Raw genomic sequence first — 70,979 nt, forward strand, 5'->3', positions numbered from 1 at the left:
TGTTACCGATAACGCGTACTGTTTGAAAGAAGAAAGGGAAACCTTATACGCTTTTATGTTTAACCTTCAGCCATCGAACTTGTACTTCGAGACATATTACAGTAACGTTAGAAATTTTAATTATAATTTCAACGGAATGTCCAGTAAATTTTCAAAATACTAGTCTTTATTTCGGACATTGTATCGCAATGGACAAATTCTCTTTCAGTAGATTGCAATGTGTCCAGCGTTTAAACGTAAGAAGAATGTATACTAGGAAACAAAGAAAGTCTGTATTCCCTTGAAGTTTTGCTACTCGTTTCAAGAGCAACTCCTACAAGTGACTCTCGGACTATTTGAACCCCCACGGAAGGATCTACTCGAAATCTCGAGTGAACGTTCAACTGTCGGTAGCACCCGATGATGCGAGGAAAATGGTCCATCGCCGTCGTCTTAAGCGTTTGATGAATACTCAAGGTAAGCAGCGTCGCCGCGTTGTAACTCCGTTGGGAAAATTTATCCCTGTAAGTCGGGAAAATTACACGCAACACGGTGGTTAATGCCAGCGCGGAATGAGACACAAGCTACGCCAAGCGTAGGAAAGTGTATAAGGGAATCAGTAGACGACAAGGATGGGTTTTGGCGTTTCTATCAGCCGGCTGGTCCCCGGGTTGCTTCTCGCGCCGAGTTCTCTAACTGAGTTTGTTCGGTTTTCAAGCTTTGGTGATTCTCGACGGTGTCCGTGGTGCGGAAGGCGAGAGCGGGTCGTGGTGGAAAGAGAGAAGAAGGGCGAGAGACCGGGCGGAGAAAGAGTAAACGCGAGACAGAGAGAGGGTTAGAGTACATCGAGGAACCAAGGCCCCGGGATATTAGCCGGCTTGTTAAGGGAAAGCCAACGCCGTCAAACGTCCTTATTAAGGCCACGCAAATAGCTAGTACGCTTCTCCTCGCTTACCTCTTGACTTGGCTCCCTGGAAATTCAATTTTCGCCTGCCCGAAATGCGGTCGGTCAAAAGCGCCGCCCTCAGGTTCGATATTGTTCACGCCGAGGATCTTCGGATCGGTCCATACGCTTCGACAGTTTTTGCGCTGACGCCGCCACGACCTGTCCGAACGCAATTCGCTGGCTCGCTGAATCCCCTGACTAAACCCGAGCAGCACGTAACAATTCTAATGAAAATAGAAACCCCCTACAGGTCCTGTGAACGTGTCCGAGTTATAATAAAGATTAGAGCTGCCTTATCCTATAGCGACTTTAAGTGCAATGCGAAGGACCTACAAAAGCTGGATTAGCGGACATATTTATTAGAATCGGAGAGAAAAACGTGATACTGATGTAATAAGACATAAAAATAAAAAGGAAACAATCTTGTGAGTTGTAGTTCTGTTACTTCCGGAATTGCGAAATAGAATCAGAATTTGGGCGTTTCAAATGTTTAAGGCTTATTGAATAATCAAGGAATTATTTGTGAAATTTTATAAAAAAATTTATTTCTTCTACAATATAAAACAGTATGTAAATTGCACTAGTAATTGCATTTGTGCACGTAAGTGTACAAAGATGTGATTTGCTGTTTCTAGATCGGTCCTTAAAACTGTTGGTGACAAGAGGATAACTTCTATTGCCTGTTAAGGCATTTAGTTCGATGTAAGGTACAGTGACATAGGTAATACGTAAAGTTCTCCGGCTTATCGGCTTTGAAATCTTTAGTAGAATCGTGGATGCAAATATTGAAACATTTGTGTCATCAACGAAGTAAAAGTGTTCCAGCACCGTTGCTTTGAATGTATGATGAATATTTAACATCAGCGCTATGTTGTGATTCCATTGGGGAAATTTTGACTTCTCTACAAATAAAAGAAATATGAGTCTTTCAAATTTTAAAAAGCATTTTAAACATTGAAAGATTTACCCGTTTCTTTTTCAAATCCGCTAACAAGAGGTTGGCGGTAGCCTGGAAATCAGTAGGTGGAACAATGTGTTCAATATTAATGTTACTAAGAAGCGTTGGCTTTGGCAGCAATCTGAAACATGGAAAAGGTTAAAATATTTTTCTTTTTTCTTATTACCCAAATAATATTATTCTCTTACGAATGTATTACTGGTGACAGCAATTTCCTATCAATGGTAGAAGGATCTATCGGACCAGTCCACCAACTGATGAAGTTACCAACGATGATTACGATTATTGCCCCGAGACCGGTAATCCAGTGATACGACAACCGATAAAGGGGAAATACTTCATCTTCACTGAAAAACGGAATACAGAATATCATATTTACATATTATACATACTAATCTATAATTTTCGTACATTAAACAATGTTTGCAATATATTTTAAAAAAGTACACCCTGCACAAAATTACATTCTTGAGTATAACTTGTTCTTGAATCGCCGATGCTAATAACCACTCAAGATCAAATCGATTGTGAAAGACTTAATGATTACAGTCGAGACTTAGATTCACTCACTCCGGATGCTCGAACTGCATTAAGAAACTTTTCGAGATATTGGCCGGGCAATGGGAGAGAGGCACAGGAAGTTTCTTAGCGACCAGTTGCCCAGTACCGATAGACCAGTTTGCACCGAAACTCGCCCAACCAGCTACCACAAAACCTACAATGGCGCCCATGAATGCGCCCTGATTAATAAACAAAGGTTTATTAAAATACATTCCTTTATTCGTCCATCTATCTTAAGAATAGTTACAATAAAGGAAGTTAATAAAAATATAAAAGGATGAGAAACGATATCTGAAGATTATTAGTAATGTATATTTATAACTGATAAAAAAATACAGGATATGAAATGAACAAGAAAATGTAGCATATAGATGAGAGACTCACCTTAGAGTTCGTCCATGGAAAGAGGATACCCAACGTGAATACCCCAAACGAAGTACCCGCCGCTATCGCTGCGAGACTTCCCGTTATCTACAACGAAACAGTGCAACTGGAAACTGTTAAACGGTGTACTGCCCAAAAAGATAAGTTAAGAAAGCTACTCACGGCTAAAATACCACCCAGTTTCTCCACCAGAAATAACAAGCCCAGAGCAATCGAACCAAGGAGAACGACCAGCATCTTCACGAAGATGAACGAACATCGGTCGCTCAGTTGCAGTCCGAAACAACCCTTTATGAAGTCTTCCAAAACGACGACGGAAGTTGAATTGAAGCCCACGGAAAGGGTGCTACAGTTATATCAATATTTATACAATTATATATTAATGAAAACAATGCAAATAGGTGATTAAAACATTTCTAATATACAGAATTTTAAGAGCAAAGGTTGTAAGATTGTAGGAATCATAATACTCAGCAAGAGAAGTAAAAAGTGCTTAATCAACTGAAATAAATCCTATTGATGCAAAACATAAAAACCTGTATTCACATTTGTAAAGAATACTCCGTATGCTTTTTTCAATTCTAAATGACTCACTTGTTGACAACTATGATCTCCTATAACCTTAAGCCTTTTCTTAATGTTATTTTTAACTTTCATCACTTATTTTATGAAACCTGAAAGTTGATAATGTATTAAAGCGACAGACTGCAGTATAAACATATTACAGTGCAAGCTTATGGAACGCTTGCCTGAGTGCAGCGCCAAAAATGGCGGCAATAAAAAGGCCAGGTATTCCGTGCAAATGGCCTGCAATTTCCATGACGTAAGCCGGAAATAGTTGATCGTCGGCGGTGATCAAACCAATAGCTCTGGGATCACATTTTGGTGGAGACCACCACGCTATCAGAACAAGACCGCACCAACAACACAGCGATATGAACAACATAATGCTGATAGTAAATATCGCCAAAGATCTGAAATCATAAAAGACAACGCCACATTGCGCATCATCTATCCATGTGAGATTAATTCCGAAGCTACGGTATATCAATAGCTGCAAACATCTTGTTTACCGCAAATATTTTATTAACGTACCGACTCACCCCTAAGTCAACCGGATACGAAATTAATAATTCGATTACAGCGCGCTGATATTTATTGGTGTACTCACTTACAGTTTGGACGTTGCCAAATCTTTCAGTGATCTGTAACGCTGTACCATGGTCTGATTCACAGCTATGTATGCGGTGCTGTAGAGCCACGAGCCGATCAACACAGTCCACACCGTATGTCTCGTGAACGGGGATGGGTCGAAGCTAAATGAAAAATAATATAGCAATAGATTACAAACACAGTACAGATTTGAAGAAATGTAAAGTTCCAAACTTTTTATAGAAAAAGAGCATTATAACAAATTTGAATAAGATTTCTTAGTTACTTGGGATGCGATAATGCTGATAAAATTGGCAAAGCCAGTTCACTGATTTAACATCAATCAGTCCTTACTTCAGAAACTCTATTCTATTGGCATTTAATGCTTCCTTCCATATCTCCGCTGCACCGAGATGATATGTGCCCAACACGGTAACAGTTACAACACCAACGATCATGACCCCAACTTGCAGAGCATCCGTCCATACTACTGCTCTGATGCCACCCTACCAATCATAGTGCGCCACAATTAACATTCAATGCTCTCCAAACCTCTGTATGTACAATTACAAATGATTTTTATGTATACACTAACGCGCAAGCGGGAACTTAAATCAATCTCTGTAAGCGCACCTTGCGTCGCGAGGGGACGAGAAGAAGATGCGTCTCCGTTTCCGGTCAGCTAACCGTCGACGGGATCGTTAAGTGGGAATGGCAGCCGGGCGAAGGGACCGGTTAGCTCCGGCGATAATAAACAAAATTTCCAAAGAGTCACCGGGCCGCGATAAATTTTCATTAATTCGGGGTGTACAACAAATTGCTTGAATAATTACAGGCGCGCGGGCACGCGATTAATCACTTCGGCGCTGGCTTTGTGATCCGGCGCTACAGGGAACGAGCACTCGACGTGCTCCGCGCCATTGTTTCCGGCGGGCCATTGTCGGGCTCTCAGTTTCCGTCCATAAACATTTCCAGTAGCCGGGTCCGCGCGAGAGATTCTTCGCGGCATTGTCCACCGAAAATTGTTTCCTACGTTGCGCGCGCCCGGCCCGAGGAACTCGAGCAATCCCGCGGGAGAATTCCGCGACACGAGGGCCCCCTTTCGAAAATTAGCTTGCACACACACCTAACTGCCGACTTCCAACCCCTCAGACCTCCCCATTCCCCGCTTTCCGTACGTTTCATCGTTGATACGTCTTGTTAACTCCTTGAGCGCCGACAATGAATCCGCATCGTCACGATCGCTAAACGCATACGTTCGCGACAACACGCGTTAAACGACGCCCTCCAATGTTGTCCGATCATCGCTATGATTACCACACACCGGTCGTCGCGTTTCTCGGGTCATCCATCTTGATCCCTGTGGATCCGCTGTGGTGCAGCGTTCATTTCTTCAGTAGCTCCTTTTTTAAGTAACCGAAGCTTTCATCTCTACTGCGTTCTCTTTTCGTCTAACGACGTGTTCGTTTTTTCTTCTTTGGCGCTGTTACGTTTATTTTAGAATTTTTCTATTTAATCGCGCGTTTATTTTATTTTTAAGAATTCGTTTGAATTTCAGAAATGCAGAAGAAAATCATTTCCAGTGCACATGCTTCTACTGTTTTTTTTTTTTATTAATTTCAGTCTTGTTAATTCGTTCACCGGGCAGTTTGTCTGCCATTGATATTCATGTAACCATGAAATATGAATAAGAATTACATATGATTTAATTCGTGATAATGGAGTTACCGTGATAGCACTGGATTGAAGAATTTTCAAACAATTATAACTTATAGGGTATTTTATGGTAGTATACTCGAACGTTAAACGTTGGAATGAGACACTAACAAAGGAGTAATGTATTTCAAATTGGACGAAAATGATGTCATATTGGACTAGCTGTTAACATACGAGCAACGCAAACTGCCGAGTTCCTAGCAAACAATGTTCGTAATGGCCGCGTAGAGCTGATTATGCCGTTGAAGTAAGCGAAACGCGACCGTATCGCCATAAACGCGACGAACGAACAAAGAAGCAACATTTCAAAACGTTCGGTCCCTTTCATTGTTGCCGGTCGATTAATTACAGAAACGTCGAATTAATTTTGGGCCATAAACTTACCAGAACGGTATAGAACACACACGTGAAGCATACAACGATCCCGATCAAATGCACATCAATGCCGCTCACTGTAATTAATCAGAGAGATTTTAATAGTGCCCGGTTAATGTTCCACTATGAATAATATGGCCGCAAAATACCTTGATTTAGCGCTAATGCAGGAACGTAGACCACGATCGATTGGTAAAGTACCTGAAATTGGTTTGTTACGGAATTATTAACGTTACAACGACATTGAATAGAAATAGGTTGAGGGATAGATAGACAAAGTACTTTAATTAATATTATTCGATTTCTTCATCTTTGTACTTAAGCACGAAACTACCAACCGTTTAGAAACATTACACTCCTTCAACTTCATTACGTAATTGTATAATAATCTATAACAAAGGGGTGAATTTACGTACGCAGTTCAATGCAATGTCCAATAAGACAAATTTCAATCAAATAAATAATAGAAACTAAAATGGTACAGATTGATAGACGTTAGAATCAAAGAGAAATAACAACACGAAAGTAGATGCACCCACTCATTGCCAGTACAATGGAGCATTACGACCCTTGAAATGAAATTCACATTCGATCTTTCGCTTTCACGTGCAACCTAATATTACAGTTTCCCCTTTTTTCTTGAAACAATTATTTTACACGCGAAAAGTTACTGCAATCAGTCATTTAAAGTTCCTTCGCGCGTCCCGATAAGCCGCGTCGATTAAAGTTTCGTGTTTCCGTCGCATAACGTGGCATGACATAACTTCATTCTAAATGAGTTACCGTCAAATTAAAGTCAATGATGAATTACTTTTCTCAAAGTTTCTGATGCCGCGTCGCGGGACTCCGCGCACCGTCCGAAATCTAGATAAAGGCAAAACCGGTATATTCAGGGTTCGTTGACACGTTTTATGCTTACCACATCAATAACGAAGATCAACGATATGAGGGTCCTTACGCCACGATTAAATCTTATCTCTAAATACTGAAAACAGAAACGTGACGGTAGCGAATTAAAAAAGTGCCTCGATTATGGGAACTTTGTGATCTCACGACCACGAAAGGCCACGCGTTACTCCTTCCTTTTCATTAAATCTTTTCGGGAAAGTATTATGTTCAACGTGGGTTATAACGCGTGGCCAAACGAATTCGTACCTCGTACACGGAATTAAGTCCCATTTCCACGAATACAGGTGCGTAGACCGTGGCTACGACTACTCCAGAGAAGAATATGGAAATGATAGTGATCCAGTATTGAGTCCCGAAATTGTATATCTCAGCCGGTGTCCCGAGAATCGTTACACCAGAGATGAAACTATCAACAGTCAACAAGAAAGCTTATCATAAACTTTATTCGTTTATATGTCTTCTATTTCACAAATTTTAAAAGAGACAATATTAAAAAGAAAAAACGTAAACGGACTATCGATTCAGATTATAAATCATACTAATAAATCGAGCATAAATTGCAAGTCAAAAAGAGATACTAAACACTTAAGGTATTTGTACCAATTTAATTCGCCGACAATTAGAAGGATCAGCGAATGAAGTACCTTGCTACGAGAGAAGCAGACACCGGGAAGAGACCCAGGCTCTTTCCTCCGAGGAGATAATCTTCCGTGCTCGACTTCTGCGCTTTTCTGTAATGCCATAATCCTGCGGCGGCAGACACGGCGAGCATCACCCCGAACACCAGCCAATCTGCCCAATGAAAGTATCCTCTTTCCAACGTTTCCTCCATCTAGCTCGCTGGAAAAGCTGGAACCGGGGCGAAAACCTGATTTACGAAGCCAGATTTGCTTGATAACGCCGATAATAGCGGCAATGGAAGTCAGGTAACACGGATGAAAGCTTAATGGCTCTTGCAATGATACGCATAATGGGCCTTCAATGGGGATTTAGTTTTCGCCGTAGACATTCAACGTACCGGCCACGGAAAAGTCTGTTTACAGGAAGAAATGAAAGGATGGTCCGTGAAGGAACTGGCAAATAATTCGCTCCTGGAGAAAAAGATGATATACTCCGTGAGCCCTGTACGATAATAATGAAACTAGAACGAGTGTTACCGTGAGAGGAAAATATTCTATTGATGTTTATGTGTATTAAGTTTTCATGTTACAGTTGAAATTTCAATATTTTCTATATATGTAGGACACTGCACTTAAATTAAGAGAATCTTTATTTATTGAGATTTTATAATGGAATGCGTAATCTAAGTGACTGCGAGAATCTTACCCTAATTTGTTTATTATAGTTGTGCAAAGGTATTACGACATTACTCTAATTATTTAAGGTTTTATGATTATTTTTTTCTAATTAGCAAGAAACTTTTGTAATAAGTAAATAAAGAGGCAAATAAATTAACTGATTAAACAAATTCAAGACCTTTTCATTTACGGAATGGATCTACACACCTACTACATGTACAACTTTAATTGGTACTTGACACACGGTCCTAATGCGGTTCGCAGCTGTTAGTGTTCCAATAAAGCTTGTTAGCTTGATAAACGTTACACTTTATAAACAGAACACAACAAACCTATTGGCAGCCTAACAACATAACGATCAAACAAGTTCTGCAGTAATAACAGAACGTTCAAAATTTGCGAACTACTTCATGCTCGTAGAAATAAAATTACAAATATGAATATAAATTATAAATATACTTTGGAAACTGAATAATATCCTATTAGAGTCGCAATTACACTTCGTTACCTTTACAGATAATTTGCAAGAATGTTTACACGTTTGATTAAAAGTTACAAGTTTCATTTTATACTCCCCCCCCCCCCCTCACGGTTACAATGCAGTTAACAGAAGGAGTTTTAAATAAATAATGATGACAAGAAAAATTATTATTTTCAAACTAAAAACCGACTTTTCGGTCGCCTTGTATATTCTGAAATTTTAAATATGTGCTATTTCAACAACACATGGCTATACTTCGGCCATTCTTCGACGAGAGTATCGACTATGCGACAAATAACTTACCAACACATTCTCAGAATGTAATTTCACACTGTAACAGGAAACACGATTCGAACTTTCTAAACGTAACTTAACGACGACACAAGTGTGCAAAAGTGCCCAATGGAGAAAACTGCGTAACTACTTTCACAGGAACGTAAACTTAACTAACGCTACTTACGGAAACACACATAATTTGTTACTAACTCCTTGACTATATTTGGTAACTTCTATATTAAATACCATTGCGCTTCAAGAACTATCAAGGCAATCGATATCGCTTTTCGATTTTGTAAAAGATGATGCTGTGGATATTCAAATAAATTCACTGGTGTCAACGCATTTATAATTATTATCATCCTTCCATCAAATTGAAACCAATACTTTTCAAAATTCGACATGTTTATCGAACTCCATTTTGCGTATATCTACTAACAATATAAATCTTACAGAAATCTCTTTAAAAAACAACATGTGTAAAAAAGTGAAAAAAGATCCTACACATAGTTACACTAAAATGGAATTCTTTAACAATCAATGATAGAGGACTCGAAGATTTCCTTTTTAGGAACATTACCGCTTTCATCTAAGCAATCCGCAAGGCCAACTGCAAGAATAGTATCGTTGACACGTTCAATTCCGTTTACTTTAATAAGAGATTCTCAGAAAGATCACTATTCTATAAATAAAACACTCTGAGAAAACCAAATAGTTTTATATGGTCAAACGTGGCGCGCATTTTCATTAGTTCAACCAATCTTTCACAGATGTCAGCACTATACAGAAACAGCCGCTGCTTGAAGCAGTAGAATAAGCACCGGCTAATATGAACGTGCACGGGTCAGTAGACCGTTCGAGTAGAATGCAGTGAATGACGTGGGGGAATTAATGGAAGACTTTCAGGAATGCGGACAATAATTACAGTATAAGCATAACGGCAGAGAATCGGGTAAACGCGATGCGTCAGAGTCGTAAGTTTTCCCTATTCTGAAAATCGATTTCGTTTGTCTCAACGAGTTCAAAGATGAGCAAATATTATTCGGAATAACGAATAAAAAGTGGTGAATGTTATTCGAAAATCTATTTCTACATAATATGCAATATTTCATTCACAAAGACAACCATGAATTAATAATAAAAGAATTATTATATTTATCCATGTCATAGTTAATTGAAATCAAGTTTTCTTCACTGAAAATAAAGCTGATTGGCATGAAAAAAGCTATTCTTGAAATATAGATTAAATAATCACGTGGATAATTATTCTTCTCAAAACAAAATGTATCGCCATATAAAGTACTCAAATATTTTAGTATACGTTCGCACATTTGTTTCGAATGAAGACCAACTTTGATCTTAATAATGCTGTTTCAAGTTAGTAAAGAATTCTTTTAAATTCTGAAATCGTATATTTAAGACAAAAATGTACTTGTTTCAACCTATTCAACAACCACGATTTATTATTTATTAGGAATAATGAAATAATCATCTATTCGATTTTTTAAATAAAATTTAACAGCTCTTCGTTTGTCTTACATTTAGATTCCATGGACTTGCATCAGTACATTTTATTATGAACGTAGTGATTAACATATCACATGCATCCAGAGGCAGCTTATTGTTAAAACAAAATAGAGAAGAAAGCATAAAACAAAACGGAATCACTGAGTGACCTTATCGACTGTTACCGATTAATTGTGAGGTACCGACCGTTGATAAACATCCACTCACGGTTTGATTTTATAAATAGTATTCTTTATATTTAGTATCCTCGAAGCGGCCCACTACTAGTCACGTTTCACTCTCAAGTTTTTGTCTAATTTCCACATTCACCCAGTGCAATTATTACGACGACGATTTTTTCCACGTTTCGCAAACACGTTATTTATATTCCTGACAAAATCACGTTGTTCTTGATCGACAATCGGTAAGAAAACAATGCCAGGTAACTTTTCTTTGGTACATGCTATGACATCACAGTTCTCCTTTCTCGTTTTATTTTATTCTTCAACCATCTCCCGCCACTCGACTCGTAACTCCAACAAACATTGGCCGCGAAACAGTTCTCCTCCACACAGCAATTCAGCTGCTTTTGTTTTCAGTAAAAGTGCACTCCTTTCTTACGTATCACAGTAGGTACATAAAAGGCTCTCGAATTGTCGTGAATTAATGAAATTATTACCATTGTTCGTATTTAATTAATCCACAAAATTTCTATTAGCATGTGCCTAACGAAACAACTAATAGCAATTTATGACCGAGTAGGAAAATACAAATTCATGAACGTATGAAAATGAAAACAGTAAAACTTATTAGGGAGCTACGAAAAATATTTGTACGATATCAGACAATTAGTGAGTGGGCATATATATAAATAGCCGTATGAAATTTAAATAATTATACCGAACAGTATCGTAAGAACTTAACAAACAGATATTATTGAAAAAATATTCATTTCATCATATAACAGTTTATGAGTAGCAGTTTATAGAATAATTGAAACATCGTCATTAAATTTATAAATATTTGTACTCCGGATATCAAGTTAACTGTGCTAGCATAAAATTTTTGTAATATACAAAACGATCGAATACGTTCTCGATACACGGAAAATGACACATACCGTCGGCAACGAACGTTAAAATTATAACAGGAGAATATGCTTTCGAGCGCCAGCTGTTTGCACCAGCAAATGTCTCACAAAAACTGCAGACGACCGAAAACTTGAAAAAAAAGTGAACACACTGACGATTCAAATTTAGTTGAACTGCGATACATTAATGTCACGAACAACTGTCTGCCGTGACCAAGAACGAACTGCCGTGAGGTTCGGAGCTTGATGCCGAGCTAACCGGTTTCCTCGATCTATGGTTAATTCCTCCAGCTCGGTTCGAGCATCGGGCGAAATTTAAGCGGTAATTCATTCAATCAATCATCGGACGAACGTCGAATTCCTTACTTTGTTAAGAAGTCGGTAGAATATTCCAGTGGGAATCGCAAAGTGATCAACAACGATCGTAGTAGAATCGTTTAAGCATGGAAACATTACGACATAGACAATTAAGTAACAATTATCGAAATGTACGTTGATGAAACGATACAAATAAACAGAAACAACTCGTGTAAATTATTTATCATTTCAATTGGAAGCGATAACCTTACAAATATATCTTCAACATGGATGAAAAGTCAGCTATCCCTACCCCATGGTTAGCAGTGTATATGAACGCCATATACACTGAAATTCTGATTTGTTTTTCCTCGACTTCCAACATGATCAAACCTTAAAACCAAGGTCACTATGATTGTTTAGATAATTTGAATATACATGCGTGAATATACATTTATTATTACGTATAGTCAGAGTAGAATTAAAATCGTTTATAATTTACTAATTAAAAGTTAGTAATTATTATCCATTTGTACAAAGGTGTAGGTAATATTCAAAAGAAATACAAACTGAAATATTTACAACAAATTAGTTTATCATTAATAATTATAGAGAATTACAAACAGTCATAAGACGATGTACAATTATCATTTAGTTATGATACTAAAACCTTTATCTAAAAGACGATTCTGTAAAAATGTGTAACATTATACGGTACAGGATCGTTAAACTTTAAACACTTATCGTTTCTAATATAAAGAACTCGATTTGTTCGTTTACGACAATGTGATCGTAATATCAATCGAAATACAAACATTCGTGAAACACACTAATCATTACACTGTGCAAACACTGTCTTATTTGTTACCTAATGTTAAAGCACAAATGTCTTTTCTTCGTCGAAATAAATTCCTTTTCAAATCAAAATATTTATTTTTTTTTTAAATTACTAAATATGATAACTGAAAAAAGTTGGAATGCTTTGAGTAATAATTCTTAAATAGTTATAAATTATAAATATATTTATCTTTTTCTAATCGCATTCTAATTTTACTTATTTTACTTGAATTAATCACAACATCAACGTAAATTAACAGATTGCATTATATATGAAATTAGTGTATACACTATGCATAGTAGAATAGGAACACAGCTTTTCATAATTCAAGCAACTAATCCGTCACTAAATGCAGATGAAGTTTAAAGTTTCTTATCTAATTTTTCTTATGTATTTGAATCTTTAATAAATGAAATGCTGGCAACATTTCATTTACTTGTAACATTCATATAAAAACTATGAACTTACTTCATACAGTTGTGATCACACAGTGCATTAAATAAATCTATGAACATTTAAAAATACCACAATTATTAACAATGTATTTTCAGCATTGCATATAGCAACAAATTCAATTAAAAGGGATATTTAATACAAAACGGAATTGACATGAATAAAAATAAAGAAATAAGCATTTATAAATTCAAAATTAAACCAAATTTATCTTAATTCCTTGAATTTATAATTAGTGAACAATGTGTATAATTTGTGTATATTATTTTCGAGACATGAAAAAAGAATATTAAAAATAAAAATATGTTCTGTATGAATACAACATTTTTTAAATGCAATACTCTGTATGACCCTAGTCTAAAATATCGATACTTCAAACACAACATTGCAATGAATCATAAATAATTTTAATCATGAATAATGAAATTTAATAAACTATAATTAAGTAATAACGAAAACACTCAAATTTAATAATGATAATAAATGTTAAATAAAATAACATTGATTTTAAATTATTTTAATCCGAAACCAATGAATAAACTACTCATTTTTTAAATGATCTGCAGATTTAATTTTTTTTAGAAATTACAATACAAGAGTTCATTTTACTTTTTGTGGCTATCAGTAAACTAGGGTCTCCAGCTAAATACACCGTTTAGAAAACGATAATAGATAATAATTGTGACATTATATAATAATTATTTAACTACTTTCTGTACATACTCACATTACCTATTCATTTTTCTTGTTTCACTTCGCATAGTAATACTTACATTCATTAATATACATATATACCACATACTCATAAATATGTATCTATATATCTCTTTCCTCTTTTAAATTATTTGAATGTATTGTTTCACAAAGAATTGTCCACATCAGTTAATTTTTGTAACAGAGTATCCTCCATTAGTGTTCATGTCAGTCTTTTAAAAAATATTATTTTACATGGCAGTAAAACGATAGCAATCGGTAAAATGTAAGAACAATTCGCGTAACCACTTTATTCTTTGTAAAACGAAAAAGAAACGAATTTGCACATTTAAAGTCTTACACGTTGTTGAATTTATAAATGGATTATAAAAAATGTATTCTGATCACAGTTTTCGATGTTTCCCTTCTCCACATAGCCATAAACAGGCTCTATCCACGACGTAGGCAAGAACGAAATCTAATATTAGTATTTGAAATAAGAGATTACGGAACTGTAACCGAAAAATATTTTGAATTAATATATAGAATGTTAATACAAAAAACATCGGTATTAAATTTCTATGTACTTACATCATTTGGGAATTCCACAATTTCAAATTGAGCTGCTAAATCAGGTACAAATCCACATAAACCTAATATAACAGCGGCGATGCCTATGAAACCGTATAGCAGAGATTTATTTTGTGATAAACTTTCCATATATGGATGACCCTGTGTAATAAAATTAAAAGAATTAAAACGTAACGTACATATAATTGGCACTAATATATATATATACTTGCTTAATATAATAACTTACTCGATAATTAATCGCAAAAGTAAACAGTTGGATCGACATAACAATTATGTAAACTGTGCTATTTATCAAATTTGCTTTAAAAGGTTTATTCTGGTCATCTATATCTGCATTCTCGCTTATGGACATATTCTGAGAAACTGTATGATTTGTACCCAACGTAACTGATAGTGCATCATCACTTTGTAAAATAAATAAAGAAATTAAATAATAGTTTTCATAACTATATTCAAATTATCTTCCTTACCTTGGAGATATTATTGTTGCTTCTCTTACTAGATACACGAGAGAAGCAAAGTGTACGGTAAATTGAAGCAGTACAGTGGCTATAGTATACAAATTAAAAATATTTGGTAAAGGTCTTTGTTTAGACAATGTCTTTAAAGGCTTTGATCTTGATATAAATAAAAAGCAGGTAGCCATTAGACCACCTTGTAATGTAGCCTGTGCATCACTAAATTTTATTCCATCTAAATAAAGAACAGATTGACTGTATGCTTGGCCTAACGCATTAAGCGCCAAAATTTTAAACATTTGTAAAGTTGTGACTAAAGTGCATCGCCCTTGTTTAATAACGTGACATACTGTAAAAAAAAGTGCGGAATATAATTGCAAGTTACATTACAGTTATTTAATTTGCTTGCATAATCATACTTACTGCACTCAATAGACGACATTTTACTAGTGAATGGTGCAGCAATTGAAGCATCACCAAGCTTAACAATAACATTATTCTGTTGTTCCAGCTGCTTTAATAGCTTCTGTATTTTAGTATTATTATATCTAGCGTTAGCAGACATTCTTGAGTTCATTCTTGGACCATTGACCAGCATTGAATTTGAGATCACGTTTTCATTTTTTGTATCATCTTGCTTATGTTTAGATGCTCTTTCCGGTGGACTAGAAAGGATAGCAACTCCTAATAAAATAAATATATTAGTATATGTTATTTTTTTATGTTTAAATCATTATAAATTATAATAGTTAACTAACCCACTTGGGCGTGTTTCAAAGCACCAACATCATTAGTACCATCTCCACACATAAGAGTTGAGTATCCGAGATTCTGTAGAGTTACAATTATAAATTCCTTTTGCTTCGGTTCACACCTTGCAAAAATCACAATGTGTGGCAGTAATGAACGCATGAGTTCTCGTTCATTATCTTTTAAGTATGTTAAACCCTGTAAATTGTATGTTAAAAAGAACTATGAATTAAAGTTCTAAACCAATAATTATTTTTTTACGTTCATTACCTTACCTCTCCTGTTACACAAAGAGCATGTTCCCGCCAAATTTCTTTACCACGAGTAATGTTTTTTATACTCAGAGGCAGATTCATCTTTCCATCCACGCTTTCCCAAAACCACTCTCCGTCGTTTAAAGTCAGTATGAGCATGACTGGTTTTTTTGTAAAGTGTAATTCACGACTTACGTGGCATGCCGTTAAAGGATTATCTCCAGTAATCATAACAACCTATAAATTCAAAATGATTTTCCTGTACCATGCATAGCAACCATAATTAAAAGGAAAAGCAAATATACTGAAAAATTACCGAATGTGAAGAATTTACTATTTCTTTAATAACAGCCTTAGAATCTGGTTTAAGTGGACAACTTATGATTACAAATCCAGCAAATGTTAGATTTTTCTCTAAATCTTCTCTTGTTAACTCTCTTAAATCTTGGTACGATAAAGGTCCAGGAAGTCTTCTATATCCCAAAGCTAATACTCTTGCACCACGACGGGAGAGCGATAAGTAAGTTGAGTCATAATTCTCTGGTACAGTTGATAACTAAAGAAAGGATAAAAAAAACAATTATAATATGTCATGTGATAACTTTACCACAATATTTACCATATTTTTAATAATTTCAGGTGCTCCTTTCACAGTGGTCATATAATTAAATTCTGACGATCCCGACGTCGTGTAGCCAGCTATAACTGACATTCTTTTCAACCAAGAGGTAAAATGATGCCTGTGCACAATTTTTAAGACAGGAGACTGGCCCTTTTTAGGTATCATAGAGTCATCTAACATAAAAGAACATTAAGTATTAAAGCACTAATGACTCAACTGTGAAAATTGCAATATTGTCATACGTTTTGTGAGAGTCCAATTAATAGCCTTTAATGTCGCTTTTTCAAGCGGATCGCCAACAATTCCATCATCGATTTGTACAAGTGAATGGCACGTTGCAAGTACTTGTATACTTTCTAACGGTGCATTAGAAAGTTGCATAACATCTGCTTTCCCACTAAAATTCCAAATAATTATTTTAATACAAGCATTTGCGAATGCTTTATACTTTTCGGTAAATTATTATTTAAATCTTACTCTATGCCTGCTATGCCTTCTACTACCAAGTTGTCACTAGTTAAAGTACCAGTTTTATCAAAACAACAAATTTCAACTTTTCCAGCAAATGGTATTCTAAAAGGTTCTGTGCAAAATACACCTACAAAACAGAATCATTTGTTCCTAGATAAGTTAATGACGAATGTACAAAAAATTAATTTACCGGATCGTCTAGAAATGAATTACGGTTTTTATAATTTAAGTTCACACATGATACACTTTGTACTCGCAGTTGATATATAATATGGTATACCAATTTAAAGTGTAAGTGCCAGTTCATCATTTGACATGGGTTAAATTTTTGTTTTCAACGTTCATTTGTCGCAGTTTCATGTACAAATGTAACAATGGGAAATATATCAATTGTAGGGTATTTATCTTACTTGGTTTAAATAAATTAATTTTTACCCGGCAACATAAGCAAAATTGTTTTAGGCCCAAAAACCGTAATTTACTTCCAAACCCAATAATCTATGTATTTAAGTACCAAGTTTTGAGAGGGCCAGTAAAGATGTATTAACAGCAAGTGACAATTCAATAGGTAATTCTGGTGGAACAACTGATGTTAAGATAAGTGTACATTCCAAAAATAATTTATATTTGTTTCTTGTAGGATCCTCACTTCCTAAAAATAATAATTTAAATAATAATGTAAGTCATGTACAATCAAAATATTATCTTATATACCTTTAATCCACACATATGTAGCTGCAGCAATTGCAAAAACTAATAAAAATAAGATAAAGCCAAATGTTTCCAAGTTATTGGCTGTAACATGTTTAACTCCGAACAGTATTGTTCTCAAAAGTTTACCCTGTGACGTTGAAAATCCAGTACGTAATACATAGGCCACACAGCCATTATCACTAGCTAAAATATTAAGAATAATAAATATAAAATATAAATATATGTCTATATAAACCTTAAAACTTAAAATACCTGCCCTTACCTTTAAGGCCAGATACGTTTTTACTAGGTGGAGTATGTTGTACAACCTTTGTGCCTCCAAAAAGGATATGAAGTTTAGCATTACCATCTATGTCTAACTGTCTGTCTCCATCAATATCATCCACTGGTTCCTTCATTTGTGGAACCGATTCCCCTACACATTTTTAATTGCACCATATAATATAAATCAACTTATACCATTCAATCATCAATACCATTTATTTTTCTAACATAAATTAATCACCTGTTAGCATACTCTCATCGACCACGCAGAGCCCTCTTAAAAGTAACATATCACATGGCACTAAATTATCATTCTGAGATCTTGTTATGGACACAATGTCACCAGGCACTAACTGATCAGTGAACATAAAACGCCATCTTCTATTTCTATAGACCTTTGATAAAAATTATTATTTTAAATCATAGTTTAATAAATTATATTACTCGTATTATTGACTAACCATCATCATGTACGGCTTGTTTCCCATTTTTCTGATCTCTGCCATATTTCGAAGTTGTTGTTGCACAAGTGTACATTCAAACATAATGAGCATAATAAGTGTAAAGATACTATAATACCAATATTTATCTAAGCACCATAAAGCAACACAAAATACTTGAAACACGAAGAATGGTGCTATTGCTCTTTCCTTGAATAATTCTCTGAATTCTGGTACCACCATATCTAACCTGAATAAAAGACACACAAATTTATCCGGAATAACAAAAGTTATAACTAATAATCCCAGTTATGGTAATTACTTATTTTTGCCATATTTTTCCTCTGCAAATCCAACTTCTTTTTCATCTAAGTACCCTGTCCATTCACGATAATATTTAATAGAGTGATTAATGGGAAACTCGAGGCCATTAAAGCATTTTTTATGTGGATTCCAACAATATTTAGTCTCTTGAAATATAAACCATGGTTCTTGTTGCTCTGAATGGTACAACCTAACAAGTTCTGAACTGCCATTGTTAGGTGTTGGAATTACTTTTGCTACTGCAGCTTTATACGGATTTTTCTCCTGAAGAAATATAATATACATATACTGAAGTTAATTCTTACAATTTGAGTATTCCCGCCTTTTAATCATTACTAGCAATATGCCGGCTCGAATGGCTGCCACGTTAGCGAAACATATTGAATCAGATAAGTTGCACGTGGGAATCGTTCGAGTGATATACTCGGTAATTATAACGAACAAAACGCCAACTCACCGAACTACAATTAAGAAAAGTATGCACGTGCACAGACCACTGGCAACACAAACATATGAAAATCTGTAGTAAACCGATAACTGCGATGCCCACCAAACCCGCGTCATAATATTCATCGATTCCGTATATAAATATCCAACTGTAAATCCATATTGTAAGCAATATTACAGACGGTAATATGTAGCCCGTAAATAATAATTTCCTTGGTTTGTGTAGGGTGACTGTTTGCACGAGTTCGTCTATCCTTGCTGTGCCAATAGTCGCCATGATTACAATTCGCCGTAACAGGGGCGTATAGATTTTGTTGTTAAAGATTTAGATACTTTCACATTAGATTTAACAGCACCGACCTCGGAGAACACTTGATTGAATGGTATACGCAACAGCTGCACCGTGCGAAAGGTGCTCGTGATATGTTTACCCCTTTCGCACTTTGCCTCGGTGCTCTATATGTATACTAATTTACAATAATCGGACAAAAATGAATCTTGCGTACAACACGGTCATGACATCTTGTATCAATAGCTCTAACTATCTAGTAGTTCACAGACTTAAGATATCTACAGACTACGCATACAATGTCTACTGTTCTGAAATACCTACACCAAGAATATCTAAATCGGTGCCCACGGGTACTCTAGTAACACTCCCCTCGCAAGAAGTACCCTCTCCATACCTACTGTGTATATGAACAGTCGGTAGGTAGTGTTCAATAATTAGGTAAAAGTAGATATGGAAAGGGTAACTTCTCGCGAGGGGAATGTCACTAGAATGCCACGTGCACCGATTTAGCATCCTTGTGGTACAGGATAACATATTTACTAAAAAGAAAAATTTATTTAAAATCAAAAATTTATTTTCTGTAAACTTATATTAACTATTATATCAGTAATTTAAAAAAAATTTTAAATGAACAATACTCTGTTTAGAAAAATGAAGGTGGTTATATCACCTCGTCTGTAACATATAAGTTTCATGCTTCCATAAGCATTAAACTTTTGGTAAACGTGTAAAGTTCCAAAACGTTGGGAATCCCATAAACTATGTTTATGGAATTGAATAATAATTACAAAGTTAATAAAACTTTTAATGTTAATGATTGAGTAACATTTTGAATACTATTTAATTACTAAACAGAAAATATTTGTAATTACTTGCGAGAATTTCCAATAAACACACGTGCCAGGTAATTTGTCGTATAGGTTATAATTTAAATACATAATAGTTATAGAAAAGGAGGCGTATTGATATATTTAAATGATTATAAATCTTTAGGATGAAAGACACAGATATTATGGGATTTGCTAATCCTAAAGAAACAAGTGACAATGATGAAGAAGATGAAATTTCAAAAATTAAAAAGAAAGCATGTAAAAAATCAGGGGGATTTCAGTCAATGGCTCTTAGTTTCCCTGTAATAAAGGGAATTTTAAAACGTGGATACAAGATACCAACACCTATTCAACGAAAGGTATACATTACGAGTTTAATAAAAGGAATGTTAGAAACTATTATTAAATTATAAGTAAACACATTTTCAAATGAATGTATAACAAATTGTATTTTTATAGACAATTCCTTTAGCTTTAGAAGGCCGTGATATAGTAGCTATGGCAAGAACAGGTAGTGGAAAGACAGCTTGTTTTTTATTACCTATGTTTGAAAAATTGAAAGCAAGACAAGCAAAAGCTGGTGCGAGAGCTTTAATCTTATCACCTACTCGTGAATTGGCATTGCAAACATTAAAATTTATAAAGGAATTAGGAAAATTTACAGGTTTAAAAGCATCTGTTATTTTGGGAGGTGATAGTATGGAAAATCAGTTCAGTGCAATTCATGGGAATCCTGATATATTAGTTGCTACACCAGGAAGATTTTTGCATATATGTATAGAGATGGATTTACAATTGAATAACATTGAATATGTTGTTTTCGATGAGGCTGATAGGTGAGAATTTTTTTTTTAGTAGTAAATTTAATTTTTAGGAACATATAAACTGTATCTTATATATTATATCATAGATTATTTGAAATGGGCTTTGGAGAACAAATTAATGAAATTACAAACAGATTACCAGAATCTCGTCAGACATTACTATTTTCTGCAACACTTCCCAAAGTTTTAGTAGATTTTGCAAAGGCTGGGCTGACTGATCCTGTTTTATTACGGTTAGATGTAGAAAGTAAAATACCAGAACAATTATCACTTTCGTTTATAGTCTGTAGACCAGAAGAAAAGTTAGCAGTAATGTTATGTTTATTAAAAAATGTTATTAAGAGTGAGTCTCAGTCCGTAATATTTGCTGCGACACAACATCATGTAGAATATATTCATCAGGTATAAATGCAATACATTTTAATTTTGTGTAATATACAATACTTATATATACACAGACATTTTATTACTAGGTGTTAGATAAGGCAGGAATTTCTAATACATTCGTTTATTCAAACTTGGACCCATCAGCTAGGAAAATAAATACAGCCAAATTTGAAACTAATAAAGTTAAGGTACTAATAGTAACAGATGTTGCTGCTCGAGGTTTAGATATTCCACATTTAGATAATGTAATAAATTTTAATTTTCCTGCTAAATCGAAACTCTTTGTGCACAGAGTAGGTAAGTAAATGAATCTTTATTGTATATTCAGTGTTTATAATGCTTAATTCATTTTGTTAATAGGTCGTTGTGCACGTGCTGGCCGAACAGGTACTGCTTACAATATTGTAAGTCCAGATGAATATGCTTACCTTTTAGATTTACATCTTTTCCTTGGTCGTCCCTTACATATCATTCCGGCTTCTGGATCTGTTGAGAACACGGAGGGCGCTATAGGTAAAATGCCACAAGCAATGATAGAGGAAGAACTTGCTGAATTAATAAATTGGCAAAACAGTTCCACGGATTTGGTATATAGTTTTGAAACATTATTAAGATGAATAAACATAACAGAATAAAATATTTAATATACACTTAATATTTGGATTCCAATTATAACAAATTTTCGAATTTACTTACAGCAAAATATGGAAAAAGTTTGTGATAACGCATATAAACAGTATATAAGATCTCGACCAGCAGCTTCTTCTGAAAGCGTTAAGAGGGTGAAGGAGTTGCACATTGGCGAGGCAGGTGTTATACCAGAATACTCCGACATGTCTTCCAACACCAGGAATTTATTATCAAAAATTCTAAATTATAGACCACAGGGGGTATGTACGTGCATAAAATTTGTATAAAGTATATTACTGTGAAGTTACACTAATATAAATAAATATATAAATATTTATTTGTGACAGACGATATTTGAAATTGGATCCAAAGCATCTTCTACCGATTATCAGGTAATGAAGTCAAAACGATCGCTTCATAAAGAAAACATTATGAATTTTCATAGAAAAGCGGAGGAATTAGAGGCTAAAAAAAGTTTAGAGAGTGAGTTTCTTTAAGAATGGGAAAATATATATTTGATAACAATTTTTTATTTACTAAGTGATTCTTTTAAACAGATCAGACCAAAAAAGCGAATCTTCCATCAAGTACAAATGACGAGATAAGTTCAGCATTTAACACTGTTGTTTTACCAAAGAAAAGGAATGTCGATGATTTATATAAACCTAAAAAGAAAAAACGATCTGCAGCGAAAGATGACGAGTTCTTTATTCCATATTTTGCTCCAGACAAACATACAGAAGACGGGTATGATTAAAAGAAACAGTATTTTATTATAAATAAATAAATTACATTTTTGTGCGTTGTAGATTAGCAGTTAACTCTTTCAATACGGAAGCAGACAAAGTTCAGATGGATTTAACTGCTGATAACGAGGAATCGCTACGACTCCAGGCACAAATTAAGAAATGGGACAGGAAAAAGAAGAAAATGATCACCATAAATAACGTATGCATTCTATGTCATTAATAAATTTGATGTATATAAGAACATTAAAAATGTTTATCATGTTCGTTTTCCTTTAAGGATCGGAAGGCTAACAAAATTCGAACCGAGTCAGGCGTTTGGATTCCTGCAAGTTACAAAACGAATCGTTATTCAATGTGGAAAGAGAAAAGTAAAATCGACGCTATAAATGACGACGATAGCGAAGAAGAACCCCAAGAAATGCAAAAATGTAAGCTACGATTACACCTACAAAATTTTTGTTACATTTACTACTTGATTATCTGATATATGTACATAACAAAAATTCATTCTGTACACTGCAGTGCTAACAACCGCGAATACACATTGGGCACGTCACAATCAGAAACTGAAGGAGAAGATTAAAACAAATAAAGAACTAAAAAGACCAGAACAAATTCTAAAGGCACGGAAACTGCTGGAACGAAAACGAAATAGAAACGGTAGAAAAGGCAAAGGTCAAAAGAGTAGAAAGAAGTGATAAAATATCGTTTTTTACTATTCTGTATAAATCACTTATGTAGAATACATTTTTCAATATATACAACAATTACTTTTTACAGTGTGTCTTTTTTGTCATCCTTTACTCGTTGTATTTTTTCTTAAAAGTAATTAGACCCCTATTATAATTATTACATATTTAAAAGAATATTACTTAAATGTAACTTAAATGTTACTTAGGAATTTCATTTTGAATATATCACGGGGGATCTTTACTCGTGGGGTGAGTATGAAGTATTATAAAATCTGAGAAGATTTCAGTTGCATCATTGTATATCCCTTGCGTAATTGCCGAGTTACACGTCAGAAACTTCCTACGAGAAGTTGTTAGGTGGTTTTCAGCGAAACGGCGGAAGCCTCAGAAAGTTTCCGCAATCATACACCATTCTAAGATTTATTTAATATTTTGCTGAAAAAATTATTTCTGATTGTTATTTATAATAAATACTTCAAAGCTGTAATCGACTTCAGAACAAAATACCGATAAATTATCACAATATCCTCATTCAAATCTCGTAAATCTTACTTAATTAACATCTCTAAGACAAGCATGCTTCTGATAACTTGATTATTCTGCTCGAATCCCTCATTCTTTTTATGAAAATAAAAAAATTCTTGTCTCTTAATATGAATGGATTAAAAAACAATTCGAAAACAAATGTGTTTGTATTGTTCCTCGAATAATCGTTGGTGCGTTATTATAAAATTGTGAACTGAATGAATCTTACTCTACAAAGTAGTTGTTATCGGCAGGCATTCCGCGATATTAGGAAAGGAAGTAAAACGAAGGAAAAAGAAGCACTACAGTTCTGTGCGTGAGTCACTCGTGAGAACAGGTTTAAAGTTAGTTTTGGTAATCTGCAAAACGCTGATATTTATCAAAACATATGAATCACCCGTTACCCGTTAGTCATCGTTTATTTATATTCTAATGTAAAATACAAATTCATGATTGTCGTAAAAATGCGGCGTTTATCGGGGAGCGCATCGATGCCGAATTGAAGGTTGCCGTCGAATTACCTTGATGAAAAGTTTGTTTGAAATTGAAGAAAGGGACGCGGACGCGCCCAAGTCGATTTGGTTCACGAAGTGTTCAGGGCGGGGCACATTTTGTCCACGTGTTTTCGAGCAATCAAATATCTACCTCGGGCTTGTTCAATTCCGAACAAGGAGCTTGCCGGCACACGGCTGAACAGGTTTTCGTTCTCAGAACGTTCTCCAGTTTCGTAATTTTATAAATACCATGCCATGCTGCACCAAAAGTTCTTTTCAATGACTCGTCAAGGGCTAAGATGTCGCAGCCGCTTAATAAACCGTATGCACGCGAAAACACGAATTCCTCGCAATTATTCACTGCAATATTGATCGACGCAAATTATGCAGATAGTTCAACTGTTGAAAGCGTGGGGCAAGGTCGCGGCAGTCATTCGCACGTACACTTCGGAGATCTATGTTACCCCGAAATGGTCAATGTGTTCATAAAACGAAACCAGTGCATCTCCCTTAACAAGATTATGAACTTCCTCAAAACAAATTCATTTTCTCGACATTTATTATTCGCCTTAAGTAATTGCGGATTAAAGATTGTAGACCAGATTTATTTTCTTGTAAATATTTCGCCTTATGAATGGTTCTGTTAGAACGTCAATGAACATGAGCAAAGTTCGAAAGATCAATGAGATGGACACTACCGCAAGACCCTGAAATGTTTCGTAGGTCATAGGCACACCGTCCATTGTATCTAATGGATAATGGTGGACACGCTTAATAGTGAAGGGGATAGTAAACGAAAATGACCTTTACCTATAAAAATATCCACGATCATTTCTATTCTAACCATCGATCGGAAGTCTTTCGAAATTCAATCGTTTGGAAAGTTCAGCGAGGGTTCGAAGTCGGCGTCCAAGATGTAGACGTCTTGTCCACATCTTCGGTTCGCGAGATTATCGTAAGTTACCAGTACGGAACGCAATAAACCGTTTCGTTCTATCCAACGAGTCTATAGTTACCAATCTCATTCTCGAATAAGTACTTGGTATACACATCCATCGAAGTGTTAATCAAGTAAACAGTCTATTTTGTTATAAACATTGTAAATGAAGAAATACACAATCTTCGGATAAAAAGATATAGCATACTGTACAAAATCCGCGATGAAAAGGAATTCAGCACTTAACGAATATCGCGGCGAATAAAAAAGTTCTAACCCGATTCAACTGATCATAAAAGCTTTTATGCGCTAATGGAATGCGAAGATGCGCGGGGGCGCAATGAAAAGGTAAATTTTAGTAAACTTTAATAAAGTTATCGATTTATTGTCAATTCCTCGATGTTATCCGATAAATAAGAAGAAAACACAATTTACGTTCTTTCCCTTCTATTTTAACCAGTTAAATTAAGCAGGTAAACACGTGTAACTGTTGAAACGGGAAAATGTGGCGAGCTTGTTAAATACGGAAAACTTGGATTTCAAGACGATATAAAATTATAATGTACAGTGAGAGACACAAGTTATTATAGGGAATTATATTTTCAGTGTTATTCGAATCTCAACGAGGCATTAAAGCTTCTAAATTCATCCCCAAACTGGCGTCTCGTGTATTACGTTATCGCTCGGATTAACTTTTCCTTTGAAAAGGGAACTGTGGATCCGCGTGCGCGGGGACAATGAATTTTCGCCATTAGTTCCTCGATCAGAGAGATTCGTGCCAAGGCAGCTGCAACCGTACGCTACTCGGCCACGATCCCAATGACACAGACCGTGGAAATAAGTCTATTCGTAACCAGACGGTCACGTCTACGATCTACCGTTCACCGTCCACGCCATTACAAACTGTCTCTCACCCGCTACGTCACACGGTTAAAAATACGTGGCAGTGTACCACTCAACCCGGACAGATGTACGCAAAACGATGATGCCGTGGCTTTCTGTGAAAGTAGCGTCACGACTTCGTTGCGTTACTCGGACGAAGAAAAGGAAGAAAAAAAAGGTTTCTCGTGTGCACTTTGTATCCGTCGACGGATGACGAATGCGATCGAAGGTCCGCATCGTTACCCAAACCGTTCCGAGGTACATTCGATCACTGACACATATTCATTGCCATCTAGATTGTTGGTAATCGGAAACGTCAAATTATATGGAAATATTTTAATTAATGCGCTGTGCGGAATGACTCGACTCATAAGAATTCTTGTCAGCGTGTGAACGTTCATGTATTGTAGGGTATTTGTCTAGTGTCATCTTTGTCATTACCTTAATAGAAACAATTCAATCACAACGAATACATAGTGGAACAGTTTCTTTTTTTATTTGTAAAATCATAAAATGTGTACAATGGAAGTTAATATTTCTTAGACAGAAGTTGAATTGCATATGAAAAATAATGTATTTCCAAATAAACGTGTCAAAGTGTCATCTAGGAAATTTGAATCCAGCATTTATGATTTATCGTATCTTGCAATGATTCTTCATTTCATTTTCCATATAATTCGGTTTCGCATTGCGAATAGAGTATTTACCAGGAAACAAAAAGGAATAAAGTTGCGCAATATTTTCTTGGGCGCTTAACTTAGGATAAACGTGTTCATGTTCACCGGTGGTCAAACGATTAGAGTTTCTGTGTGATTTATGAAAAGTCAATATTTTTTCGCCAAACAAAGATGAGCGTCTTTAAGCAATCATGTTTGTAAGACTACAGTGAGAAGCAATAAAATCTAATAAGCATGGCTAGCAGTATTCGTTCTGATCCAGAGAAGTACGGTTTATTACGAAATTATATGACGCGGAAGACGATGGTCTGTTTAAAGGAAGAAAGTTATTCACGATTTTTTATCGGTGGTGCACGTACGAGAGCGTACGATGTTAGGAATGTGTTCGAAATCTAATGAAGTCTTCCTAACGATCATGCATCGTCGATTAAGAATGTAGGCTCCGATACACGGCAGAATACTGGAACATCTTAATATTGATAAGCGGTGAAAGTTTCCCGGTAGTAGAAAGTTTACGAGGCGAATAATTAAATTTAGATGTTCTATTCAAATGGTGGGAGGTGGAATGTGGCGTGTGTTTCTGGCGAACAATTCGACCGATTGCTCCCGAGCGTGCAATTGAAACACGTCGGAAACTAGAGGCGAATGGTTCGCTTACGATACGATACACGCGTGTTACGCAACCACCCTGATTTCGACAGTACGAAATTTCTACGAGAGGCGAATCAGAAAAAATGTTACCCGAGTGAACGTTCGAATACGTAATTAGGCAATCGATTTCATATGCGTCTACGTTCTACCAAGTTTTGTTATTTAAAGGGAGACACCATCTAGAGACGTTCTAAATATAGGTAAACTTAAGGAATCTTTTTGTTAATAAAAATTAAGTGAAAACTCTTGATTTTCCCTGGATGTATAACTGTAACCGTCTGCTTTATATTTATATTTTTCCTAAGTAAAAATGTTACAAAACGGCGCAGTTATTCGCTAGCTTCGGAACATCTTTTCGTAAAACATCCATCGTTGGCCAACTCGATTGCAAACAATGAATATTCGTTCAGTGATACTATAGATTACAATTAAACTGAATATGAACTATTAGCCAACTCTTTTTATCGTATCGTTTATGTACTATCCCTTTAAAATAACTAAAATGTGAAAGGAGCTTAATGTGCAATATTATTGAAATCGATGGTACGTGGAATAATATTCGGAGAATTAATGAGACATCCTTGCCGAATCTTTTGAATATTTCACGAGGAAGAAAAACTAAATCGAATAAAGCATCGGAAAAATTCCGTAGAGTCCGAGAGCAAGGTTAACAAGGCACGAAAGATTCTTAAAGCTTGGCAGGTGCGTGTAGATTTAAGGTCAACGCGATTCGGTTCGCTCGATCTTAAGGTTATCAGTGACGGTGAATGATCTGGTACCTACGCAACCCTCCTTTTTCTCCTTCGAACGACATTCCGCGCATTTGCGCAATTTCCCCGTGGTACTTACGGCTACGCTCGCCTTTCCCCTCGGCGCGTTGTTCCGGTTACTTCTAATACCGGAAAATTAACGCAAAATTGACCAACTATTTTTATTGCGACGACCGGCTTGGAAAGGCTCAACGACATCGTTCGAGAATCACATCTCCGCTGGATATTCCTCGCGGTAACAAATTGTTTTGCCATCGAAGTGCTTCGAGTTCCGTGCACGTGGCTGGATGCTTCGACCAGAAGTAATCCCGTCTCCGATACTCGATCCGATTACAAGACAAACGATGAACTTTTCTAGAATACGGATAGCGACGCGCTGCGCTGCGTTAGCAAAATAAACGCGTACAAATAATCTCGCGAGCAATGTATATTAATCATTGATGTTTACAATGTTCCCGAACAATTGCTCGTAATAATTAGAATGCATGTATTCCCCTGTTTCACTTTCATCATTTAAAAATGGACTACTTTCACTCGGGTAACTATAATTCATTAAAATTTCACAAACTGTAAGTTCAAATGGAGTTGTATGAGTTTAGGTATCCGTAAACGAGGAGTACAAGCGTGGTAAAATAAATTAGCGGAATGAGGATAGAATTAGAAAATGTACTTGGTCAGTAAGTAGATGCACATTGGGAACGTTATCCTTCGTGGCAATGCTACAGAAATGTCTAATTAGCACCGAGCGAAGTCAATCGGTGCACAGTTATCAGCCCCGCGTGTGCAACTTGCTGGAATGAATGGGACGTCACTCGAGTAGCCTGCAATGCGACCGTATGCAATCCGCATCGGACTATGCATGCACTACGTGTCATCTCGACTGGGAGGCTGTCACTCATGGTGTCCGCGTCTTACTTGATTACTAGCAAACCGTACACAGCGCTCTGGGAACGCGTCAGCGTTCCATGAATGAACGCACGTGCATCATATTATTGGCCGAGGCACGTACGTTAAAAAGCCAAAAAGGGACAGCCAAAGAAAGAAAGAGACGGGAGAAGGAAATGGAGAACTGGAAAATGTACGATCAGACGTACGCGTGCATCCGGACACTGCTAGCATCTGTATATAGTTTCTTCTAGTACTTCTAATATCTTCTTACTAATCAAGAATAATGATTCCTGTAATATACAAATTTTAGTCTGTCATTGAAGTTCAATGTTAAATGTAAGCTACTTTCTGTAATATACTTATAGTTACTTTCATTTTCTTTTATTTCGTTTAAACTTTGCTCGTTGAAACTGTAACGAAATACAATTAAACGAAGATTAAAATTATAGGTTAGGACGTGAAGTATTTCTATCATAAAGATAAAAACAGGAACTCATCGTTTAATGGTTTGGCTCAGATTTTTGTTCAGTTGTTCAGGGAGCAAAAGAAAAATTAACACCCTATCTCGCCTATTCTTTTCAATCATACGGAGAGAGAACAAAAACAGTGATTAATAATAAAATATATTCCCTTGCATTCAAAGTAGCTACTATGAATTGGTATCCACTAAAAACCTGTTTGCGTGCAATCGGATACAAGTTTGTTGAAAAAATTTACTTCAAAGTAGACTTTACGAGTATTTCAGCATGGGTCGTAAATGACCCGACGTTGATCTCTAGGATCTCTGCCAGATAATTGACCATTTGATGGTTAAGGCGTGGATTTCTGCGTGAAGTTCGACAGTGAACGTGTTAACGCGTCGAATGTAAAGCCTTGAACGTTCTAGTCGTTAAGTCGTCAGACAGTATCGTAACAGAAAATGCGAGACGAGCGAGGATACGCGAATTGATCGTTCGCGTATACCAGTACCTTACTGCGCTGATAGGTAATTCTAGCTATTTTCAAATAGACAGTGTCAGATTATACGCACGGAAAGTTACATGTTGGTATGTATAGTCGTGTAATAATACCTGCAAGTGCGAACGTTCTGATTGTAATCCGTGGACGATTCGATGGCGTGGTGAAACGTTAAAATAAAATGGCCAAGGGGCAACGGAGGGGAGGGAAAAAATATGTGAAAATTTTCCTTATTTCCAGATAACGATCGACGATTCTCTGCGCACAATGGGGACGATACCATCGTCGGCTACGAATCGATCGCAGATAATAATCGACGATTATTTTAAACCGAACGGGATATCAGATTCGAAACACGATTTCGAAGTGAACCACCACTTTCGAGTAAAACCGTGCAAGTAGACGACGCAGTTTTCGATGCCGCGAATTTATCAGCCACGTTATTGGATCATATTGTATGTTCTGTCAACAATTGTATTTATCTCAGTAACGTAACAAGAAACGCAATTAGCGGTAATTTCGTAGAACTTGAACCGTTCATTGCTCCAAGGGACGTTTCTCGTATAACACAGAGCCAAAACTATTTTCATGTGTGTTTCGTAATATTTATTGAGCGATTAACCGGCGCCGCTTGAAAAACGCTTGAAGAAGATAAGCCGGCTACCCAATTTCTTGAGAAACGAAGTCTGTGGGAACGAACAGGAAATCCGATATCTATATAGTGTAACATTACCCCGGTTGTTCTGTTTGTGTCACATGCTGCGCGTAAGTGCATATCTCGAGATTAAAGGCTGTTGCATAAAAAATTCAATTCAATCGTAACACGTGTAACCTTGACATCGGTTAGAATGTGCTCTTTGTAACCGTTTTTTCGAATAAGCAACTTGTTTTTTTTTTACATTGCTCATGCTAAAATATAGAAAATTTCTGTAATATTTGCAAATGCGATGCACAATGAGGAAAATTTGTGGTTACATTTGCAATGCAAAATTCTTCTGCGTACAATAATAGAAATAAATGCATCTTGTTATGACATTGTGCTTCCAGTGAATATTTCGTTATTCAAGACGTTAATTGTACGGATTAACGTAATGTGCCTGGATACTTGACAGTTGATAAGGAAAATTAAGTTGTTTATTAAAATTTCAGTTACGTAAGTACGAATGCATCGCTGGAAACATCCTTGAAAACGTGCTGTAAAGGAAATTTATCTCGTATCCGCCAATGGAATGAGTTTCCACGTTGGCATTGTCGTTCGTCATTAGCAAAGAAGATGCCAGGTAAATTTACAATAGCGGGAAGTAGCGTGCATTCAAATTGTAACTAATAACACCCGCATTCCAGGGACATTCTCCCAGCTGCCTACTAATGCGCCGCGAACCGGCCATATGGACTAGACGATTAATTGAATAAGAGCCAACTCTGATACCTCTTGATTCCCGCGTTCTTCTCGCTGTTACTCGAGAGCACGAACGACCTGGAATTCGCGCAACTAGAAGCTAAACGATAAAGCCTTTTCCGAGACACTTTTTGTTCAACCAAATTCCCATTAACTATCCGCGATTTTATTTACAACCGCTCTAGAATCTTTAACGATCCATCTTCGCACTCAGGTGATCTTGACATGTTTCTTTATCTTGTAATCGAGGCTTGTCGAAAATCATATCGAAACAGTATTATCAGTATTACTTGAAACGATTTAACGGTTTGACCTTGGCAACGTTGACGAATTGGATTTACTTTTCTATATGGTCCTATAGGCAAAGTGACAATTACTTTTACATCAATTTTAGATACTTTGAAAACTACCCTTATCCTGTTACGCGCTTTTTAGCTGTATCAGTGTATCAAATTATGATTAACCCAGTTCTTTTTTCGCTTTTTTTAATCCAAGGAGAACTATGTGCAAACATTTAACTAAAATTGACAGCAACCACTCGATCTATTTTACTTCCATTTTTAAAACGTTCCAATGTTCTTTGATCTTATTGTGGGTATGTCCATGGTTGTATCTCCGGTAGCGTTATCAAATAGGAGGGCCTGAATGTACTCGGTGGCGGAGGTTAACCGACGCCAGCACGTTTCATTCATTCTTTTTTCCTACACTTACTATTTCGTTTACTCCCTTATTGCCTCTACAGCGTTTTCCATTTGTCTTTGTATTTTCATCACGTCCCCAATTGTGTCCCCGAGCTGTAATGCTGGTACCGCTTCAAGACAAGGTTGTCCCGATCGTATTATTCGGAAGTGAAATTCAATTTAACGAATAGCCCGAACCATCCGCTGTGAAAACAGCACCTCACCGCCAGGCTGCTTACGTTCGAGCAACATTATTACCCGGAAATAAAGATTAATCTTCCAGATGAAACACCGTAGATACGGGCAATTAAAAATATTCCAAGTGTCATAAGTTTTTTGCAACAAAACAAAGGCATTCTGCTTCTCACGATTCTAGGCCCATCGAAGCGAAATCGTTTTTTCTTCAATTCTCTTTCTCGCGACTAATTTTCTTATGTAACTGAAGCCAAATGGACGGTTAATTTGATTAAAAAGGAAATAAGGAAACGATTAATGTCATCTCAGAGTTTTTGATCCGTTAACGCTCTGCCTGCTCGTATTAATTGCTGGCGACCAATGCCGCCCGGTTTCATGCGGGGAGATGTTAACTTCGTGTTTCATTCCTTCTGTAAACGACCGATATCCGGCCGGGTTTCACGCGTTTTCCCGTTACATCCTATTTGTCCGCCAGTCCCGTGGAAATACGTAGCGGCGAGATACCCGACCGACCTTCTCCCCCGAAACGGTTTTAGCCCGGCGCGGTGAACATCTGCACCTACGAAGCGTGCGTAGCCAACCCTCCGACCGAAAATAGAAACTATTATGATGGAGCATCTGCACCGAAAGTGGAACGAGGAGGAGAAATCTTAGCAAAATATGGGATCAACTGTGTCGCCTGCCAACGCCGGGGGAACTTGGACAACTTATCGCGTGTAGAAATTGTCTGCGGCTTGCATGCGCGAAACGGACGCCAGTCCTACAGCTCTTCTCGCTGTGCGACGAAAAACGGACGAATCTATTTTTCCTTACACGCCCGACGCTTCATATCAGAACTACCGAGTATTCGAAACAACTGTCAACAATTTTCCAATCAAAATACCGAATTACAAGAGTGCATTTATTGAAATTTCGATTGACTTATATTGCAGTTTGCGTGTCATCAAACCAATATACTTAACAATTTCTTCAAGCTTCGTTTGTATTTTCCCAAGTATTGTAAAAAAAAAATCTAATACCATTGTGACTCGTCTAGTAGTTTTAGCGTGAACGTTTCCTGAACTTCTGGGAACAAATTCTACGAATCTATTATCCGACTCGTTCTATCGATCTTCTATTCTTCCTACAGCATGCATAGAATAGTATAAACAATAAAAGATAGCTAAACTACAGTAGAGCAGTGTAAGCATCAGATTAGGCGTTATAGTTAGGAAGCCAGCGCGAGAAAGATAATACAATAAGATAATGGAGAAGCAGAAGTGACATATCGTTATTATTTATACTCGGCTCCGCGCGCGTAAATAGTACACTAGCGATCAGGAAGGACGAGCTCGGATACATTTGCAAATCATTCACAGATGGAGCTTATCAGTAAGGTCAACCGTAACGTACGGAAGAATGGCCACGATAATGGCGCGGGAAGGGGAGCGGGCGACAAGAAGAAAAAGTTCGTCATGGACTGAGAGTAACGCGAGGTACTTCGGTATAATCAACTTCGGTAATCAGCGCTAACGCGGCTATGCGCGACTGGGGGAACGATGAATCATTGATAACTCTAACGGTTACGTAAAAAACAACAACCGAGTGGTACGGAAATTATTAGGCTTCTTGAAACTGCGCTGTTGTTCGCCAGTCTCGGAAGAAAATTAACGAAAACCGTCCGCTTAATTCACGGCTCGTTATGTAAGGTCGTAAGACGCGCGTACGTCGTGGCCGGAATGCGAGACGAAACGTTCTTTTTGTTGGCGCTTCGTCGGTCCGCGGAGACCTCCACGCGGTTTCCGCTGATGCGATGGTCCGGTTCAATCGGCTTGGAAGGAATTCTCTGGAACAAGAAAGCTTCTGAATCTAATTGGCGGCGTGGCAGAAGGTCAAGGCTACGTGGACACGACGCGACACGCGAGGTTCGACGTGCCGTCGCGTCGCCGCGTCGCCGCGGTCATCTCTCCGGCTTCGCGCGTGCCGCGTTTCAAATGCGACTTCCCTAGATGACCCAACACGGAAATCGAATCTTTTGCGCCGCGATTGGTCTATCAGCCACGTTGATTACACCGTTTTTTTCTGACAAAGTTCAGATATCTTTGCGAGAGGTCGTCCAGCCGTTGCGTTGAATGCAACGCGCCGTTTCACATCGGGGGTTAACGCACTTTTCTAGGAACGAAGGGATCGATTGGCGGAATCATCTAATTTTCATTGGACACTAAGAACTTCGACGTATTCGCGTTAATACTGATGTTATTCGAGTTTAGAAGCAGCCTGTTTGGGGAATAGAGTTGATGTATAAGTTTCATCTTGCTACGCGTATTATTAATCAAATGAAATAGCGGTTCAAGTATGTGTTCACTGATTCGAAAATAAATGTGACGTTTAAAATAAATGCTACTGTTTACAACAAGGACTTTTGAGTTTGCTAGATAAGGCATTGGCGAGTAGTTTCTTATCTTTCATTCGTAATTCGACACTCGTTGATTGGAAAAGATCTTTACAGAATTTAGAGGGTAATGGGATAGCTGCATTCTTCTTCGAGCAACGCGACCGCGAAATTTTTCCAGTGCTTTAAAAAAAGCTTCGTCGCCAGTTCACGTTATCGACAAATGCGCCGATAGCACGCGAACCGATCGTTATGAGCACCGCTGCTAAGGTGATTGCGTATCATCATTGGGTGTGAGTATATACCGTATGCCGTATGGTCACTATATGCCTCACGACGTATGCCGTACGACATCGTGAGATGCCTTAGAACAGGGGAAAGAGGGGAGCGGCCATGTTGGTCCCTGGCCTGCAGCATAGGCAGTCGAGTTGCCGTTGGATATCCCGTTTCCCCGACAGTTTCCAGTATGTACTCAATGATGCTTAACGCTGTTGGCCATATTTTTATTCGTCAATGATACAAATCGATGCTAAAGTGCGATGATTTCAAGAGAACTTCACAGATTCGTAATGCACCCTTGATAGGAGTGATAGATAATTTTTCCTGAAATTCCTTGGAACTTTAGCGTGAAAAAACTACTGAAAGATCAATTCATTCTTTCCCATTGTTCCATAAGTATATTCTTACGTCACACTCCTTCATATTTCACAGAAGTTTTGTTCAACTTGAATGGCGAGCATGGATCTCCTGAGAATAAAGAAGAACATATTTCCTCTCATCCGCATTACAAATATAAAGCATTCATTGCGCGATTTTATGGTCAACCTCTCGCCTCGCACGCAACACAGACCAAGACTCGTGAATATTTCAGATTGCGTTTAATAAACACGAACATTACTCATTTCTTTCGCGTTGAAACGAAATAATATTTTTCTTTTATCGCAGCTCAACCTTTGGAGTTCGACAGAACTACTCTTTTTTCAGCAAACACGATACGAGAGGTTCCATCTTTCAGCCATCATGGAATGTTCGAATTCGGTCCGATGTTCTTCACGATTATGGCTCTGAACGGTTATAGCCGGGCGGAGCGGCATTAAATCTTAATTCGCAAGGGCGCTGGTTTTTCAACTTTCCGGCTGAACGCCGTGCTCCTCGTTTCCGTTGATATCGTCGTCGAATAGGTCAAGGATTATTGACACGCGAACTTCGAAAGTGTGGCGGGATACTAAGAGCGCCGGACACGACGAGCCGGCCGGCTGTCGCTGTCGCTGTCGCATTGTTTACATGAACAAATCGAAGCGGAGCGTCCTTTCGTGTTACTTAATGATCAGCGGACGCGCCTCCAGTGACTAATTCTTCGGGGAAGACCCGCAGATGCGGACGGACGGAGCTTCAGCGAGTCTCCTCGATATTTCCTCGTTCGGTTGATTGATCGCGCCTTGGCTCGTCCCGACAAACGACGGGGAAACATCTTGGATTTTGCGCGCCTTGGACGCATTAGCGTCCGATTCCCGGCGGGCAATCAGTTACGCAACAGAAATTAAACGGACACCTGTAATTGCAGGTATCATCTGCGTATGATAAAGCGTGGTTTGCGGAATTCTGTTGCGGAGCTGGTGGGCGTCGCGCCAATACTTCACGCAGGGTTGTTGCCAGCACTAACAATAAACGAACGGTTTTCGTTTTACTTAGAAACAAACGCTTCCCACCCTCTATTTATTATTATCGCGTCCCGCGAATAGATTCTTTGTCATATACGTGATGTTTCGTCTGGTTCGATCGCTGGGGAAGTATGTAAACAGGGATGAAAGCTTCCGATACAGTTTCCTTCGGTTTGATACTGGCACACAGAGTCTTTCGGTTTTCAGATTCGATATTACATATTCCGTGTTTCATGGTGTAGACGATGTAAATATGACACTGTATACAGCGGAACGGTATAAATAGAGTAAAATAAGATGAGTTTTAGCGTTCATGCACCACATATTGTTGACATTAAAGGACAGACGATTTCTTAAAGCGTAACCGTTACTGTTAGCACCGCACGCTGTGTTCTCTGGGTTTTCGATCGTATTGGTTTCCATTGAAAAGTAATAAGAATAGAAGTTGAAATATACTGTCAATCTTTTGCAGTCGATTATCGAGGGGCTGATTCCCGTGAGTCACCGTTGGTGGCCGCTATTGATTGAGTTGCTGCCGTCGGATTTTTCTTCGAAGCTTCGAAGTTTGAGAAACAAAGGTTTTCTAAGGAAAATGAGTGGTACATTTTCTAGTTAGACGGTGAAGGAGGAATGAAAAATAAATACAAGGGTAAAAATAATGGTTTAAAGGTCTTGATTCAAGCTATTAAACAAAGTTAACGTTGTCAGAAATCGATGTGCGGTAAGCATGAAAACATAATGCCTATCAGCTGCTGGTAAATCATAGGAAACGATTACAAAGCAAAAAAAAAACGATCCCCTCGTACCAAGCGTGCATCGAAATGCATTCCGTAAAGTAAGAAATCCGAAATCTATTGTTCCATCGTTCGTCGGTTCTTTTCTCAATCGACAACGAACATTCCCCTGAGTTACGAAATTTCTACGGTAGCACTTCCACCGTTGTTCACCGTATTACATTTCTTTTTTCTTCTGCATCTGGATCGCTCGAGCGTTGCATACCAAGCGTATGAAACGAAACATACTCGGTATCGCTTCTTTGAACGCCAGTAGTAACCGGAGGAAGTATTCAATGCGATTCATCATCGGGTTTGTCATCGATACGTCGGAAGTCTAGCGGTGCTGATCGAAAATGAACATATCCCCATGACCGCAACCTGTAACGATACACGATGGGAACTCGGTCGAGCGGTAGACGGAGGGCGGAGGGAAAAAGTGAAATCATTTTGGACCGTCGAGATAACGCGGTCGATGATAGTCGAACGGCCGATGACAGTCCCGCACACCTACGCGTGCTGTTCGCTTTTGAGTGCAGTTAGAAAGCGTATAAAATTACAGGAAGCCATCGACTATGCGCTTTTACCCCAAGATTCACGGGCGTTCGGTCTTTTGCAAAAGAATAGTTACATAGAAAGAAACAGGTATGAATGTTATAGACGTAACGGGAACGTCTGTAACGTTCGTAATCGCACGAACAGGTTTCCGTTTAATACCCGAACGTCCGAAGACCACGCTCGTCTTTAATAAAGGTGCAATTATCGTACCCCGGGATATAATAAAAGTCTGAGGTTGCGGAGTGTTCATTCGATTCGCGTCACGTCATATCCCTTTGATCTCGCGATCGGACACATGTTCGCACGTCCGTTTTACGGGCTGCCAAAATTGGCCCTCGCAGATCCTACTTTTTTGTGCTTCCTTTCGTAAAAAAGAATCATCTGTTTTTAATTCCACCCCTAAAAAAACAACGTTGGCCTCCTACTATCCTCCACAGCAGGTGAACCTATATAATAAATTCAAAGTTACACAAATAAAGAATGTGAGTCAATCGAAGGACAATTTTAATATATATTCTACTATCAGGTACATTTGCAATATTATTAATTTACGAATATTTATATTTCAATGCGAAATCAATTAAAATTTAGATCTGACCCAAACACGGTCATGGTTTTTAAAGGTTGAATAGAAAAGAAGTGACCGCAGTCGGTAAAACGATTTCAAACGGAAAAATGTAATGTTTATGTAGGATGGTATGCAGATAGATCTGTGCCGCAAATTCCTAATCGTTCTAACACCGGTCTCTAGATTGGTGCGTCGAGTTCAGCTGCACTTACGGTTGTACGACCTTTCCCATTCGGGCAGCGGAGGCAGCCACTACCAACCTAAGATCAGTCGTTCACTAAACCCCGAGCGAAAAACAAACGAGCGGAGCGACCGTTGATCGGCGCATCGTGCACGCGTATTCGACGATCTTCCTGTTGTTTTCTTTATTTCGTGTTGTCCCGTGAATCAGCGCGCGTGCATGCGTCTCTCTCATGACAGAAATTAAAAGAGGACGGCCCCGGGCACGTTCGTCAGCCGTGCCGATTTACATTCCATCGTTATCAACGCTTGGTTTTCTCGATACTGACAGCTCAGAGCAACGTTATCGTCGCAGCCACAAGTGCTCGGATGTAAATAGAAGGAAACCGCTACTGTCAGTCTGCCTGCAGTATCAAACTACTCGCACACGACATACACGGTCCTGTGACGTGCGGGCGTCCAGTGACGACACTAGGAGCAAAAAATTTTAAATAGTTTCTTTTCCATTTACGTTGATCCTCTTCGTAATCCTGATCGCAAAAAATGTGAGGTTTCCTCTTGAAACGTTCAAGTGCTCATCTGTTTATCTCTACAGTGATAAATGTTCAAAAGTGACAACAAAATTTTATCTCAAGTTGAACGTTTTGTTTCTGTGAATTTGTGTTTCGTGGAAAACAGCGAACACAAAGTGCATCTTTCTTCATAGGCATCGTTAAATAAACAGAAAGTGGTGTTCAGTTTTTGAAAGTACGCAAAAAGTAAGAGCCGTTACGCTTATTATTAAGCATACAAACACACTTTCTTCTCGAACTCTTCTTCGAAAGGTAATATCTACATTCAAGTGAAAGATGTTTCTTCGTTATTGATCTTGAAGATCTAAGTGACGATAAATAATATTTTCCGAATATTCTACACAAGACAAACAACGTGTCGTTAATACTATAGAGTCGGCTCGAGAAGTCTCCTCTCAATCTTTCCAAACTAAAGCCGCCGGGCACACGGACGCCTCGATACGGCCCTGTTCAATGGCCGCGCGGACTTTGCATCCGTTTTGTTGGCAGTAGTGCGCATAGTAGTATTCAGTGCGTCGTGCGAAAAGCAGTGGAGCTTGGCGAGGTCGCCTTTTGCGTTGGCACGGAGATTCTTCGGTGCGTGTTTTCGGTCGCGTTCCCGGGCCGAGGGAATCTTGTACGATCAAACGCCTCCGTGTCGACCCGTTCACGCCGCGGCCGAACGAAAGTGATGAAGTGCGACTCTGTGCGCGAACGTGCAGGGCGTAGCCAGTCATCGTGGAAAATCGCCTGAAAACGAGGGACGGAAAGGCAGTGCGTGACAGTCGGGAATCTGCCATTGGAAAGGATATCTTGTTATCTTTTTCGCACCAGCAGCGTTTCGCGTACCTTACTCTCGTGCGGGCTGGCCGCTGCATGATCGTCATCGCCGCTTATCGTCATCCTTTCTCTCTCTCGTTCTCTCTACCCCGCCTCCTGTCTCTCTCCTCCGTTGGTTCTCTTTCTCTAGCGTCTTATTCCGTAACACTACCCATCCCGTGCCACTTCGTGCTCGTGCTGCACAACGCGAGACCGAGAGGAACGTCCACGCCACGCATGGTGCAGCTCCGATCGCAACAGAGTCGCCAATTCAAGTACGAGGTAAGCAGTTATTGACAATCCCGTCCACCCCGGTTCGGTGGTTCCGTCACGATGCGCTAGCGTTCCCAGAACGGAATTCCCCGTGTGTCCAATTGATTTTATCGAGCAACGAATACGAAACAAGGGAGAGGCATATAATATCTATGGGGTTGCGGATTCCATTGGTTGTCGCGGCAGTGCTGGGTTTCTCTCCGTGGTTCTGGCACACCCATCGCTGCGCCGACCGCTGGCCACCGTGTGAGTTCGAGCCGAGCGGAAGGACGAGTCTCTTTCTCTCTCTTTCTCTCTCTCCCCCTCCCCCTCTCTCTATTTCTCTCTCTCCTCCTTTTTTCTCTCTCTCTGTCTCTTCCTTTCCCTCCGTCCCTCCTCTCCCTCTTGAGCTCAAAGAGGGAGAGTAAAAAGCCGGCATACCGCAGCCTTAGACTTCGCTCCATTTTCCACCTTTATTGAATTATTCCTCTCCCGGGGATTTCACTTGAGGCCGGCCGTGCGTCGAGCGGGCCGATTAATCTCGCGGGAAAGGAAGACGTTCCCTGCGCGCGATTTCGGTGTCGCGATAACGGCGAAACAATTCCGTCTAGAAAGCGATCATCATCCTCCTCAGCGTTGCCTCTTTTTTGGCGGAGGCGCTGAGCCAACCAAGGATCAGGGGGATGTGGAGGGTGCTGGGCGGGAGGGACCGCGAGGGGCGGAGGGAAGGACTTTCGTTTTCCTCGAAACGAGAAAATAAAGAGGACGAGCAGAGAGAAAAAAGATCGCAAGGAATTGTATACAAGCGTGCGTGGGGCACCGGGAGAGTAGGGGAGCTAAATTCTGACGTACGCTTTGTTCGAGCTGGCATTCGACTTTCTCGTACCTAGCACGAGTTTCACGCTCCTGTCACGGTGCCGCCTTGCCTGCTTGGTCATCATTCCGCGTTCGCGCAAGATCATTTTGTTCCCTTTTTTCTTTTTCATTCGCGATCTCGCAGTTGGTCGAGTTTCAATTTAATATCGCGCGAGTACCGGGTACTCTCGAGTACAACGAAAGCCACGATTCAGTAAGCCCCAGAAGCTAGAAGGATGACTCGTCCAGTATTCGTTTATTTCTTACTTTGTACGCGTGGTTATGTTTTATGATTTCAACGGCATTCCTGCCGGTTGTCTTTCGTTCAACACTAGAACTACCTAACATTTTTTATAAAAGTAGATAGTTGATTCCTTTTGCGTGTGATTGGAAGTATTTCTATTTGTAATGGAAACTCTCGATAATATGTTGAATAATAAATAAATGAATTGAATGTAACTTGTACGAGTTGAAATGAACAAAATGGCCTGCACGCAATGTGTTAAAAGCATTAAATATTGCAAATGATTTTTAAAATAAATAGCTTCATTTGGATACTATAATGAAGGTCTGAAGAAACTGAAAATAATCTATTGTTACAATGTTTGTAGGGATTACATGGCAATCGTATTAAACCCTCAGTAGGTCTAGTGTTAAATCTCTTCGCAATGCCGCATACCCGGTGCAACGGCGAAAACAAACTCGAGAAAAATTTACCCGAGCAGAATCGTTGCTCTACGTTGGATTTAACGCTGAACGTTCGGCGCGACCCGGTGCACGCGGGTTTATTCAACAACGCGAATAAGAATTTCGTTTGCATTGACGCAAGAGTTAAATTGACACTAGTACTACCGAGCATTTCACACGATTAATACGTAATCTCTATAGAAATTGTCACAGTAAATTATTTTCAATTTACTTAGACATTCATTATAGTATTCAAATGAAGCTATTTATTTTCAAGCTCATTTTAAATATTCAATGCTTTCAAGATATCAATAATTGCGATGCAAAACAATCTAAACAAGTCATTTTGATTGTTACGGTAGTTTTAATGTTAACACAGTGTTAACGGGTCAAAATGACCCATTTCTGATTTCTTCTTCCCGCGATTATTAAAAACATAGCAGATGCTTTTCTGGGAGTTATTAGAGAAATTCGTTTGGCTATGCGCTAACTGAATTATGAATCAATTAAAGTCTCAATAGACGCACTCTTGGAGTTTTTATAGAGAAGTTTCAAAAAGTCAATTTCAGTGCTCGGTAGTTCTAGTGTTAGGACACTCCGCGTCCGTGCACGGTTGACGACGCGCGATCAGCGTTATCAGCGCAACAATTCCAACGCAACCGCCGTGACTCAGATAATAAAGTTACGGAATTTTCGATATCGATGGGCGCGCTGGTTCGGTACCTGCCGATCACATTTCCGCGCGCGCGATTGTAAATCGCGTACGAGACGATTGTTCGCGCGGGATTGGCCCGCAAGGCGTCCGTTACGCACAGGCGTCGTTTTCGCCGAGACGTTTGCGTCACGAGCAAAATTCAATCGTAACACGTTTCCAACTGTGGCACGATTGACTGTTCGCCGCACGCGTTACTTAATGTCTCATCGGTGTATTGGTGACGCGACGGAGATCGTTGTTTCGCTCGATCGCGAGGTTAAACGGCACCGGCCGATACGAGTTCCTTTTATCGGATCACGAGCGGCGCTGATAACGGCCGAAAACAGACCGTTTTTAAACCCGTCGCTTTAATACCGGTTTCCGGGCACAACAATGGGTAACCTTCTATCGAGGAACCGTAGAAAGACCAACAATGGGGGAGGGTACTCGGGCACCTACCTCAAAATAATAAAAATTCGTTATTTTCGTTACCTGGAATACTATCGTTTCCCCAAATTGCATCGGGAATCATGTTCAATAATATTTGCACAACAACTTAGCCTTGTAACGTAAATTGACGTGTAAATATTGGTTCGTCAAGATTAATAACTCGACAAAATTTGTACACTTTATCTGCTAATTGAAATTTTCCTCTCGCTTATTATTACTCGACGCACAATGCGGTATGTAACTTGTTTATCTTCGAAAATTGTTGATTTCCAAGATAGTACGCGATACGAGTGCTCAACGGTTTTAAGTCGGCGTGAGTTGCCAGTGGCCATTCGTAATGAATATCAGTACAAGTCGACTACCATTATCATGTCTGATTAACATGAAAGATTATAGGACTATTAATTATTTATGCTTGCGCCGGTTGATTCGCCGATAATCAAACCAGCCGGTGAATCGAGATTCCTGTTCGCGTTCGAAATTCAATAATTATCTTTTTTTTTTTTGAGTTTTCGTTGAGCACTGGAAGATCGCGTAATTTCGACGATCGCAGTTGTTACCGGTATTACTGCTTATCGCGATTATCTTGGGGCGGCTCGTCGAAGTTATATTATACCGACGATAACGTTCCGCCGTCACGTGGGCTTCTTTCTTTTTTTCCTCCCCTTTCAGTCTCATTCGTACGGCACGATTGTTCCTCTTCTGTGTTCGTAGGTGAACGATCAACATGAACAGCAGATGACTGTTGGCCGAGCTGTTGCTCGTTCGACTTTAATATGAGTGAAGTAGTTGCTGTTACACCTAGTGCTGGACCGACACGCCAGGAAAGCGTGGCACACGTCAAACGGCATAAATTAACCAACTGTAATGTTCCTCTTGTGCACGGACGGACGAATCCACCGATCAACAACCGTAACAGGCTGACCACTCATCAACGGAATCACAGTTTGGACTTTAGGTATGTAACGAACAGACGGCGGTCCTCGCTTCCGGGGGACATTTATAGAGCTAGATAACCGGTCATCATTTTTCGTCTCTGCTATCTGAACACTCCGTAGCACTATCTTCGTAGTACGGCCCTAGCGCCGAGGCAAACGCCCGGCTACTCGCGCGGCAGACAGAAATAATTATCTTAATGACATATTTAACCTGCAAGAATCAGCGTTGCATGCGAAGTAAGTTTGATTGACGCTAGAACTACCGGGCCAGTCAAAAATGTCCAAGCTGAAAATTCTTCTTTCGCGATAAGTACACAGCGTACCTCTGTATTTGTATGAATATAGCTTTTTACTTTTATTGGGGAATTAGGAAGAAACCACTCTAATTGCTCGGTAGTTCTTGTATTAATCGGAATAAAAGTCGACGAAAAAAAATAGTGGGTCACGGATGTTTTAATTCATAATTAAACTTCCCGCCTACGCGGTGGTCTGCCTTTCGCGGTCCCATCCAGCGCATTTCCTTTTCAAATTGGATACCGACGCTTGTGTCCTAAATGTTAGGCATTCATGAGAATATACTTTCGTTGGAAGGCATCTGAAAGGTGAACCGCGTGTTTATTTTTTCGCCGGATACTCGTGATTGCTTGTGAGTGTATGGAATTATTGTTTATAGAAACATAGCACAATATTCCATTCATGAAAATGTTGTACTGGAAGCTTTTTGTTTTTTGTCGAAACACGCGGCGAAGCTTCGCAATTTTATTTTGTTGGTAGATACTCGTATTTGTTCACAATTGCATGCGTATTATTTAAAGATCTGCGTACTCTGATTTTTAGAGCCACCCGGTATGCACACATAGTGGCACGATACGATGCTACATGGCGGTATACATTCTACCTTGCTACTCTATAGCAGAATACAGTATGCATTGACTGCAGTAAAGACGTCGGCAATTCAGCTGACAATATTTGATCGATATTCGTTGAGATTTACGTGTTACGCATTTTATTAAACATCTTCGTTTATTATCCACGATGACGCAATGCAGTTTTATGTATATATTTGATTTCTGTGTTCGACGAACAGTAATCTCGTTCTGCATTTAATATAATACGAACTCGGTTGTCGGCGTGAAATGTCACAGGGGCAATCGCGGCAATCTGTCTTTATTTTCGCTTCCTTATTTATATTAGAATCTCGAGTACACGCAAAATTTTATTTCACGTTGCACCGGGACGAACGTAATTGAAATAAAATTCAAGAGTAAATAACACAGGAGATTTATTCAGCGTGAAACTTTTGTTTCGAGTAGAAATTAATTCCCTGAAAGCCTGCCTCTCGTGCAGTTCACATTCAACTGTTCTCTTCCCAAACGCACGTTGTTATTCGTTCGACGCGTACACGCGCACACACGCTCGCTTTCTAGAGTCTTCAATAAAACAGGCAAATGCTCTCAATGCATCGGCTATTAAAGCAATTTTAAACTTGAATACGTATGATGAACACATTCAAACCGGTGAAAAGAGGGGTATCTTCTAGCTACACTCTGCAACGAATAGTAACATTGTCATTAAACGAATTATCAGACGAGATTAACGTATTGTAAAATTGTTTTCAAAGTAAACGATAACATCGCGCGGTACACAAACGTGTATTGAATTGAATGAAATCCTTTATTTTATGATTGTTAAAGCGTTTCTTTGCTTTCGTGGCAAATTCTTCCGTTTAATCGGATAATGTTATCGGCGGTATTATATTATCTTTTTATAGCTTCTTTCCTACGTTCAGAATTGTACATACAAGGAAACCTCGTATAATATGATTTCTTTATAACACGGTTAGAGAATTGGGCAATCCCCGGTAGAACACAGTACTTCCATTGAAAGATGCATAAAATGCAGGAGAGAGAATACCACAAATGCGTTTCTCCGTATTACGAAATTTATAAAGATCGCCTAAGAGGTACCATACAAACAAAAACAACTGGAGCAACTCGGGGCACAGAGATCAAAAGGCTGTAGAAAAAAGAAGGAAGAAAATTAGAATAAAAATGACCTAACTTAGCAATGCTGGCAATCGTAATAACAAAAACTCCCATGTATTATTAAACATTCATATGAAATTCAAGTTACAGTGAAATTACTGTTCAAACCTTAACACGTTCGCTACCAGCGTCACATATTTGTGACGGCCGTAACCCTATATTTTACATGATGAAAATGAAATTAATTCTATAGATATTATTATTAGAAATTATAAACTACGACATTATACTAAGGAACTCAATGGTTCGTTTCAGTTTCATTTTTCTAATATTTTGTTTAGAAGATTTATTGGATTGAAGAAAATATTATAATTGAGGGGACCGTCGTCGAAATAAGCGCTGGTATTGAACGCGTTAACCCCGTTTCTCCATCCTCAAATGTTATGTTCTATCCATTCTCGAATCGCCTGGAATTAGCGGAAATCCTCGAACAAGGTTACGAACGCGCAGATTATTAAGTCCATCGACGGAAGTTTCCGATGAGCCAAATACGATGACCGCGTGCCGCGGAATTGATCACGGATAGCCAGTGAAACGAGCATTGTTTGGTCGTTTGCAGGTCAATGGGTATTCTGTTGCCGCCAGTTCCGCAGGCGAGCGCGACGACGCTGACGCATCACCACAGAAATCGAAGTCTCGATTCCGCGTTGCAACGTATCCCGGAAGTGGACGTTACGCCGAGCCCGGAATGCGAGACGACACCGGCCCCGGCAGCTAAGGCCGCAGTGCCGGCGTGCAAGGTGCGCAGCCGGGAACGCGAGGACCTCGCCAGCCTCGGGTCTGATGACTCGGGTATACTTTGCGGTTCCGACAGCGGATCCAGCGACGCGACCAACGCGGCGACCAGAGAGTCGAGCGTGGACCACCTCCACAGCCGTGAGAGCCTCGACTCGTCGTTGTCGCAACCTGGTGACATGGATGGCGTCGACGTGGTGGACGGCGAGGACAACGGTTGCCCCGTGTCCGCGGTGTCGGTGTCCTCGGTGTCAGTGTCGGTACCAGTGTCGCCAGTGGAACTGGTGCATTTAAGTGAACCTACATCGAAAAACGGTGAACACGGTGACCGTGGCGAACCCAGCGAACATGGGAACGCGAACAGTGAGTCCGGTTCACAGGAACTGCGGTCCGGTAGCGCGGTCAAAGAACTCGAGGCGCACGAGTACCAGCGCGAGGAATTGTGCACCGAAATGGCCGTGACCGTAGATGCGCGGGACTTCCAAAATCCGTTGGAAGTGCTGCCTGTGAACGATAAACAGTGCGAGCTAGCCGGCGCGGCTATGACGTTGTGTTGCGGCACGACCGTCCAGTCCGAGGCCAATGAGGCAGCCGTTAAGAAACAGTCCGGTGTCGTTTGTCGAAGACAGGAGACGGTGCAACCGAAACCATCTGAGGGATGCTTGCTCAGATTATTCGAGAGCCAGATTTTCGACATGTCGATGGCTATTTCTTATCTTTTCAATTCGAAGGAGCCTGGCGTTCAGAGTTATCTCGGTAAGCGTTTTTGCTGTAGCTGTCGATGAGAAATGGTTAGTTAGCTTTTTTGCTCTTCGAAACCAGTGGGAAAGTAAATGATGGATTCGCCCGGTGATACTGTGGTATTAACTGAAGGATAATCGTTCATTACTTCTGGCAAAAAGTATTCAATCACACTTGTGAGTGTGCTCACTGTGAACAGTGTGTACCTCTTATAAAAAATGTTTATTGCATTCGATGAGTGTAGAATTATTATGACAGAAGATTGATTTTTTTAATTGGATACTTTTGTTCAATAATAGTTTGTTTAAAGGGAGTGTGCTCCCAAACAATGGAAGATTATCTATAATTCTCAAATTTAGAAAGGTGACCTTAATCAGCCAACTTTCTTATTATCTATAGTAGTACATTTATTAAATTATTTGATAGTTTATGTGAAATAATTTTGTGATGCTTTTACTGTATCAGTGTCATAATAATATTTGTTACTCAACTATGCATACGATAATGTGGTTTCTTAATATAAATATAAGCATCTTTCAATTAATAAAATATAAATAATTTTCCAGGGAACAAGATGTTTAGTTTCCCAGATCCCGATGTGGACTTCTATCTACCACAATTGGTTGTAATGTACATACAACTGCACGATGTTACAGAAGTCCTGTATCCATATCTTGTCCATAGGTAAGCACATATTAATACAGTGATCTTATAGAGTAAATTTAATATCTAACGAATTTTTGGATTATAGACAAAATTTTCTACTGTAACACATGTATCGTAAAATTGCATAAAATGTTGAACCTTATGTACATTCTGCTTATAATATTATTTGTAATTAAAAATAATATTAGTGATAAATGTAAATTCCTTTTGTACTAGGTGTAGACAGTCAGCAGATTTTTCTTTAAAATGTGCCTGGCTATTAGATGCATATAGTTCTGATGCTCATTTGCCATCCAAGAAGAAGTCTCATGGGACCAAACTAAAAAATCTTATTCTCTCAGATGAACTCAGGTAGAGAATGAACTGTAATGAATTGTAATGTACTTACAAGCAATATAATGGCGTAGACTAATCTGTACTGAATCTTGTGTACGAAACAATAGGCCAAAAGGAAATGAGAATAAGAAGCAACGTGTAGCTGGTTTGCAGACACCGACCCCACCGTCATTAACTACAATGCAAAGCATTACATCTCCTAATAAAAAGACACACCAAAGATCTCAGTCGGATGCCACTGGACTATTTCAAACATTACGTCGTAGCCATTCCGGTAAATAAATTACGAATATGTTATTGTACTATTTTATTGCATCATTAGATGTAGTTACATTTACTGGCATTTTGAAGGTACAATAAATAAAGTAAGTCTTGGGGACCTGAGCTCTGGTCGAGCATTTGACAATGGTTGTACCTGTTTTTATTCCTGCCAAGGTGTGGTAAACGATTTACGAGGACAAAAAACCGACTGCTTTTGCAATGTAAATTTATAATTTTCCTTAAATTGCTCTTTTCCGTTTTAGTAAAAATCATATAAATATGTTTACATTACTAATGTTTATATTTACAGGCGCCACGTCTTGCTCCAGAACTTGAATTTATACAAGCACTAATATCAATTGGTAAATTGCTTGGAACTATTCCAACGAAAGAAAGTAAAACCGTTCAATTAATAGCGGAGCTTAATACTCTCAATTTGAATCTCCCTGCAAGGGTGTGGCTTCCTTTGCACAGTTCAGTACCACATCATATCGTACGAGTGCCACCGCAATACGCTGCTGTCCTAAATAGTAAAGATAAGGTGAACGATCATAGAATAAGCTTAGCTTGAATTTAAACCCTTCAATAAGTAATTAACACAATGTTTTTTAATCTGCAGGCACCCTACATAATTTACGTTGAAGTGTTAGAAGTAGAGGATATTTATACATCTCCTGTACCGACGAAGATAGTGGGACACTCGTTAAGGCATACGAAATCCGAAGAAAATTTAACCGGAGGTGAACAATCCACTGTGATTGCTTCATCAAACATATCCACTTCAGAATCACAACAAAATATGCCACCGATCAGGCAAACTCCGGTCAAAAATACTTCCCCTTATTCAGTGAGAAGTACAGATGTCGCATTTACCTTTCCTGATGATGACCCTAACGATTGTTGGAGTCAAGAAGACGATGAAATCACTCAACAGGTATTTAATTATTGAATTAATATTGTTGATCACGTTATGAACTTACACGTAGAGCTTAAGTATTGTGAGAGGAATTAACTATCAACCTTATTCTCTTCTCACACAGTATTTGCAACTCCGTAAACCTAAAGACCGAGACACGATATCTCAATTGAGCCAAGAATCATCAGATAGTAAAGAACCGATATTTGTGCCTGGTGATATAAAGCGACGGTTGAGCGAAATGGCCGCTGCGCCGAGTGCAACTTTCAATCATGACCCGGAAGATCCGTCGGCTGCGGTGTTGAAAGAACCGTGGGAATTAAAGCAACGTCGTATAAGGGCTTCCAGTCCGTACGGTCACCTCGCATCTTGGAGACTTCTCGCAGTCATTGTGAAATGCGGCGATGATCTACGACAGGAACTCCTCGCCTCACAACTACTTTCGATGCTTCAAAAAATCTGGCAAGAGGAACAAGTACCTCTTTGGGTGCGGCCGTACAAGTAAGACCCTATTCAACATTATTGTCACGCATCTTTAGATACATAACTGTAAAATGATTTGTTAAACATTGAATTTCATTTTACAGAATTTTATGCTTGTCTAATGATAGCGGTTTGATCGAACCAATTTTGAATACTGTATCACTACACCAAGTGAAGAAACAGTGCCAATTAACGCTTGTGCAATACTTTGAACGAGAATTCGGCCCACCCACATCAGAAACATTTATCACCGCACAGAGGAATTTCATTCAAAGTTGCGCGGCATATTGTCTTGTCTGTTATCTCATTCAGGTCAAAGATCGTCATAATGGGAATATACTGCTCCATAGTGATGGTCATCTGATACACATAGATTTCGGATTTATTCTGTCAACTTCGCCGAGAAATTTGGGATTTGAAACTAGCCCATTTAAATTAACTCCCGAGTTTGTGGAGGTGATGGGCGGAAGTCAATCTAAACAGTTTCAAGAATTCAAAACTCTGATTCTTCAAGGATTAATCGCGGCACGGAAACACATGGAAAAGATTGTTAATCTGGTGGAAATCATGTTATCTGGTAAGACCCTTTTTATATGAAATTCAATATGATGCAAAGGTCTCGATGAACGTGATCATTTAAAATAAATACATTAGTGATTATACTTAAGTAAATTTCAATATTAATTTTTACAGGGTCACAACTTCCATGTTTCCGTAGTGGCGGGGCAGCAACGGTTCAAGGATTAAAAAACAGATTCCATCTTACATTGACGGAAGATCAATTACGCCGACATGTGGAGGACTTAGTCGAAGCCAGTATCCATTCATGGTCAACTAAATTGTACGATCGGTACCAATATTTCGCAAATGGCACCCTTTAATAATAACATCAACCTTTGTCTTTATGTGAGAAAGAGAATGATTTTTACGAGAGAGCGCGTGATTGAGTTTGAGGATACGTGGTATTTCTTCCATGAAAGCGTATAAATCTTTATAGCATTCCGTGAGCACAAATTATCTCTGAATCGAATTATTTGATGTGCGGTGCAGATAGTAATTGAGATACATAGGGAAATGCTATCTAAAATGTAGATTTATTCCGAATAGAATATAGGCTGATTTCGATAGATTAATTTTACTTCGTCTTAAATTATTCCTTAGTTTCTCGATCAAAACCAGATAGTCGACTTTGATAAATGAAAAATATAATGTACAAACACAACACGCTTGTCGATAATTATGAACGATTTGCAAAAATGCATATGGTTCGCAAAAATTGAATACTTTGTTATAGACGAAATAGCAAAAGAAACAGGGAATAATTTACGAAATTTTAATTGTTACGTTAAGCAATATGGAGTATGTATAATTGGTTTTGTTGTATACGTTCAAATGACTATGTAAGCCTTATCGGCAAACTGCGAGTTACCTACCGTCGGTGCAGACTTCGTGACATTGACTGAATGTTGGACTGCTAGAATCGTTATAGCCTATAACAGCGTAATTTGTTAAAGGTGCCTTATTTGTAGAGAAAATGGCGGAACGATCGAATCCGAACACAGTGAAGTGACTACGTATGTTGATCAACCGGGAGAAAAAAAAGAAACTGATCTATTACGAAAAGGACAATCTATAATTTGTACATAAAAATACATTGCGTGAACTTTTGTCGAACTCCTTTCGTAGTTAATTTTCGGCAATAACCGATCCCACCACGATGGTAGTGATTAAATAATCACACGGTGTTTTAAGATTCTATTACGAGGAATCTTCGAGCGGAAGAAGCATGCAAAACTGGCTCAGATATTAGCAGGAGACGAATACTCAAAATATTTCCTACTTTATAGATTAATACTATTATAAATACATTTAATTGTAATGATACGCTATAAGGATTAATTATTATTAGTAAAAGTTTAAGGATCACAATTTGAAAGTTTTTACATGTTCTTATTACATGCATACAACATTAATAGTCATAATGCGAGATATCTTAGTTGTGTGAAGATAGTTATTTAATGGTATTTCTGCGTTAAGTATATGTTCGTTTAAATAAGTAAATTATAAAAGTAAAGAGGTATTGTATATACAGTGACAAATTTTATCACCTATCGGTTTAAGATTCAATTGAGAATGAATGTACGAAGCAAAATCAAAGTCACCGCGAAACAGCCCATGTATAAAGCTTGGGCCATCTGACTTCCAAGTGTCTTAAACTTTCTTTCTTCTGTCTCATAACCGTCTCATGAATAGAAAGGCGGATCAGAGATTCAGAATAATTGATATTGCATAACGCTCAATAAACTTTGCATTTTAATACCATACGTTTGCGTAATCTTCGTTGCACTAATTTCTGTTGACTATTCTGTGCAATTCTTCTGTTTGTCATAAAAAACTGTAATTGTTACGAAGAAGGTACCGTTTCATTAATTTCGTAACAATAAATTTTACTCTTTTCTATATAAATGAAAACGTTAATATCTCTGATTTGCCTGATTCTTTCGCCTCCAATTATGAGCTACTGATAATATCAATTATTAAATAAATATGAAATCCAATCAAACCTATTTTTGATTGATATACCCAAAATAACCTAACCAGGGACTTAAAACCAAATTTTATTTCATTAGTTACATGTTTAATGTTAGACCAGACTTAGTTCGAATAATTGATTACCACTAGAAATAGTAACTGAAGTAATTAATATAATTTTGAAATTTTCTATTTCCAAATGTGTCCCTGATTTCAACTAAAATAACATATCGAGTACAGAATATATTATGTATATAAAAATGCAAGAGAACTCAAAGATATTCAAATTTTTATTAATTGTACATCGATCGCTACACAACGCTTTTTTAACTAACAACATTAAGTAAATAATCGATTCTATAAATACATATTAAGATATCAGTCATAAAAAATTCGGGAAGTACAGATGTACATACATATAATTGATGTATATGACAATGAAAGCATAAGTATCGTAAATATCACAATAAGTCATGATTACAGAGATCATACAAATGTCTTATATTCTAGAGAGCTGTTGTAATAAATTAGAAGGCATAATCGCTTCTAATTTGTCTAAAATATAATAAAATGGATGTGAAAACCAGGCAAGCATTGATCGTGCTACTACACCCATAGTATCGGGATACTGATGCGTTAAAAGTGCTAGGAGTGCTGTAAAGGAACATAAACCTGCTGTAAACAAAATAAAAAATGGCAACTCCTTTTTAGGGTATACGCTCACATCGTGAAACGAAGGTAAAAGTTCGCGATCTGCACACTCTGTGCAAGTTGGATATGGATAAAATAAATGTCCTCTTTCCAAAGGATATGGTAACCTTCTGAATGTACCTTCCCAAGTGCAATGTAATAAATTAAGAGCTCCTTCCATCTGTTTCCAATGAGCAAGATGAAAGAATGCATATGCTATTGCTTCTGAGTCTCCCCTTTTTAGTACATGTTCTGGTGGTAAAATTAAGGGTTTCATTTCTAACAAATACTTAGGTACATGAGGATTGAACTCGACAGCTCTGTGAATAGCTTCAATAGCTATCATTTCAGGAGTAGTTAAGCCTCTTTTAATAGCAATATCTGTTGAAAATTTGTCAGCAACTACTCGTGCTTTCAATAATGCAGCTGTATAACAAATAGTTGCTGATTTTGGCAAACTTATATCATCATACTTTGCTAATACTGCTTGAACATCCGCATATGCTTGCATTTCTAATAAAGCTTCAATTAAATTCTCATGAATATTTAACACATTCATAATTGGTGGAACTTCTTTCGTCAAATCTCGAAACATTTTGACTGCTTCCTTTAATTTTCCTAATTTTCTTGCGCACATAGCTAATCGTCGTTTAATGTATATTAATACATTTGTATCTCTCCTATGTATCGCTTCTGCAACTGATCCTTGATGCTGAGTATTTTGCGATTTCCTGTAATTGTTTTCTGCTACCTTTAGCGCTTGCTTTAAAATTTTTTCAGCTTCTACAATAGTCGTAGCCTCTTCTTCTGCAAGTAATATATATGCGGGAGCACAATCAGAATTGCGATCAAGAGCACTATGTGCAGCTTTTATTCGCACTACTGGATTACGTTCTCTCCAAGCTGTTTGCATTATTTCATATTCAGCTTTACCTGTAACATTTATCTATGTCCTTATTCTATGAAGAGAAAACATGATCTAACACTACTAGGTATATTTTTAAATATAATTATTTTGTATGCAAATGAAAGAAGAATCTTCAAGTACTTCAAACATTAATAGGTAAGTAATATCATTTTGTAGAGTTTACCTGTATCACCTTCACAGGTGAAGAATGTTTGATGATCTTGAGCAGATAAATTCATATCATAATATGTTAATGGTTCTTTATTTGTAGCCCAATAAAATCTTTGATACTCAGCCCCTCTAAACAGATTTATTGGATTTCGCCAAACCTTACATTCAGGAACATTTTGTTGATTCGAATTTGAGCCATTTAAACTTGAATTACTTCCATCAGTTCCACTATCACCTCCACCAATCCATGGTGAAATATGATTTAATGACACTTGTTCAATAAAAGATGTACCATATTTTCTGAAGTACCACCACTCAAAAATAAGAATCAATCCAGATATTAAGGATGATGTTCCGGTAAGGGCGACGTAAAACTTTGGGGTTAAGGTGTTCAAAAACATTGTAGAGTCCCACATGCTTGTGAATAATAGGGCCATTTATAATACTTAAACACTGTGTATTTCTTGTTTGTTTCTTTTTATTGTTCCAGTTTGCACTATTATTGTTTTTACTAACAGGGTACTAATTAACAAACATTATAACATTGAATAATGTTGCTAAATTCTTACATCACCCATCAATTGTTGTTCTTTTATTCTTCAATCTTAACTAATAAAAAACAAAATAAACTTCATATGTGATTTCAACATTTGCACACTTTCTTTTCTTTCAAAATTTCAAACGTTGCATGACCGCTTTCATACTACCACAGACGAGGTATAGAATAGCATTGCAAGCTTATAAGATCGGTGTCACATGTTCTGAATTATCGACTGTGTAAAAAATGTTGCTCTGCCCTCTACGCCTAGAGAACGGTCAATAAGAAAACTACATCAAGCAAAATGATCGAAGTTGATCAAGTAGTAATATGATAAACCAGCATACAAACGTATTCGTTACAATGTTGCTATGGCTTTAAACTCCCAACCATGCGAAGGTATATATAAGTATTTTATGAATTTATGTCATACAGTACATATATTAACGCTTTAAAGTTATTAATAGATGGTTTTAAATATAAATGGTTTATATTTTCCAAGAAACTTTAGAAGATAATTCTTAACTAACCTAAACTTTCAAATCACTTTTAAAATTATTTGATGCACTCGCAACACACATACTTTACAAAAACAGGAACTGAGATACATTAATAGATTCATAAGCAAATGACAGTTTATAGAGTGTATATGTACGTATATGAGGGTACTAATCAGAGGATGCCATAAGATACTCGGTCTATTCTATCTCTCGTCGGTGCCATAAAATATGCAGACTATCCTGTCTCTCATCGATAATATAGGTTATCTTAAATTTTCTCTTGGTTATAATTATTTCAAACTGAATCGTGAGATGTCACTACCGATCTCAAACTCAATGCTCCATGAACTGTTTAAAAGCGAGAATAAAAAAATTTGACTTTCCAACTCCTACGAACGGAATCCCGAAAAGACAAGCTTCCTTTTTATATTATGTCCAAGCAAGTTATATCTTAGTGTTTGCAGTATCAGTGACGATCAAATGGTATATTCTCCCTTTGCAAAACTGAAACGCGTAGTGGTTCGTGAGTTCATGGACCATCGATCGTCACGCAACTCATAAAAATTGCTCCTAAGTATAGCAAATCGTCAGTTCTCCAAGGTTGATAATCACGATGTAAATTTACGCATCCTACGCATGCAAATCGACTGACAACCATCAAATTTACATATTTATTTAAAAAGAATTCTTTCTCTTGCGAAACTTAAAATTCATTTGTATGAAAATTCAGGACTCGAGACAGCGATGTAGTATCCGTCATTATTTTATACCCCAAGACGTTTTAATTAACCAGTTACCGGACAAAAGTGAATTAACTTGCACTTAGTATCATTTTTCTGTGATTTCACAATTTCATACTTCGTTCATCTAACGATTCATAATAACTATGCTACAATAAATTATATATTGTTTGTTGCACAGTGTGCGCTGATTAATTCAATTCCTCATTAATTGTAACCATTACGTATGTATGATCGAATAATTGTACACCCGATGACTGTAGCGAAGAGACAGAAACACGTTTCGAATTTGCCTTTATATTACGAATGAAATTCAGATAAGAAAGACGTGTACAGGATTAAAGCAAATACACACACGTTTTTGAATTGGAAATGCAATCATGGATCCAACCGAAAAAATCATCGAGCAACGCGTACCGAACGCGGCAAACGCATACATGGAACAAATTTGACTTCCGGCCCGGGAGGAAAAGCGAAAGCCGAGCCGGCGGCCAATTTACAAGCGATCTAGATCGACCGCTCAAGAATATCGCGCAAAACGGGAAGCGATTCACGGGAGACGGTAACTGGTTATCAAGGACGGAGCGATATAGGTTAACCCGCGTGTCGTTGGAACGCGAATACGGCCTCGCAGCCATGAAATAAAAGTATCTCGATCCGCCTGGTCGGCTGGCGGAAAAAGGACCAAAAGGAGGAAAAAGAAGGGGCGGTGGGCGAACGAGAGGGCGGAGGGAAAGGGAGGAATAACTGCTAGGAGGTCAGACACGCGCAGGATGCGCGGAATTTTCTTGCCGCGAGGCCACGCACACCCTTCGTTTTACGCGGCTTTTGCGATCGTTCGAGTTTTCAACCCTCAGCGGTCCTTTCGATTCCTTCGGGTCCGCGGCCATCTTGCCGGCGGTACCCTGGGAAGCCATTAATTACGAAAATGTGATTACGCCCTGGAACGTAATCTCGAAGGATAAAAGAAGAATGGCTGGGAAGGAGGGACCATTACTGGACTACGATTGTACGCGCAAATTTATATTTGTTGAAAATTAGTTCGTACAAAAGAGGTCGCTTAAAAATTTCCATGAAGCATATTGTTTTATGAAAAAAGTATTTTTTGAGGAATTAAGTTGTGAGAATGTGTAATTTTATTGTGAATAATGTTTGAAACTTGGTGAGATTTTCGTTTGTATAATGATATTTGCAAGAAGTTCATTGTAGTTTTCAACGTTATTAATAACGCTTTAATGTAAAATGAGGAAGCAACATTGTTGAATTGAAAAAAGAGAACGTAAGGGATTGGGTTGGCCAGAGTCGAACGTATTCAGTGCAATGAGCGTTAATTTTACCAGAACGGAAAATTCGCGGCCATTGAAAATTACGTTAGATTGAGGAGCGGCAAATGGGCGACGCACGCGCTCGGAATATTTTCGATGGTGCGCGAATGTCGCACTTCCGGCGTTCAATCCGCCCTGGTTGAATTACAACCATGATTATCGAAAGTTCGCGCAATCGTGTGCAATTTTCCTACTGCCATTGTATAGGAGCTTTAAAAATATCCTCCACTGACGACAATGATTAGAAATATTTGTTTCGTGTGAATAAAATCCTAATACTTTCTATTTTAATATTTAGGTGTGCAAACGATGTCGATGGAAGATTATGTTTTACATGATATACGTACGCACATATATAAGTTTACTGAAAGTATGAACGTGTTTCAAAATTTTTGGCAGGAAGATTACGGTATATATAACTTCATCTAACATTCCAGAGTTACAGTGATGTATTTTCGAGTTTCTAGTCTGTAGGTATACGAGACGAGGTCCCATGGAATAGCAGCATCCATCTCGAACGCCTGGCTGGTTTAAGGGTAGCTTCCCGTAAGTCTGATTTCATAATATTTATCTTCCACTTCTGATTTATTTTTATCTTCGTTCTACCATTCTGTGTCTTATGGCGTTGCTTTATACTCCGGTTCAAACAATAAATGCTTCGACTTACATTGTAAAGTAAACGATCGTGTAAAGTATCTTTAACTTTTGTTTGATTACCCTTGTCTCATAAACAATGTCGGACCTTAAAGTGAATCGAAATGAATTTTTTCTTCATTGAAATACTGCCGAATAGTCAAATGCACAAGAACATTTAAAATAATGTATTATTTACCCCATATCTCGAAAAGTTACACAAAAAAGCTTAACCTTCTTTAAATTCGGTTAAGTCACTGTATTTTTTATATCTCTCACATTTTCTATACTTTTCTTACTTTTTATAATTTCCAGCGTTATGAATTATGAGCTCACGCATTTCTCCCGCGTGCTTATTTGCACGACGAGTTTATACGTCTTTCCATGTCCTTCCAGATTTACGTCTATACTTCCTACACCGCATCCGAGTCTCTATATTTTCAAGGAGGGTGTCGCGCAGTCGCTAGATTACGGGCACGCCAGGAGCGTATTCTTTCGCAAGAATCTCGGCTTCCGGCTGGTCGCGAAGGCAGCAGGAAAAATTGAAAGCTCTCTCTCAGGCTGGTGTCCTCGGGGGGGTGGTGGCGGCGGTGCGGAGGGTTGCGTGCGCGTACACGCATATACGGCCGCGTAAGTGCGTGCTATAGATTTCGTTCCACTCTGCGAAACCGTGTACTTGTGCGTGCCGCTCCTGTGTGCCGTATTCACTCTCGAGGCCCTCCCTTTCCCTCTAGCCGCGCAACCCTCTCTCTCCCTCCCGCCACCTGTCAGAGGGAACTGGAGAATAAGCGAGATGGAGAGAGAGGGCAGAAAAAAGGGGTGAATTTCTAGGCACGTAAGCGCTCGTGCAACGCACCTACATCGACTATCTGCGTGCACTTGTGCTCTACGCGCTTCCCACCCTCCTAGCTGCCTCTAGCGATGTCCTCAAGTCGCCTTCAACCCCTTCGTGTGAATTAAGACAGTCTCTGGTCTCTCGTTGTTTCGTTATTGACATTTGAAAATTTCATACCGCCGGGGCGCATTTTCATGAATATTGTTCTTTCTACGAGCTGCGGGATTGAATTATGTAGCAAATACTTATTCATTTTTTGCTTTTCTCTTTCAGTTGGAGCTTTTCTTTCTCGTTTGAATATACAGTGAAGTAGTTTGTTTTTGAGCTAGACAATGGTTAATAATGTGTTTAGAATTGAGAGTTAAGTCTCTCTGTACGTACAAAATGAAAGTTTAGAATTTCAAATCTTAGCGTCTCAGAAAATGTTTTAAACATTATTACGCGTTCCAAACTTGTGCCTTTACCAAGTCGAGAATATAAGAATATGAAATTCCATTTTTCCAGTTACAACTGATTATAACCCATTATCTCTTGACACTACTCTACAAGCAACTCTGTTCGTTCACCCTAAACAGCTAATCCAATTACATGAAACCCATGATTACTGTTCTACAGTGTCTGCCAGAGTTTTTCACATTTCTACCACTTAGGTGTCGATTGATCGTCATCGTTTTCCAAAGAGAAATGAAATTCGCGAATGTTACCAGCATACTTCGAACGTTCGCGGCAAAAATAAGATTAACGAATCTCGAATCCCAGCATCCTAATAAATCGCGATAACTCTCCAGCCTCCTCGGCCGACGATCACCCCGGCCGTGCCCCCGGCGAGCAACAAAAATAACGCAATCCAAGTTTCCCGTTCCGCAAACGACTTCCAGGTCCAGCCATCCACGAAACGCTCGACCATACCGCTCCCTGGCTACTCCCATCCGGGAGTTTCATTAAGACTTGGAAACTTCCGAGACTTTCCAGCCGTCATAATTTTGGATATAACTTGGCCGGCAGTCATCGGGAGGCTCGAATTGCACGGGAACTCGCGAAAAGGGTGGATCGAATGCCCATCGCTAGCTACCGTCGTGCACTATCGTCGCCGAGCGACACCCCTTTCTCCGCCGCGGCCCCTCCACCACGGTAATCCAAGAGTGCGTACAGAAGGAGGAAGGGTGGAAGGGGGTTGCCGGTGGGCCGGCAGGAGGGAAAGTGGCGGCGAGAGGGAGGAAGTGAGGGGTACGCGCACACGAGGCGGATGGCAACGCGGGTACGGAGGCTACTTGAAGGGTTTCCATTTATATGCGCGCACGCACCCCGACTTCGTCGAAGGGCGCTCGCGCACGCACCCCCGACGAAAGACAAGGAGTAGTCCACCCTCCGTTCTAGAAAGCCGACGAGGATAGAGCGAGACGTGGGGAAAGAGAGACGGAAACAGGGTAGAGAGGAAAAGAGACGGACAGAGGGGTGAAACTCTCCTCGGCTCCTGGAGGAGAGAGTATATATTACATTCTCTCTCGTGGTAATAGGCCAACCGTATATCAGCACGCGCGCAATTATCCTGCGTGTGCCACGCAGCTTTTCGCTGCTCGCGGGAAAAACCGAGTACGGGGCCCCGCGCGCAGGCAGAGGTATTTCCCAGGTCGGGTCTTGTGACTTGTCCACCGGAATCGAGAACCGCCGAGAATCTCTTCCGTGTTCTGCCCACGGGGACGCTCGGCGAAGGGATGAACGACGGCTTGAATCTCGTGGAATTGAATTTATCGGGCGATGGGATTATCGATACTCCTACACGACGATGACAGGGATGCGGGGGCGGTGAAGTGTTTTTCTTTTTTTGGAGGACGTTTTGGTGGGATATAGAGGTTACGAAGATTCTGGTGGAATGTTTTCCGTTAGGGTTAACCTTTTCGTAACTGGCTATGAAAAAACTTGGGACTAAGTATGAAAAGTTTGAACTGCGTTTTCTGAGTAGTTGTATTATTTCTCTTTTCACTTTTCAATATTTTGTATTTATTTTTGAGTTCTCTGGGTGCACATTGAATTATCGTATATGCAAACGTATTATTAGATACTCGTGTTATATATGGATTTACTGGAATGAAACAATTCATTATTTGAGAGCCTTCACGATAATTGATTAGATAACATATCGATTCTGGTTTGGTTTATGGATTCCCGTGACGAGGGCAATGAAATGTTTAAAACAGAACGGGGAAAACGCGGTGGGCTCGGTGAGCCTCAAACGTTACGAGTTCCCCGGAAGTTCCGCCATAAAACCGATACGGTAGAATTTCCGGGTGTGCGGGACTATAACGCGGCACGGGTTTTATTCCTCGGCGGCGGGGTCGGTTTCTGAAAATAACTATACATCTTAGTTTTCCTCGCGACGTCGTGGAATAATCAAGCCCCGGAGAAGAAAAAATGGGAACGGACGGAGAAGGGATTTCTAGAGCGTTTTATGGAGAAAAAGAACGGATAAAAATCGTATTCCAGAGACGAGCCGCGCCGCGCCGCGAGATCTTCTCTTTTTTTTCATTCTTCCTTTTTTTCATCGTTTTCTGATTGCGCGACAGCGGGTAGATTGGAAAAAATAATATGGAGTGAATAAATGGGACACGCTAACGAACGATCCATAGACTTCATCACAAAAGCCTTCTTCTGTGTAATCTACCGCACTAGTGAATAATAACTAGTAAATAATAAATGGGAGAACAGGCAAAGAATGATTTTTAACAAATTGATCTATTTTCCTGATTGCTACGGAAAACTCTCATGAAACAATATACAATACGAAGCGTGTTTGGAATAGGGGTCGTTAACCTTTTGCTGCACAATGCACACAGCTATTCATCAGCTCGAGACACCCATCAGCTTTAAAATAATTTCCTTTCTGTAAAAAATTCTCAAAAGAATCCTCTAATAATGTATAACATTTTTAAAGACAACAAATGCAGATTTGCGGATAAAATTTAGGACGCCAAGGACTTCCCATAATAAATCATCTTCGACAACATTTCAGCCTTAAAACTCACCCCATACAAATCGATATCTTCGGAACACCGTACACGATCGCAGATACTGCGAAATAATTTACAATCATAGTGCCGTCCAACTATGTATAACATAAAACTCGCGTTATCCCCGAAGGTTTCTTCCCGACTCCAGCATCCACCCTTAAAAATCTCTCCTGCTCATCCAATCGGAGCCAATATCCTCGAAATATTCTTTCCTGGCCGAAAAACAGAGAAACGAAACGTTTCCGGCACCTCGAGCGGATCAAATTTTCCTCATCCTTGTTCCAACTTTGTTTTTCTCCGCTCGCCAGGAAGATTCCTCGTCTGTTCGCACCCTCGCGACAGAGTTGCGCAGTTGTACACCTCCGGAGAACGAAAAGTCGACTGTGCTCGCCTCGGTTAAGCGTTGCGTCGTGACACCGTGAGTCCAGCCCGTCCCTTGTTCGCTTCGGACTGAAGCTTCCCTTCGCTCGGTCTTATCACCTATATCCCCCTGTATCAGTAGGTTTTGCATCGTAGTGGAACGGAGCGGATCGGATCGGATCGGTTCGGAGCGTAGCGCGGTCCCAGGTCCGGCGAACAGCGACGTTCGAGCGCCGGGATAAAGTCACGAGCAGTAATTATGAACGATAGCAGGGGAGAGAGAGGATATAATTGTGATTGATGGAGAGACGTGGAGGGAGGGCAGGGCGGGGCGGAGGGGGTGACTTCCTTTTAATCTCGATGCTAACCCTTTCGTTCATCCATTGCCGCTTCTGCCGGCGCGTCGACGCGCGGCTTTATTACCTTCAACCGGGTTTTTCCGGAAAAGAAATTCGGAACGCGATCGATCGGCGTCGATTTTTCATGTTGGTTGATGATGTTTGATCACGTGCGTTCATTTTTTTTTTGTTTTACTGTTTTGATTACTGACGAAAATCAGCTGTTAAGAAAAATGTTTGTTAGCCACTGCTTCGAGCTCAAATGTGGTCTACTGTAAGGAACTTCTTTAGAATTGAACATTAGATCGTTTATAAATAATAATTTTGTGTGAAGTTTGATCTTTCTTCGAAAGTTTGGAACTTATGATTCAGCTAATAGATTAGAATTAGTTCTTAATGAATTTTTATGTACAGTATCTTCTTAAGTATACGGTATTGAATAATCGTTTGTTATGCACAGTACAAAGTGTTCAGTGGAACGCTTTTTACTGAAATAAAACATGGACGCCTTAACTCGCCACCATATTGGTTACCGGAGTCTGACGCCATTGAGTCGCTATTAACCTTAAGTGAAAAATGACTACGAACTTTTAAAGCCGAATCATTATAACGGTTACACGTCCAATAATCACTTATCCCTACAAAACAATATTTAACATTAACAATAAATTCAATTCTATTAAACAAAGTTATTTTCTTCCGAATACCTTCTTGAAATTAAAACCAACCCAGTAATGTTCTCTAATTCCCAATTCACATCAAACGGATAATGATTAATTAATCATGTGAATAGAGAATGGCAAGGAAGAACAAATAAGGATTATGTTCATCCCTGTCACAAGGGATAATTCACATACCTTGCGTGTTCATTGAAGGATATTTCATGGTTTTAATCCGTCCTTTGTCAGATTCCACGAGAGTCAGGGATTTACCGACGGACGGAAATGGACGAGCGGCCGCGGGTTTCCGGCGAGTTTCGTTAATATTTAATTTGACCCACTTCCGCTTCCCTGACACCGCCGCGCTATGTCCTAAGCGCGTGGTCAGATAGGTCAAGTTTACGAGATACCCCAATTCTCCATAAACCCTTCCCGCTTAGCCGAAACATGGGGCGGTCTTCTGTTTTGCTTTCGCTGGGGTCCTCTTCCTCTTGTTCCACGCTTCCACCGCTCTTCGCCCTCTAATAGAGACCCTTTCCGCTGGCTGCGCGCAGTTTTGGTCTCACCCTGCCGAAATACCGTCTGCAACGAATGTTTCCGAGAGCATCGCGGACATGTTAACGCGACCACCCTCGAGAATCCAAGTTTGATCCTGGCCGGACACAGACGATTGTAAATAATGGATACACCAAGAAAAATACTCCATCGATTTTCGGAAAATTCTATATTCGTTTTCGATCACCCACAAACCTCCCCTTAGTTATAGAAGTATTAAAGAGTCACAGTGATTCGAATTTTCTTGCAACCAGAATGCATTTCTTGAGATTTCACTTGATCTTTCTATAGTTTACCCGTGAACTAGACAATCTACTTATTTTTTCGCGAGTACGATTGTACCACCGATAATTGTAGAACTGGAAACTCGAAAGGTTTAGAACTAGTAGAACTAGTAAATCAAAAGTTATCCTGATTCTACTAATTCGATACTGAATATAAATTTTCAAAGAAAAAATCGAGGAAAATTCAGTTTCATCCATCTCAATATCATATTCATAATTAACAACTCAAACTCAGTTTCCAATGGTTTTGGAAAAAAAACGAGATTTCTTAAAGGACCACTGGGGCGAAAATTCAGTTCCGCTTATCGCGAAGGCGTCGAACCAGCTCCCGGAAGCTGAACAGGCCAGGGCTCTCTTTCTCTCCTCCCGTTTTTTCCTCGGCCGCGTGGAAGTGTGTACGCGCGGGCAATATATATAGGTACGTACACAAATGCCACGTGCTCGTTGCCGCGCTCCGGCTCGAAGTTTGCAGGGCATCGATCGTTCGCTCGCCTCTCGTACACGCGGTTCTATGCGACTTTCCTCGTGGCCCGCAGGGATCTTCTGTGTGCGTGTATCGCACGCTTGCGCCCGCTGCCGTCCGTGCTTATGCACGTGCACGCCTACAATCCTGCCAGGCTTTAGTGTGAAAAACTCTGGATTTTTTTTTGTTTTAGTGGGTACAGTCGTTAAGTGAATATCGTCGCTAATAAAAAAATGGAAATGGATGTCACCTGACGTCCTGACGCGAGGATCTGGGACAAACTAGATCTGGGTTATAAATTTTATTAACGTCGCGAAATGAATATGTATTACAATAAATTAAAAGAAAAAGGTTAACGTGCGGTAAGAATTTAATCATTCGTTTAACACAATTTTTAATGCAAAATGTACAATGCTGCTTTTAATTGTATATTTTTCTATTGTAAACTGATATTCTTTTAAAAATTACTTTTAGTGCTTTTGTTGTTATTAATAGAGTTTTCTAGATTTTTTATTGGTTCTTAACACAGTTCTTTTACGAGTCTTTTACCAATTCTAAATTGGAGTCTCAAGTATCTGACCAAAAATTCGGTGTTGGTGATCTTAATAATATTATACTCTATCAAGGTTTTAACTAATTCAAAGGATCTCACAATCTCAACCCTTCATTTTTAGGACTTCTTCACAGGCCTCAAGTACACTTCCAACAGTCCAACTTTGTTTCTTTCATCAAGACCAACTTTAACTTCCTCTTTATACGTTTTCATTAATTCTAACCATTCTCCGTTAATTCTTATGCCACCATAAAAAACCTCTGAATCCCTTTCCTACTAAAATTGTTGCGTGTTTCTAAAACAAATCACCTTACTTTTTCCATCAAACAAAACTTTATTCTCTGATCAAATTTACGTATCAATTCTGAACACTATACATTCTTATTCCAGCATAGAATGACTCAAAATCCCCCTTCTAAAAAGAGCATATTCATATTTACTAAGTAAATTTCGAAAAGAACCCACCGGTTAAACCGGTCTAAACCGAACTATCATCCAACTTCTCATCAATGTTTTTGCTCAATCCCAAACGTTCTCCATCAACAACCATCTCCACCCAAAAAGCCTCAGAACTCCAATCAGTATTACCAAAATTCCTCTGTACCCTGAAATGTGTACCAAAAAAATCTCATCCCGAATATTCTCGTCATCCATTTTACGGAATCTCAAACGTTCTCCAAGAACAATAATCCCCATCCAAAAATCTTCAAGACTCCAGCCAGTCTCGCTGAAGCTTCAGAATCCTGAAACGCGTGTCTAAAAAGAACCGAGGCTGGATCCTTACCTAGTAATAGAGCGCGACGCGACCCGTGCCCTTTGAGTACACGGGGCCTCGCACGCATTCGCGCGGTTCGCTCGCACACACGCAAACAGTCGCGACGGGAAACAGGAGCAGTTTCGCTCACGCAACGGGACCAACACAACGCCGCTCGCGGGCTGTACGCGAGCACGCACTTACGCACGATCGAGGCGGATCGTTCGTTCGTTGTGCGTGGCGCGCACCGTTACCATGACGACCGGTGCCAGTGCCACGCATTGATCGCAGACTCCCGCTCGACGGTGCGTCGAGTCGAGTGCGTAGAGACGAACCTCCTGACGGAGAAGAAGGGACACGTAGGTAGGAGAGCGCGCGGGCGCGCGCTCGCCCGCTCGCGCACGCTCAAGCGCACGCACGTACGCACAGAAAAGAGGCTCGCCGCGGCTCCGGTGCCGGGGATGATGTGTGTGCGCGACTTCGCTCTGCTAGATGGCCTGGCTACCGTGCCCGCAACTTTTGCCTCCTCGCCCTGGACCGCACTCATTCGCCCCGTGCCAGCTTCTTCTTCTCCTTCTTCTTTTTCTTCTTCTTCTCCTCCTCCTTTGGACCCAGGGGATGATTGTTAACCCTCTACGCTCCGCCCTCCTTTCTCTTATTTTTCGTGTAAAGTTGCGTCACAGCTGGGATTCTGTAACTTTGAGATATATCTGATTCAAAGAGCTCGCTCGGAGATCGTAAATGTCCTATCCCTCGATCGGTGAAATGGGGTGTCTAAAATTACTTAAAAGTATTCTTGTCCCTTCGATGGATTTTGTGTAGTATTTGGGATTTTGTGACATTGATATGTAGGTTGGTTGCAGACTTTGTTTGAGATAGAGTGTAGTTCTACAATTAATTAGACTCGAGTCTATGAAATAAAAATGGATATTTAAGAAATGGATGCTCCTTTGCAACGAAAATATTGGAATTGTATTGTTCAAGCGGAATATTATATATGCTTTCTTTGTCGCTTCAGTACTCAGGTGATTATTCAGAGGCTTGTCCTTTGAACGGAGGTCGAAAATTGTGTGTACGTGACGATAAACTGTATCCGCTTTTTAATTTATTCCGATTTCTTCGAACGGGATACGCTCATCGAACCGCAAAAGGTTAATATCTATATCTCACGGAAACGAGCAGGGGAGTGAACAGAGGTGGAAAGTCTTGTGTCGATTTCAACCCCACGCGGGATTTACTGGGCCACTGTGTACTGTTAAATTCAACTGCATGGCTTGGCGCAAAATCGCGAAGAATTGGTTAGATTGTACAAAAGAGGATGGGGTTGTTCTGCTCTTCACGCATACTCCTTCGCTGAAACACTCCGATTTGCTGAAAGACTCTCGGAGGAGTAAATTGTCTCTACGTACAAGGAATGTAATTACTTTTTTTGCTATAAACGATTTCACTTTTTCACTTGTAACTATCCCAAACTGTACCAACCTTTAAATTAAGATTCCTATCGGTCACATGATAGACTAAGAAACCGCAATGAGAAATAGCTCTGTGCCATTCTACCTCCAGTCATCATGCAATTCAATGAATAATGCGATTTACAGTACATTCAAGAACCAACGATAAATTAAAGATAACGTAGTAGACAACAGACGCAGGTGGTAAGGGTACTAAACTGAAATTTACATACGCAAATCCCACAAAACCTGATCGTTTCCTGCTCGCTTCCACCCCCGCGTAATTACGATTTTGTTAAATCAATATATCGGCCGATCAAGGCGCGTCAGTTATTCAACCCCAGTAAATGAAGACATGTACACGGTGTGTCAAAAATGACCATTAGGTGCACTGTGACTCTTACATATTCAGGTGGCATAAAAAAATGATTAAAAGTTTGTAACATGCTCAACAGCATGATCTCCAATGTAATTAATTTCCCTAATAAATTATAGTACCGCCCAATGGACGACTTTCAAGCAAAATTACAACATTGGGCAAGACGCATTCTGTAAACATAAATTTGCATAAACAATCACCGATTAATAAAGAAGCATCGAGACGTCGAACGATCGATACCGCTGTCGTTGCCGCGAGCGTATATCCGAACGGTAGCGTTCTTCAAGCCGGCAATAATTCACCGTCGCAACTTCCTTGCATCTGCGTGATCCTATGATCCTGCGATCCAATGGCCGGCTACACAGTCTCCAGATGTCACGGTTTCTCGTATAGGAAACGGAGTCTGAGCCGAGCCAGACACGAGACAGCCGCGGGCCAAAGAAAGACGGTTCGAAGGAGAAGGAGGAAAAGATGGCTCAGGGAGCAGGGAAGTCGAAGATCCCGAGGAAGGACGGGGGATTACTTCTTTTCCATCGGTCAGTTTTTGCAGGAAGAGGCGCGTGCCCGATCCCCCGGTTCCGTGGGGGGAGAAGATGCATCGGAGGCGGGAAAAATCAAACACCGGGCAAAAAGCCAGTAGAGAAAATTTGGAACAGCTGTTGACACACTCAGCCGGGGTACCGCACCGGAAAAATCGTCGTGACCGGCTAGACGGCTAATTTTTTCGAGATACCTGAACGACGCGGTGGTCTGTTAAACGTGGCCGAAACATTGATCGACTGAACTCATCGTCGTTGCAGCACTTGCCACTGGACTGTAGATTCTCATGGACTTATCACAGTAAAATCACTTTTCAGTGTTCAACAGAATTTAATGTGGCTCTAGGGTATATTTTATTTATTAAAATTATTACCACAAAGGAATTTCAGTTTAATTCCATATTTTAAAAAGTTTATCCACGAAAATGAGGATTTGTATAAATTTCTGTAGTCTGATAATGGCTGATGTATATTAGATATCTTTTTCTTGAAATTTAAAACTTTTAAGATGTATCAATATCAGAAACTTGTTTTTTTAGTTTATTCGGTGAAGATAGAAGGGTTTCGGTAGTCCAAAGGTCACTTCTGGAAGTTTTATTCCTCGATAGAAAAGAAAGAGGAGAGAGTGCATATATCAATCGACGGTATATAGGACAATGCACAGAAGTTGTCCGAGTGGTTCGCCAGACGAGGTTTACACGCACGCTGCCTGTACCTACGGGACGACAGATGTTTCTGATGAACGATGAGTCGGCCTAAGTATGAGAAAATATTGATCCTGATACCGTGGACCGGCATTAATTGTAACCTGAAATGCAGCGCTCCTGGATTCAAAATATTCTTTACAAACCCTGGGGATGAAATCAGAGAGCCTTTGATAAACACCATTGTAGGTCCAAAATAATATTCATAAATATATTCTACCGTCATTTTATATTATTCTCGCATGACTGCTGGCTAATACAAAGCCAAAATGTTTTTCAATTTAATCACGCTGAATCCAACTTCTATGATTTAATACCAAAGAACTAAATTCTCTTCATTTATTCAAATTATTAATAGTCTCTACTTCTCTAGTAATAAAACGAAATAATAAAAACCTGGATATGATAAAAATTATAAAGTACATTTAAAATCTAAAAAAGACAAAAAAGTTATTCGAATGAGACGATAAAAGGAATTTAAAAATCTAAAATCCCATCAACAAGAAACTGCAAAATGTCTACATTACTCAGAAGACAAGACGAACAAAAATGAAGTTAAGGCACAATCCCTTATGTAGAAGGAATGAAAAACACTTACGCAAACCGAACCACCCTATACATTCGACACCAGCCAATTATCTTGTATCCTGTATCAATTAGCTGTACAATGAGAAGATTCCTGGCACAATAGTGACAAGTAATCCGGCGTCAGGACGTCGAGTGCGGGCACCTTGCGCGAAGGGGTGAAAGAGGGTGTAGCAGTCGGTGAAAAGTCAGTGAATTCGTCCACGGAGTGCCCCCGATGCGAGGGTGCAGGGGTTGCTTTAGGTGTGGGACCGAATCGGGGGTCCTACCGTCCCGGATAGCTAGCGCGTGCCCTCTTCACTGGAGTAGCCTGCCTCTGAATTACCGCGGTGCCCTATCGGAAAGGGGTTAAATGCTCTTTTCTTCCAGCGGCGAGGCGTTGACCACCCTTTGCGGTGGAAAATCAACTGAGGGTTAGGTGAAACGCGCGCGACCGTCGACCGTGTCATCGTACCTTCGCTGTTCTCGCCACGTTACGCACATTTTGCCTCGTTTGTTCACTCTATGCGGTACCTGAACTCGCTTGGGACAGTTTCACTTTCTCGTGAACACACACACACACACACACACACACACATACACGATCTTTCCATTATCCTTTTGGGAATGTAAATTGTTTAAACCTCCTACAATTTTGTGAAAGTTCAATTTTTTTCTTCAACTATACCTTCTAAGTCGCACATATGATTTATACAAGGCGCAGATGTTTCCACTGGATCCTCCACCCCTTCATACATTAATACTTAATTTAATTTTTGATTTAGTACTCGAGCCTGTAATAAATATCGGAATAAACAGACGTCTCAAATGCATGAACATATCTTGTAACAGTGAACTGCAAGTAACCCCTTTCTTAATATTACAATCTATAGAAAATCTACCCTAGTATAGTAATTCATATCAATCTTCCTTCCCAATTATATTCAATTGTACTCGATTGTTTCGATCAGCAGGACACAAAAATTTAAAAGAGATTCGAATGCAGTTCGCACGGGGGATGGTTGGCAGCCACGCATAATACGAAGATGTTGCATCGTTTTTCGATTCCGCCATCCGCATTTTCCCCAAAAAGAGTCTTTCGTGGACCAGGTGAACATCCCTGGCTAGGTCGGACGAAAAGGGCAGGGGCAGACGGGCTGGGACAGGGGTACGGGGGGTGATTTTTCATTTCCCGATGCCACAGCGCGCCGACAATAGACGCGTGTCACGATGTTGCAGCTGCTTTTG

At 39.2% G+C, this 70,979-nt stretch overlaps 5 protein-coding genes and 2 long non-coding RNA genes across 13 annotated transcripts; 3 read left to right on the top strand and 4 right to left on the bottom strand.

Annotated features, from left to right (window-relative positions):
- Positions 1–1,447: 1,447 nt before the first annotated feature.
- On the bottom strand, positions 1,448–11,947 carry LOC116430859 (sodium-coupled monocarboxylate transporter 1). Of its 6 annotated transcripts, none has more exons than XM_076367724.1 (16): positions 11,662–11,947; positions 10,727–11,127; positions 7,625–7,829; positions 7,227–7,386; positions 6,991–7,056; positions 6,221–6,272; positions 6,081–6,148; positions 4,335–4,486; positions 4,004–4,144; positions 3,583–3,802; positions 2,991–3,179; positions 2,829–2,915; positions 2,454–2,623; positions 2,072–2,230; positions 1,893–2,004; positions 1,448–1,827 (listed from the first exon to the last, which is right to left on the bottom strand). In XM_076367724.1, the coding sequence occupies exons 3-16, from the start codon at positions 7,810–7,812 to the stop codon at positions 1,792–1,794; spliced, it is 1,800 nt and encodes a 599-aa protein (XP_076223839.1). In that variant the 5' UTR covers positions 7,813–7,829; positions 10,727–11,127; positions 11,662–11,947; the 3' UTR covers positions 1,448–1,791. The 6 variants fall into 6 exon arrangements, with proteins under 6 accessions (XP_076223839.1, XP_076223838.1, XP_076223837.1 ...); XM_076367723.1 differs by having other exon boundaries at positions 10,770–11,266; XM_076367722.1 differs by having other exon boundaries at positions 10,749–11,266.
- Positions 11,948–14,192: 2,245 nt separating this feature from the next.
- Positions 14,193–19,862, bottom strand: LOC116430860 (endoplasmic reticulum transmembrane helix translocase). Its single transcript, XM_031985484.2, has 18 exons — positions 19,261–19,862; positions 18,802–19,067; positions 18,501–18,729; positions 18,281–18,434; positions 18,038–18,190; positions 17,776–17,958; positions 17,576–17,713; positions 17,068–17,188; positions 16,833–16,987; positions 16,588–16,763; positions 16,285–16,524; positions 15,990–16,205; positions 15,723–15,912; positions 15,388–15,648; positions 14,977–15,313; positions 14,733–14,910; positions 14,504–14,644; positions 14,193–14,424 (listed from the first exon to the last, which is right to left on the bottom strand). Exons 1-18 carry the CDS (start codon positions 19,525–19,527, stop codon positions 14,317–14,319), a joined length of 3,513 nt encoding a protein of 1,170 aa, XP_031841344.1. The 5' UTR covers positions 19,528–19,862; the 3' UTR covers positions 14,193–14,316.
- A 157-nt stretch (positions 19,863–20,019) lies between these two features.
- LOC116430826 (ATP-dependent RNA helicase DDX54) lies at positions 20,020–23,739 on the top strand. Its single transcript, XM_031985443.2, has 12 exons — positions 20,020–20,446; positions 20,536–20,731; positions 20,832–21,208; positions 21,283–21,598; positions 21,670–21,880; positions 21,944–22,170; positions 22,282–22,473; positions 22,561–22,696; positions 22,771–22,960; positions 23,023–23,161; positions 23,240–23,390; positions 23,485–23,739. Exons 2-12 carry the CDS (start codon positions 20,537–20,539, stop codon positions 23,658–23,660), a joined length of 2,310 nt encoding a protein of 769 aa, XP_031841303.2. The 5' UTR covers positions 20,020–20,446; position 20,536; the 3' UTR covers positions 23,661–23,739.
- Positions 23,740–30,246: 6,507 nt separating this feature from the next.
- LOC116430869 (uncharacterized) lies at positions 30,247–32,056 on the top strand. The gene is made up of 4 exons (XR_004235812.2): positions 30,247–30,524; positions 30,676–31,200; positions 31,585–31,715; positions 31,780–32,056. It is a non-coding gene; the product is annotated as an uncharacterized LOC116430869 (long non-coding RNA).
- Positions 32,057–35,562: 3,506 nt separating this feature from the next.
- On the bottom strand, positions 35,563–38,986 carry LOC143174507 (uncharacterized). 2 transcript variants are annotated; one of them, XR_012998545.1, is made up of 3 exons: positions 38,853–38,986; positions 38,283–38,518; positions 35,563–37,895 (listed from the first exon to the last, which is right to left on the bottom strand). It is a non-coding gene; the product is annotated as an uncharacterized LOC143174507 (long non-coding RNA). The 2 variants fall into 2 exon arrangements; XR_012998544.1 differs by having other exon boundaries at positions 35,563–38,518.
- An 880-nt stretch (positions 38,987–39,866) lies between these two features.
- On the top strand, positions 39,867–52,812 carry fwd (phosphatidylinositol 4-kinase beta fwd). Its single transcript, XM_031985444.2, has 12 exons — positions 39,867–40,472; positions 43,843–44,086; positions 46,671–47,602; positions 48,154–48,271; positions 48,470–48,604; positions 48,697–48,863; positions 48,941–49,071; positions 49,161–49,391; positions 49,470–49,784; positions 49,891–50,267; positions 50,354–50,826; positions 50,943–52,812. Exons 2-12 carry the CDS (start codon positions 43,905–43,907, stop codon positions 51,128–51,130), a joined length of 3,249 nt encoding a protein of 1,082 aa, XP_031841304.1. The 5' UTR covers positions 39,867–40,472; positions 43,843–43,904; the 3' UTR covers positions 51,131–52,812.
- Positions 52,813–53,053: 241 nt separating this feature from the next.
- Positions 53,054–55,319, bottom strand: LOC116430829 (protein ST7 homolog). Its single transcript, XM_031985445.2, has 2 exons — positions 54,563–55,319; positions 53,054–54,404 (listed from the first exon to the last, which is right to left on the bottom strand). The coding sequence occupies exons 1-2, from the start codon at positions 54,984–54,986 to the stop codon at positions 53,281–53,283; spliced, it is 1,548 nt and encodes a 515-aa protein (XP_031841305.1). The 5' UTR covers positions 54,987–55,319; the 3' UTR covers positions 53,054–53,280.
- Positions 55,320–70,979: the final 15,660 nt, after the last annotated feature.

This window comes from Nomia melanderi, chromosome 5 (assembly GCF_051020985.1).
Source record: "Nomia melanderi isolate GNS246 chromosome 5, iyNomMela1, whole genome shotgun sequence".
NCBI classification, from domain to species: domain Eukaryota; kingdom Metazoa; phylum Arthropoda; class Insecta; order Hymenoptera; family Halictidae; genus Nomia; species Nomia melanderi.

What these genes read in the sequence shown, in the direction of transcription:
- LOC116430859 (XM_076367724.1), bottom strand. Translation starts at nt 7,812, where the DNA reads ATGGAGGAAACGTTGGAAAGAGGATACTTTCATTGGGCAGATTGGCTG. An exon ending in GTGTGTTCTATACCGTTCTG is followed by an intron (nt 4,487 to 6,080) that starts GTAAGTTTATGG and finishes TATGATTGGTAG; the next exon opens with GGTGGCATCAGAGCAGTAGT. An exon ending in AACTGGGTGGTATTTTAGCC is followed by an intron (nt 2,916 to 2,990) that starts GTGAGTAGCTTT and finishes GTTTCGTTGTAG; the next exon opens with ATAACGGGAAGTCTCGCAGC.
- LOC116430860 (XM_031985484.2), bottom strand. Translation starts at nt 19,527, where the DNA reads ATGGCGACTATTGGCACAGCAAGGATAGACGAACTCGTGCAAACAGTC. An exon ending in CTGAAATTATTAAAAATATG is followed by an intron (nt 16,525 to 16,587) that starts GTAAATATTGTG and finishes TCCTTTCTTTAG; the next exon opens with TTATCAACTGTACCAGAGAA. An exon ending in GCAACAATAATATCTCCAAG is followed by an intron (nt 14,911 to 14,976) that starts GTAAGGAAGATA and finishes TATTTTACAAAG; the next exon opens with TGATGATGCACTATCAGTTA.
- LOC116430826 (XM_031985443.2), top strand. Translation starts at nt 20,537, where the DNA reads ATGAAAGACACAGATATTATGGGATTTGCTAATCCTAAAGAAACAAGT. An exon ending in ATGTAGAATATATTCATCAG is followed by an intron (nt 21,599 to 21,669) that starts GTATAAATGCAA and finishes TTTTATTACTAG; the next exon opens with GTGTTAGATAAGGCAGGAAT. An exon ending in GACAAACATACAGAAGACGG is followed by an intron (nt 22,961 to 23,022) that starts GTATGATTAAAA and finishes TGTGCGTTGTAG; the next exon opens with ATTAGCAGTTAACTCTTTCA.
- fwd (XM_031985444.2), top strand. Translation starts at nt 43,905, where the DNA reads ATGAGTGAAGTAGTTGCTGTTACACCTAGTGCTGGACCGACACGCCAG. An exon ending in TGGCGTTCAGAGTTATCTCG is followed by an intron (nt 47,603 to 48,153) that starts GTAAGCGTTTTT and finishes ATAATTTTCCAG; the next exon opens with GGAACAAGATGTTTAGTTTC. An exon ending in ACGATGAAATCACTCAACAG is followed by an intron (nt 49,785 to 49,890) that starts GTATTTAATTAT and finishes CTTCTCACACAG; the next exon opens with TATTTGCAACTCCGTAAACC.
- LOC116430829 (XM_031985445.2), bottom strand. Translation starts at nt 54,986, where the DNA reads ATGGCCCTATTATTCACAAGCATGTGGGACTCTACAATGTTTTTGAAC. An exon ending in CACCTGTGAAGGTGATACAG is followed by an intron (nt 54,405 to 54,562) that starts GTAAACTCTACA and finishes TAAATGTTACAG; the next exon opens with GTAAAGCTGAATATGAAATA.